Here is a 72089-nt window from a genome sequence, read left to right as displayed (position 1 = left end):
CAACTTCTGATTTAATCAAAATTGCTATATTAAATATTAAATCTAAACTTACCAGTCTTCTTCTGGAAGTGTATGGATTGTACGCATGAATAAAACATACAAGAAGCAGAACTACTAGAACAGACCTCATTGCTCAAGTGTTGTTACTAAAATGACAACTTAAATTTAAAGCCATCAATCCTAGTTTTAACAACTAGTTCGACAACTTAAATGTACAAACAGATGTGACACGTATTGATAAACAAGTTATTTTTTAATGAATGTCTTGCATAATATATCAAGTGTTATGGTGTTCCTGAAAGGCACAAACATGTGTAATAGTATGTGGAAACATGTAATCGTCTTAATCACAGTTGTTAAGGTTTTAATGAAAATTGTTGTAGAACTTGTTTTTTAATATGATGTTATCCATGTGTTTAGTTCATTTGAAAAAAAAGAATATGATGTGTAACCAATTGATACTCAAGATCCATTTAAAATATTTTTAAGTTATTTTTCTATTTTTCCTTTATAATATCACACATATGATGTATAGCATAGGGTAAATGCCTGAAAACTAGTTTCCAGTAAAGCTTAACATTAAACCTTTTACACTCTAATCTCTAAAAAAAACTATTTCATTATGTATTGACCCCAGAACAAAGGAAAACAACAGATTATTGAAAGCGCGATTTAACATTCCTTCAAAAGAATAAAAGGTAAAATATAGTTTTTGAAAGCGCGATTTAACATTCCTTAAACAGAATAAAAGGTAAAATATAATTATTGAAAGCGCGATTTAACATTCCTTAAAAAGAATAAAAAGTAAAATATAATTATTGAAAGCTCGATTTAACATTCCTTAAAAAGAAAAAAAGTAAAACATTATCGTCTTTAATAATTGCATAACTGGCATCAGCACAATTTTATGTCAATTGTTTTTGCAAATGAAAGAGATTTGTACATATGATTTTTTTTTTTGAAGTCGCTTTTTAAAGTTATTGAGATATACTGTTTTTTTATTAGTTACCTTGATTAGTGTTACGTGAATTGATTAGTAAGATTTAAAATTTGGTGAAATACTGATGCTTATGATTCATAGTTGTTTCATTAGTATGCTTGTATTGGATAAAAGGAACAACCTTATATAAATAAGTTTGGTTGTAGTTATTTTGGTGACGAAGGGGAACATATGCCATCAAAAACAATATTTATGAATATCATTCAGATACGGAAAGATTTCGGTCAAAAGAATCCAGTAATGTTTAAATCATTGAATCTGTATGCTTTCACCATGGTCATGTACAAAATAGTGTGTGTCAACGAAAGTAAACCTGCTACAGGGTTTCAACTAGCAAAATATTGAAACACATTATTCAACGGAATACTTTTTTGCAGATTGATTCAGATCTGTCCATCGAAATTGTGACTCCAACACAGAAACAAATATACAAAAGATAATGCTTTTCATAGCTATAATACCAGGATGAACCCAGAATGTTAGTCGACAATGAATGTGTCAAGTCGTGAAAATGTACAGTTTTTAACTTTGTTTCGACTAAATCTTATCTCAACAAAGAAGTTTAAGAAATCCAAATTAGATAAAGGTAATTAATTCTAAGTACAAAAAGTATCTACAACAATAAAACTTATGAAGGTCAATTATGTTCTTAATTCATCCAACATTTAAGTCGGTTAATCGACTGGATTAAGTTAGTGAACATATGTCAAAGGTATTGTGTTTGGTGTTTTTCGGAAGTTAAAGAAAATATATATTTAAATTAACCAATATGACGGTATATAATAAAAAAGGGACGAAAGTCACCAAAGGGACAGTCAAACACATAAATCTAAAAGAAACTGACAACGCGATGGCTAAAAATGAAAAAGACAAACAGAAAAACAAGAGTACACATGACACAACATAGAAAACTAAAGAACAAACACGTTCCCGATCAAAAACTAGGGTTGATCTTAGGTGATCCGGAAGGGTAAGGGGATTCTGCTCCACATGTGGCACCCGTCGTGTTGCTTATGTGATTACAAATCCGGTAAATAGTCTAATTCGGTAGGTCACATTCATGAAAGGGAAGGGGATTGTATTTACGACGTAAGGAACATATCCGGTATAATTTGTGAAACGGTTATTCCATAACGGTCAACCAACTCGTGATGGAGTCCGTAAAATTTACGTAGGGATGATTTCAACTTCACCATTTAATCATGATAGGAAATGCAAGCACGGGAATATCGTATCAATTGGGAGATATATACCCCGTATGCAGGTGCTGCTGGAATGTTGCTACTTAGAAATGGAAAGTTCGCAATTGCAAAGCTGAAATCATCTCTTTTGTCGTAAAGTTTTGTCTTCAACCGACCCTCATTGTCAATTTCTAGAAGTCAAGATATGAAGCCGACTTAACTGTATCTGTAGTATCTTTTATTTCCAATTCGATGGGATAGATGCGTTCCACATAGTCACCAAATTTTGAATTGTTTAGTGAAAGAACGTCATCTATATAGCGAAAAGTAGAGTTAAAGGATATTGCTTACTTCTTATCTTTCTTCCTAAGAAGTTAATTTAAAATTTACGACAGTATTTAGTTTTAATATGAAACGTCAAGTAATGAGCTGTCAAGTCAAGTTAATAACTTGTTTTTGATTTCTAATTTCTGATCTCTCCTAACTTTGTCATTAATAATAAATGTAACTCTCTATTTCCTATTACTGTATACCGACCTCTGATGATTTCAAACATTTCAAAACAACTTTGAGAACAAACTGGGCATATTCTAAACAAATTTAGACAAACAATATTGCACTTTTGTAGTTGGCAGCTATGTGCATGTTGTGTGTACATTTGAAAACACGTTATATGATTAACCTATATGGTAAATCATATAACGTGTTTTCAAATGTGCGCACAACATGCACATAGCTGCCAACTACACTGGTTAATCATATAACGTGTTTTTAAATGTACACACACCATGCACATAGCTGCCAACTACAAAAGTGCAATGATGTTTGTTCGGAATATATGTTGATAAACAATGTTCGCAGTCTAAATATGTTTAGAATATGCTCAGTTTGTTCTCAAATTTGTTTTGAAATAGGAAAACTACTATCTCTTTGATTTATCAAAATCACTATGTAATACATGGCAACAACCAATTTTCTGTAAACAGTAATTCATTAATAAAAAGCGAGCAAAGTCATCAAAATTTCTAATTATATGTCATTAAAATCGTAAATAATTATTATCTGTGTTTTCTAATCTCTGATCTCTCATACCTTTGTCATTAATAATAAATGTAACTCTCCATTTCCTTTTACTGTATACCAAACTGTGATGTTTTGATTTAATCAAGGATCATAAATGTACATGCCAAATAATCATTCACTTCTATATGAGTGATAGCATGTGTAACACAGTTTTTATTGGAATAGACATGTCTATTGACCGTTTGACGTTTACGCTATCAAGAAATGTGCTTAATACATGTTAAATGCCTAACTTTGACCATTAGTCATTTATATCTACGCAAGTTAATACTGATATCTTGGATAAATGTTTGTTTGCATTCAAACGACACCTTTTTTAAATTCAGAACAAAACACTCATTAAATTATGACTTTCATCTTGATATCAACTATTCATACTAAAATACAACTATTGAAATATTAAGTACCATTTTTTTTTTATTTTGACCAAAAGTGCATGTCTTTCTGTTTTTAATTTGAATTATATAGATGTTTTAGATTGTTTAATCAAAGGTCTGAATAAACATGATTAGACAAGATTTTTTTAGAAAACTTTTATAGATAGTAAGGTGGAGGTTTTTTTTTTAAATTCTTAAATTACCACAATTTAAAGAGATTCCTTAACCAAAAGAGCTGCGCCGTTTGAAATTCTATTAAATTAAAATAAAAAGCAATCGGGCATGAATTAGTGGTGTGCTTTCAAGGTGCTTAGTTTTATTATAGCCTTCAATTCTGTAATACGGGTGTATGTAACGTTTGTTAAATCTAGTTAAGAGAAACAATACTGTTAAGGATAGTACAATAGTATTGGACTTTCAGTTAACTTAACATTTTCATTTTTATAATATGATACCAAAGTATTGTACAATACATCTTGTAAACATCTGTTGAGAGAGCTACTATGTAATGTTTTTAAGAAAGGAAAATGGTGAAATTGGTTAAACGAAAAAGAGTCTAACAAAATGGATTTTACTTGACTTGCATATGATGAAAACATAACATTTCGATCAGTTAAATTGCGGTCTGGAGTTGGCATGTCAGCTGTTACTGCTACATAACTGTTCTTTCTTCAGTTATATTTCATTGTCATTTTGCTTAGTTTCTTTTGTTACATATCCCGACATCGTACACTGCCTTCTTTGGAACGCAGTGTTGCCATGCAAATTACTAAGTTGTTATTGTTCTACATTAAATAACTGAATTAATATCATGGATGATTTCAAACAAGGTGATTAAGGTCGATGAAGCTTGATAAAAAAAACAATTTGTTATTTCCGGACTCTATATAACATACTGATATCCATATAATTTTCAGTGGATACACAATTCATTATAAGCCACAAAATGTTTGCAACATAAGATATCCGATGGTCTTTCCAATTTAGAAAAACCGATTCGCGTAAAAAACTTACAAAAAGCCTAGACAAGATTATCGTTAAAAGAAATTAAACAAGAATTCCAATGACCTTATTTATGTTCAAAACAACAAAAGAAAACACGTGGGTAGATCACAAACGACTTCGACCAAAATGAATTGCTACTAAACATATATGGTAACTTAAGGTATGTTGAAGGTTACACATATTTGGTGACGTCCAACGCACCAAAAAGACAGGTAGGTGTAAGCTACGTTGATTTGAGTCCAACATAGGAACAATCACTTAAGGGCATACGATACAGTTTCACGAGAGGTAATGCAGTTGCTAACGTAAATCGTTATTTTCTCGACGCCAAATGGTGACTTATCGGGAAAAGATGCATTTTTCGGCTGCATGTTATCATTCAAAGTGATTTGACTTAAGTTCATGGACCCCTCTTTTGTATTTTGACATTTTGTTTGATTACGTAAGAAGATTGTATGTACCAATTGTCATGAAAATGTAAATAGTGCATTAGTTTATAATTTGATCAATATACAGCAAAAAATGACGGATTTTTCTTAAATTCATGATCATTTGAATATTTTGAGGTATTTGTACAAATAAAGTGTACAAACTTATGCAATATTTATATAACATATAAATTACAAATAATTCAATAAAAGACAGATTGTGTTTATCTTTTAAAATAAAACAAAAACGTTATGTATTTCAATCGAAACGAAAAATACGTCAAAACATCCGTATTTTTAGAAATATCTGATCTTTGAATCTCAATTTACTCAAAAAGTAGCACATGAACATGATAAAGTTATTTAATATTACATTTTTGATTTAATCAGGTAAAAAATAGCCTACATGCAAATTTTGATCAAAATTTATAGACTGGATAAAAATTGTATCGTATGCACTTAACACTTGACTGTCCAAAGTATAACGATATTTGGAGATGCTTAAAGAAACATAATATTGAAAAACGAGACAATAGTATAAACAAAGGAAAATATGGTATAAAACAAGTGATGCTAAAAACAATTGACTTGCACCAACTCCCACCTCATATCCTTTTTAGAGGCATGCATGATGTAGACGCCTAGCTTATCATTAGAGGAACTAAACTTGTTATTATATGGTTCTGGTACACTTCGAAGTAAATCGTTGATTCAGCAATATTATACGGAAGAAAAATAGACAAATAATTCTTTCCTGTCAAATAATTTGAAATGAGTAGGCATCATACTTGTAAATGCTTTTGTACCAAGCTGTATTGATTTTAAAATGTTGACAAATGTTATGATAGTTATTAAATGCTAGATACGCGTAACCACAGTGTATTCGAAGTCTAGAAATGCAAATTGATATTGCAAATGCGATTTAGAAAGATTGACATAAGTGTTCTGAAATTATATTTTGTATGATGTAAACGATATCTTCATGTTGTTCTACATCCCAAGTCAAAATAGGTAGTATTTGTTTCTACGTCTAATGGCAATCAGTTTCGTCACTTCTGACATACACTATAATGTTAACGGCGACGTCGAATCATCATTTGTGTCTTCTTGAGGGAATAGTTATAACCTTTCCAATGCTGCCATTCAATACCATCTGCAAACGACTTGTGTGAACCGTTCAGGTATAAACCATTTAGATTAGAGTTATGACAGCTTTTATACCATCATCCAGCTTTATATTTTCCTGCACAATTGTTCGAACTGTCTCTATCTAACGTTGAAAATGGCTGACTGTTGTGATTGGTCGTACCCATAGAATTTCCTATAATGTCAACAAAGATCTAGTTATTGGTAAAGAAAATTCAATAATATATTGGAAAAGTTTTATTCGTATTCATGGTAATACTTGTATAGACCGGATTTCAACTTGTTCCATGTATCAACTTTATCTCTTTGATTCCCTCTTTCTCAAATTAATAAAACTGGAACGTCAGTGAATATTTTATCTTCCTTTCAACTTAAAACAAGAATGTGTCCACAGTTCACGGATGTCTCATCCGCACTATCATTTTCAATATTCCGTGGCCGTAAAAGTAGGGGGAGGGAATCTCTCGATTGGCAATAAAATTAGAAAGATCTCATCATCAGGAACATGTGTACTAAGTTTCAAGTTAATTGGACTCCGACTTCATCAAAAACTACCTCGACTAAAAACTTTAATCTGAAGCGGGACATACTGACGAACGGAAGTACGACAACACAAAAGAACGAACAAACGGACGGATGGACGCACAGACCAGAAGGCCTATAAATGGGGCATACAAATGGATAAGGCTAAATCAGCTAGTTATCTCGAATGACTTGTCCTTATCATTCCTTGTAAACAACGTTACACACAAAATGAAAGCTCTAAAAATCTACTATAACTCGTGTCGACACGAAGAGCCAATATATGTATTGATACTTTCCAGATAATCGAGTATTCGTATACAACTAAATGGATCTTTTGACATGCATGTTTACTTGTGTTAATATGTCTTTTGATTCAGTTATGCCTTTCAATTGATATATTATAGTGTGTATTTAAATGTTGTGATGTGACACTTTCGTTTCAGATAAGGGCGATGGTTTGTACCTTATTAAACGTTAAAACCTGCTGCATTTGTTTGCATCTTTTCTAAGTAAGGAATATGATGATCGGTAGCTTGTTGATGTGGTTCAAAGTGTGTTTTTTCTATTGTTTTTTTTATAGATTACAACGTTGGTATTTTTATGTGAATGGTTTTGCACAGGTCATCGTTGTGGCCTTTTATAGCTTGTTGTACGGTGTGAGCTAAGGAAAAGAATTTTAATTTGAATTGCAAAATAATTTGTCGGTTTTAATATAAGGTTAAAATATGTTAATCTTTCCCAGAATATTATATTAACAGCGCCAGTGTTTCATTATTCATTACTGCCTGATAATTGATTTCTTTTAAATCTTAGTATGGATTGTTTGACATAATAATGTTAGTGCACAATTTGTCGGATTGGTAAAAGGTGCCAAATTGTCCCTATTTCTAGAAAACTTTTATATGGCATTTAACAGCACGAATTGGTGTAGTACTACAGGATGGGAAGTTTTACACAAAGGACAAGGTATGATAAGGGCTATGTTTGGCCCCCTCTCCAAATAAGTTTAAATTGATATCAATGATGGTCTTAGTGTAGACACTAGAAAAAATAATGATTTTATTGTGTTCCGGTGAAAGGAAGGTTGCCTAGCAACGGTTTTTATGAAGAATGAAAATTATCACATATTTATTGCTCTATCAGTAAAAATTTTAATATTTGCAAATGATATTGTTTGTCCAAGAAGAACTTGAAGTCACAAATGAAAATACCCTTTGATTTTGTTTATTATATGCTTAAAAACAACCTTGGCAACAGAAATGTTGCCTAGCAACGGTTAAAAAATTGGTGCTTGCCCCTCTTAAGTATGAATTAAGCTGCTGTTTGAAGAATTTGTTTTCCATTTGGTGTTTCATCCAATATTTTTTCAAATACATCTTTTTTTTTATTCTTTACAAATTCCATATTGAGCATAGCAACACAAGTGTTGCTTAGCAACAGCAAACCATGTTTGAATTAAAGCCAACTACAAATCAATAAGTCATTTTATTGAACAAATTAAATTGTCTTTTTCTAAACATGTTTAGGTAGAAATGAAAACTTAGTTCAATTGTAGGTCACTACACGCTGATCAACAACTAAATTACATAACAAGTGCATATCAACAATGCAATAATAGGTTCTTTATATTTTTAAGTATGAGCTAAGTTATTTTTTAAAAATATACTTCTTATACGGTGTTACACTGTAATATACACATCTAGATTATCGTTATTTTTTTGGACGAATTCTTTATTGAGTATAGAATCCCACATCTTACTAAGCAACATAAAACATTTTGTTTAATTTGTAGACCAGTACAAAATCTTTGTTTCAATGTGAAAGTCTTTTCATGAAAACAAGAATATATAAGATTTAATAATTTGAGATGAGTTTAAACAGTTTTTAAACAGTTAATGGAATAAAAGAGACGTGACTTGTACCACATACAGACATTTTGCGGAATAAAATGTCTAATCCAGACAATTACGAATTAATATGATGTACACATGTAGGGGTTGGCATAAATGTGTCCTCTGCATAGGTACAAACCTATGGTGGATTAGAAACGACTTAACAAGACAAAAAGGGGGGTGTATAAATCATTTTTGGAGTTATTAACGAGGCATTTAACCATGAAAGTTAAAGGTCAATTAATTGGACCTTGAGATCAACGGTAAATGTCATAATGATATTGAAATTGAGAATAGAAATGGAGAATGTATCTAAGAGACATCAACCCGACCAAAGAAAAAACAACAGCAGAAGGTAACCAACAGGTCTTCAATGTAACGAGGAATTCCCGCACCCGGAGGCGTCCTTCAGCTGGCCCCTAAACAAATATGTACTAGTTCAGTGATGATGAACGCCATACTAATTTCCAAATTGTACACAAGAAACTAAAATTAAAAAAATACAAGACTTACAAAGACCAGAGGTTCCTGATTTGGGACAGGCGCTAAAATGCGGCGGGATTTAACATGTTTACGAGCTCTCAACCCTCCCCCTATACCTCGAGCCAATGTTGAAAAGTAAACGCATAATAATACGTACATTTAAAATTCAATTCAAGAGAAGTTCGAGTCTGATGTCAGAAGATGTAACCAAAGAAAATAAACAAAATTAGACTGTTATGATATCTGAGTCATGGCTATACACTGTATGCCAAATATCACAAGTCAATGTATAAAAACTAAATAAGTGTAGACCGGGACAAGTGTGTATGAGAATAAAATTCCAAAAAAGAAGAAAAAAGTAATATGTTTAACATAATTAATCCATTCATTTCATTTGAAGCCAGGGAAAATTGCCAAAGACAAGTGAAAACTGAGTACAGAATAAACTGTTTTCTTTCAAGATGAAATGGACTATGGTTTGAATGGTTTTACAGTAGTAATTTTGAGGCCCTTTATAGCTTGTTGTTTGGTGTGAGCTAAGGCCCCGTGCCGTACATTGATCTATAATGGTTTACTTGTATAAATTGTTATTTGGATGGAGAGTTGTCTCATTGGCACTCACATCACATCTTCCTATAACTATGGAACATTTTTGTTATCTGTAATTATGATGTGAATACTGGCAATGACGGAAAATGGTTTCACTTTCCTGTCAGTGTCAAATGATTTGTGAAATATCATGTAAAATGCATGTATGTGATTAATTTGCATTTTGTATTTTTTCGTTTTGTTTTTGTAATTTGTTTATCAAAATGAACTACAGTTTTAATTGGACATGAAAGTTACTAATAAGAGTATACTAGTATAAGTTCGGGTTAGGGTGAAGGTTGTCGCCTGTTTAAACGTTTACACATGCTGCGTTTGTTTGCAACTAGTTAGGAACCTGTTCAGTGGTTGTTGTGGTTCATACGTGTTCCTCGTTTCTAGTTTTTTTTATATAACGATTAAACCGTTAATTTTCCTGTTTGAATTGCTACATTAGCCACTTGTGTGTCCTTGATAGCTTGCAGGTTGGTGTAAGCCAAAGCTCTGTGTTAAAGGTCGTACTTTGACCTATAATTGTTTACTTTTTACATGTTGTGTCCTGAAAGGAGAGTAGTATCATTGGCACTCATACCACATCTTCTTATTTCTATAAATGTTGCAAAAGTTATTTCTTTTGGGTGGATGTGTATGTTTAAGCGCGGATTCATATAAGATGGATTCTTACAGTATGCACCCTTTTATTCATTCATTGTACAATTTTATAAATATAATAAATGAATTAAAACGCCTGATATCGTGGGTTCTGACACCGGCCTGGTCAAACTTAAGACTTAAAAACTGGTATTTGCTGATTTCCGTCAATCAATTGGCATTAAGGGGTAAGAACAAAAACTATTTGGATCGGAGTGTCAAGTTAGGGTAATATGTCTTCCAACGGACTGTTAACTTTTAAGCTATAGCAATTAATGAAACAAACAACCCATTCAGCAACATGATGTCCAAAAGTGAGCACTTTATGTAAACATGAATTATTATTGAAATAGTAACTTTTATGAATTAACTGTTAACAAAACCTCATATTGTTTGCAAAAACTACGGATAATATATTCAGGAATAAATAACCTTTATTCACAAAATAAAATCGGAATTTTGAGCCTTTTATTGTCCTTCGACATTTTTTTATTCGACCGTCACTGATGAGTCTTTTGTACGCGAAACACACGTCTTACAAGCAAGATATCTTTGCGTTTTTATTCCTTTCATATTCAATACTTGTTTTATTTTCTTCGACATGTAAATAACTGATTAAAAAATTAAAGAAGCTTTTATTCTTTTGAATATGTTTAAATTCATAATACATGAAGTGCTGTTATTTTAGAAGATATATGATTGATTGAATGTTGTTTCCTGACCGTCCAGTGACAAATACTTTATGCATGCAAATTTTAACGGAAAGATATGAAGAGAATGATTTGCAAACAAGAAATACGAGGTAGCACCAAGTTGTCGTCAAGACAGAACAACGGGAAGGCGGGTGACAATTACAAATAATAAGTCCAATAAATTCAACGCCATGACCCAAAAAAATAACTCAAGATACATAATTTAGATCATAAAAGTGTTGGATAGTTTTGTTTAATTTTGATTATTGTTACACTTACACAATTAACTAATTAAAATGGTCACATGGTGTCTTCTTATGTGAGGGTGAGGACAGGGGTACCCTTCTCCCTTCTCCCACCCCTCATCTCCTTTCTCCTACCAGGACTCTTCTCCTTTCTCATACCCCTCTTCTCCTTATTTTTTTTTAATTTAGCAGAAAAAAAGAGAGATATTTTATTTTTTCAACTTTTATTTTTTTCTCCAACTTTTCTCCTTTCTCCCAGCAGTCCTCTCCTTTCTCGTACCCCCCTTTCTCCTTTCTCCTACCCCTTTCTACCTGTCTCCCTTACCCCTGTCCTCCCCCTCTTATGTGATATGAATTACAGTGTATGTTATTATTCACAGTTCTGTAGTTTATTTTCGCCATCTGTATTTTTATAAAATGATTGTCTAAAATGTTAACTTGGCATGCCATACTTGGTAGAAATGCGGACGTGAAAGAAAGCACTTTTCACAAAAGTGTCAACGGAGATTAAAACATTCCAGGGCGACGATTTCGTCAATTATGAAACAAAATACGTATATATGCACTTTTTGAGTATGAACCAGTTATTATATTCATTCACAATTACGTTCCCAGTATTTCTCTGAAGTTTATCACAGTTCCGTTTATTTTTGTGTCAAATTTCGACGGTCTGCTAAAATGTCACTTTAAATTCAAGAATAATGATGAGTAAAGGAATATCCTGTTTTCCTGTCTCAAATATATGTTTATTTTTCGTCCTAAAGAAACTAGCTATTATTATAGCGTAGCAGGAATACTTTTCCGTCGTCAGATCTAGTAAATACCGGAAATCATCTCCGGTCCGCAGTTCGGTTAAAAATTTCGATGATTCAACGACGATTTTTTGTCACTTTTTTGAATTTTTAACTATGAGCGTACTTACGACCCACTAAAATATTTTAACTACATCAACATTAATGTTCAAGGAATGTCTGGTATAAATATGATCGTGGGTCGTAGGTACGCTCATAGTTTAAAATGAAGAAAAAGTTTTGGAAACTGCCATTTTTCTGCCCTTTTCGCGAATATTGAGGTCTTTACAGCAACAGAGCATGAATAATATCAACGGAAGTTGAAAAATCTATTGATGTTAACAAAAATATAGGTTTTTAACTTTAAGAATAATGTATTATAATTAATGGCAAGTCACTTTTAATTTGAACGAAATTAGGGGGCCGTTCTCTATTTCTTATCGTACCTTGTCCTTTGGTGCTTACTAAATTTATCGTTCCTAAAATGTATGTCGACATCAATGTTTCCCATATTCCAACAAAACAATAAAAGCCTAAAAGCCCGACGTCCCGAAAAAGATATAACACCTGATCTTACTGCTACAATTATGCAGATGACTCAAATAACTGTAAATTCCGAAATATTCGCGATGTTTTTATTATGCAAATAGGTTTATAATCGCAAGAATTTCAAATTGCATTTTGTAATTTTGTATATGAATTATTCAGGATTTTTCTCAGCATTCCAAAAAAAATAGATCCCATTTTAGCCTTAAATAACCAAATCGCACAAATAGATGCACGCACTGTTTTCTGAATTTACAGTATCGTAAAATGTATTTGGCGAATTTGTTATCATTTGCATGTATGTTCAAATAAACTCATCATAGATATCAGGACAAAATTTTGTATATACGCCAGACGCGCGTTTCGTCTACATAAGACTCAGTAGTGACGCCAGAATTAAAAAAAAAGTTGAAAAGGCCACATAAAGTCCGAAATTGAAGATCAGTGACGATCAAAATTCCTAAAAGTTTTGCCAAATACAGCTAAGGTAATGTATTTCTGAGGTAGAAAAACCTTCGAATTTTATAAATTTTATAAACAGTTTTTTTATAAATCTAACCATATCAATTATAATTTATGTCAGCACAAAATGTGCTCACTACTGGGCTTGTTTTACCCTCGGGACAATAAATCTCCACCAGTAGTAGCATTGACCCAGTGGTTGTAAATAAACACATCATAGATATCAGGACAAAATAAACATGTTGACTTTGTTATCATCTTGCTCGATTGTAAAAATAGGTCTGATGAATTGGTTATCTTTTGCACGCATATTGCAGATAACTTAACACACAACTGAACTTGTTAAATTGTTAGTATATCTTAATTCAAATGTTCGTATTGGTCTAAATATATTATTTTGGAAACGAGAAGATTTTCCACCGTCAAGTTGGTTTGTATGAAATGTGTTTTGATTAAAAAAAAAAAACAACAAACTGAATATTTTGGAGGCACAAAGGAGATAGTGTGCTAAAAAACTTCAAATACCTTAAACATGTTAAAATGAAACTGATTTGATTTTATGTATGTGAGGGTTCCCACCCTCATTTAACCGGTCTCCGGGTTTTCACTATATATTTCTGTTTTTTTTTGGGGGGATGGCTTTCCATATTTCTTTCTATTTATACTTTTTTATTTCTCTGGAGTGATCAGTTTTTGTTAAAAAAAATATTAGATAAAAAAATACATTTCTGGCTTCGGTTTATAGATAAAAACCTAAATATAATAAAGACAAATAAGCAACTTATTTAATCATTGATAAGTGTTTATAGTCGAGAACAACGAGAGTTTAAGACAACTTGATGAGGTCATAAGACGATTTCCGCTATATCTTTTCGCTCCTTTCAACAATATAAATCATGCTTTTAATGTTATCAAATATTATATTTTTTTAATGATTTTTCAATACATTTGAATATCCAACTGACTGCTATATATATAGCTAGCAGCCGATTGGATATTGAATATCGAATAACGAAAAACAAACCGGTTGCTAACTTCACATCCATTTTAATTCTATTCTTTTTTTTATTTTATATTTTTAGATAAACAATTACTCATAATGAAATCAAAAAGAGCAAAAGTTTAAAATGCAGTATTACTTATGAACTATTTATGTGTTTAAATGAAACAGGGCAGCTTTTCTGGTTCATTGATATAGAACACGATAAATACTGCCTTACCTAACCAGAATTCCCCTGTCAAGTCACCAAACCCGTTTTTGTAATCAGTCCAGTTTCTGAAGAATTCGACACTTCCATCTAGCCTTCTCTGGAAAACCTTTATTTCAAAATAAACAGCAATTGTATTAATATGTTATAACGTACTAAATTGTCTGAAATGTGATCATTGTCTGTTTATCGAAATTATGTTTTTTTACGGTATTTTAACATTGGTTGTAATTGTTAAGTGAGTTCTTTTTTTTTTTTGGAGGAAATGACAAAAAAGATCCGTTTGAGTGGTATAATGTAGTTAATTATCTTATCGTTTATAGTTTTAATTCTATTCTTTTATTTTCTATTTGAATGTAAAAGTACAAATAAATAATCATCCAGTTGATTTTTGTATGATTTCAGTTTAAAACAATGTGTACTAGATTTTTTATTTTTTGTTTTACAATTTGATTTAGGAGAAATACCGACATAGCTAAGTACATGTACTACAATTAATTGTATGAATATTCTTGTAATTGTTATAAAGTACATCATATAAGATCATTACAATCGGAATCTTGATGTATATTCATATTTTAAAAATTTACCTGTGACGTCACTTTTGTGGCATTGATAAAGTCGTGTGACAGACAGTTCGTAGTTCTCTTGTACTATTTGTATGTGCTGTTCTATGTTGTTTTACGTGTTCATTGAAATTCTGTGGTTAGCATGTCGAAATGTACTTACTATTGTATTGTTTAGTTAAATATTTCTCTGGCTTGAATTGTTTTGCATGTTAATTGTAACGTATTCCTGTAAATTAAGTTGTACATTTATTATTGTCACTAAAGTACGATTTTTGGCTGGCAACAAAACAAGTTTTAACCCATCATCTTTCCTAAAACTCTTGTTTGCAAAGTCAGAAAAATGCCACTTGTTATCTATGGTTTCTTTATTCTTTGTGTGTACATCGTCGTTTGTATTTGATGCGGCCAAGTAAATTCAAAAATGGAAAGAACTTTAAGTTGTCAGAATACAACTACAATTTTTATAAGAGTTAGATATAATATACGGAAAATACACGTTTGACATTTATGAAGTGATAATCATGGCTAAATCATACGCATTTTGTTTCTCCTGTTAGTACAAATTCGTAATGAGTTTAATTCGGTACGTCACATTCAGAGAATAGAGTGCAGGATTGTAGTAATAACAATTTTAACACATCCGCTGTCATCAGTAAACGGCTTTTTTAAAATAACTGTCAATTTATAAATTATAAGTAAATGTTCTTGGAATCAACCTTACCAACCAACCCCCGCCTTGCCTTCGGTCGTCATGTCACAGTATGCTTCAAATCCACGGATATCTGATGGATATACTTTGTATATACCACTTGTTGACTCTCTGATATCTTCGCAATTTCTAGGATACTTTTCTTTATAATAAAATGGTGTATGATGTTGAAATGTTATAAATATCAATGTTTAGTATGAGTATTAGTATAAGATTAAATTCGTGTTTTTTCTATTTATAGTAACAGAAATATAAACAACTGTCATACACGCAGTACACACAGGGTTAACTCCCCATTTTATGCGAACCAAGTGTGTTATTGACATTAACTTTTGCGTCATTTTTCTTAAAGTTTGGTGTTTCTTTTTAACTTTTTGCTATGTTATGTATGTGTTGGAACATTACGTTATCATGGTTATGTTAATACAATATCATTAATATGTCCTAGTTTAATTATTAAGATCAATCGATCTTTAAGATTTTAAGTTAAATTTTCTATGATTGCTCGTTTTGTGTGTGCGAATATAGTCGGAGAGATTGCGCTTCGATCTCACAACGACGTTAATACAAACTCAGTACGACCATCATGTTCTCCCCGTGACCCAACGACGCTTCTTTTACGACTATACCACACTAAGACTACGGTGTTCAAAACCATAGTATGATACTAGCACGCTCATGTTGTACTCACCACGTTCGTCTCACGATCTGACTAACTTCATACTACCACCATTTCGAGTTATAGCCATGCTCATTGTCATTGTCACATGAACAATATATAAATGCTGTATAGTTTTTTTCAATCTGTATGTTATTTGTACCTCATGTTCCTCGTCTCCAACAGCTAATCCATACTTGACACATCTGTATCATTCCCAGCATGCAATACTATTCCGTCATTCGATCTTAATAGATCCGCAATGCAGTGTAATTCAGGATAGATTGGTTGATTCGACATCCCTACTGGATCAGGATTCGTATCAGAGGTCCAATTCATCCTTCTTTTACCTCTACCACCACGTCAACGAGTTCTGATAGATTGTGGTCGCGTGCCTGTGTTGTTCTTTAGAATTGACAATTTGAAAGAATATAACAGTATTGATATGGCAGATAATGTTGACATTATTGCCAAGATAGATCGCGGTATGATCGTGGAAAGATTTAGAATATTCGTGATAAGAGCGTGTTATAATCGCAGCGGAAGCGTGGAAATATTGTGTTGTGATTTGATAAATCGTGGAATGGTCGTGTAAAACGTGATGAGCGGAATAAGGTCGTGATGAGCGAAATAAGATCGTGATGATCGTAGTGAAGTCGAAGAATAAGCGTGGTGAGAACGTGGTTTAATCGTAGCGTGATCGTTGTACACGCGTAATGAGGACGTATAACAATCGTGAAAACAACAAAAAAACTACATGGTCATGCCGCTCTTACCGCGACTTCACCACGACCTGAATGTATTTTAGGTCGTGGTGAGCGTGTTGCGATCGTGGTATATTGTGACTGGAGCATTATCATCAGCGTTTTTTTATTCAATCTGTAATTTGCCGTTTTGTCTTTTGATTTATAGCGCTATCATAATAATTTCATGTATAACATGCATCCTTTGCATTCCTTAAGATAGTTCAACAATGTAACATTAGAATAGTGATTTAAAATAAAACTATATCGTAATATTTATTGATGAGAACGCCATTATTAAGCCAAAACAACATATATTCTAAAGAAATACAAAAATAGCTGTTAATATATAAAAGAGGATCCGGTATGATCGCCGATGAACAGAATCCTTCCACAAGTGACCAAATGCCACAGAAATTTTAAGCTATATGCAACTGTACGGCCATAAACAATGACCAACATTTGTGTATAATGTGCTTTTATAGCAATTTAAAGCGCGAAATAAAAATTAAATGCTATGGATATGTTACAAGTATTCCTGATTGCTAAATGCGAACTGTGTTCTTATTTTCGCATTTATGAACTTTCCAATCATTTGAAATGTTCGGTTTATTAAGCATATTAATTTACATTTTGTGGTGGCAATAAAGATTATATACATAAAAAAGTCAGAGAGGTTATTATAGTATTTAAGATAAGGATAATTTGTTTTAACTATGACGTCAGATAACGAATTATTCAATCAAGATGAATAACATACAATTGATAGAATCTTGACACATGCTTTATAACATTGATAATTCATTCCATTGAAAGAACAATAGTTCTTCATACTGAAGCTCTAACGATATTCATAATTACCTGTTTTAATTTAGACAGTATATCCAATTTAAATTCGGATTTTTTTTCAATAACACTCTTTTCCATAGTTTTCTTAATGTATGTCTTTATTGCCTTATTTATATTTTTAGTATCCAACTTAGCAACCAGTGGAACATCGTATTTACCTATCAGTGGCATCTCAACATCCGTATCCAGGTTTTCGGGTATAACTGATTCATATACAAGTCCAATACACAATGTTAATGATAACTTTGCGGCTTTAATTGTACAATTACAGAACAGGTAAATAATTCAATATATTATTTACACAGAATCGTCTAAATACACTAAATGAAATTCAAATCCATGACTAGCGCTATTTGTCGACTAAAATTCTTTCCCGAAACGTGTTTCAAGAAAAAAAATGTTAACAATATGTGTTTCTGATGACAAGTGTTTGTTATATGCACTTTTCTACAGTATATGTTAAGATTTATTTTGGCATTTACAACAATTTATCACTTAGAAGACAATTAATCATATGTCTAGAGAAAATTTTAAGTTGCGTCAGAAATCATAAACTATCTGATGTTTCTCTGGTTGAAAATAAATCGTTTTGAAATTACTTTTGCAAAACGTTTTTCAGAGAAACAATTATAAATTATAACCCTGTTTTTATGAAGAGATTGAATTCGGCACTAATAACAATTCATCAATTAGAAGACAGTTAATTATCTATCTCAAGAAAGTTTTAACTACAGTATGCTTTATTTGTTTTACAGATTGTCTTATTAAATAATTTTGCTGTTTTGTTTTCTTTCAAAAAGTAAAATACAAACAGAGTACTGGAGTGTTGACTATCGGGATAATGATACCTTCAGGAAATTATTGTCTACCAACAGATAGCAAAAAGTATGGTACATATACATGTGTTTGCATTATCGTTGGTACGAGTTTTTCGTTTCTGTGTGTCTTACATTTTAAAGTGGTATCGTCATTTTCTAATATTTTATGAGTTTTGAACATCGGTATACTACTTTTCTATCAATTTAAAGAACAGTATGCAAACTCACTGAAACTCACGCTTTATGTATTTTGTTGATCCGGTATATTTTTCTGAACCATTATCGGAACACATCTGGGTTTAACATATGGAACGCCACAGCAGTCTTCAGTGGAACTCTGATATTACTTTATGTTGTTTTGTTATTACTTAATGATATCATGTCTTTACGTAATATTGTTTTGACATTACGTATAATGATATTTTGATATTACACGATATGGTTTTGTTATGACTTGATATAGTTTTGTCAATACTCAATATGTTTTTGTCATTACTCGATGTGGTTTCACCATTATTTAATATAGTTGTTTCATTAGTTAATATGGTTTTAACATTACTTTATGCGTGTGTGACTTAAAGTTATGTAGTTGTTTCATCACATGATGTGGTTTTGTTATTTCGTAAGGATGCTTTGTCTATTCTTTATATGGTTAACTTTGCGTAATGATGTTTGTAAATTTGACGATTTTGCACTACTGGATGTGTTTGTTTCATTATTTGATGTGGTCTTGACCTTCTTTGATATGGTCCTGTCATTCTTTGATGTAGTTATCTCATTACTTGATGAAGTAAAACCACGTCCCAAATTCGGAAAATCCTGTTTTGTCTTTAGATAGATTTCCATGTTGTATGTGCCTTATAGATACATAAACCAAAAGAGCTGTGCCTACTTGAAACACAGAAATTTAACATAAAAACCAATCGGGCAATCGCTTAGTGGTGTATTTCTAAAATATGCTTTGGTAAGTTAGATTTACAATAGCCTTCACTTCTACATAACGTTTGTATGTAACGTTTGTTAAATTTAGTTAAGAGAGGAAAAAATATGTTAAGGATAATATTATAGGATTGGACTTTCAGTAAAGTTAACATTTTTATTCATAGAATATGATTACAAAGCATTGTACAATAAATCTTGTTAAAATCTTAAAGTGAGCTACCATTTAATCGTTGATAAGGAGTGATAATGAAATTTGTTTAAAAAGAGTCAAGACAGAAGATTTGAGTATAAAAAGTAGGATGAGTCACTTCGGAAAACAATCAGGACTCGTATAAGAATATTAAGTTTTCCTGTCACAACGTCCGGTCAGTTTCATTTTAAAGTAATGGCGGCCGTAAAGTTTTTTAATTATTATTAAACTTCACCAATTGGAACTGTTAATTGAATTGAATCCGTGTAAGCATGAACCCTCTAGCAAGGAAGTTATGATAGAAAACTCAGTAACTATCTTATCATATACACTCCTTATGTAGCATACCAATTCCGAAAAATTGTAGTTGTGCTTCACCAGTTCAAATGATTGAAGGTGTTAACAATTTTTCATTTTATATATAGTTTCAATTTTGAATTTGCCTAAAAGTTCGGTATTTTGGTTTTACCTTTTTCTTGTCATGGCACTAAGAAATATAAGTTATAATAACATGAATAAGTACGTATGTTGTTGACATTATTAACATTCTTTAAATTGCATGCTTATATTCGTGATTTCGGATCTGTTTAAAGTTTTGATATTTCTGCCCTAAATATGTACCACTTTAATTTTGGATCCTCAATGCTCTTTAACTTGGTACTTTTTTGGCTTTATAAATATTTTGATATGAGCGTCACTGATGAGTCGTATGTAGACGTACCGCGCGTTTGGCGTACTAAATTATAATTCTGGTACCTTTGATAACCATTCACGTAAGAATCTTATTTTTAAAGTAAAAATCCACACACCTGATTAAATGGGAATTAAAAAAAGTTGGAATGCAATGATCATGAAGATATATGTTCAAACTCTTTAAGATATGTTTTAATTAACAATTAGCAAAACCACTATGTAAATTAAACATTGATACTTAAACTGATATGGGTTAAGTTGTTCCAATATACGTTATGATGGTACAAAAATGTAGGGTACTTAATCTCTAACAAAAGGGATGGTACTTAATATTCTTAATTATGATAAACATGACATTTCAATCAGTTAAATTGCGGTCTGGCGCTGGTGTTTCAGTTACCTTTCTGAAGTTATGTATCATTGTCATCGGACACTGATTTCTTTTAAACGGAGTTTTACTGTGCAACTTGCTATATGTTTTCCTTGCTCTACATTGACTAAATAAATAATGGAAGTTGACATCTCACACTTTACAAAAGCTTTGATTTTAGATTATTTCCAACCAGGTGATCAACATAAATAAATCTAAATAAAGATATACTAGTAATTTGTTACGGACCCAAATGTTATTGTCAGTTGGAACACAATGTTATACATAGTACATACTGGTTGTCCCAGTAGTAATCCGACGACCTTCTAAAATTGGCGAAACCGATACTGCATGAATTGAACGGCCCTAAACCCATGCCGAATGTCCGCCTCGCTGAGGCGGGTTAAGTCGTTTCGCGACTCATATAATTTCCAGCCGTAACAATAAAATTGAGAGAGCTACGACTCTGTAAAAACAATATAAAAATTCTAGACAAGATTATCTTTGAACGATTTAAACAAGACCTCCAATGACCTTATTCATGTTCAAGCCAACAGCAGAAAACAAATGAGATTAAATCACAAACAACTTCCACTGAATTAATGGTTCCTCAACATAGATGGTCACGCTTTGTATGTCGCATGTTGAACATATTAGATGACGTCAAAATGCACACAATAGACTGCTAGGTAGCTGCTTCAAAGGTAATAGCACGACGTACAAACAATTATTTCACAAAGTAAGAGGGATTTGAAGATACAAAATATCAAATAACGGACAATATTATAATTATATAAAGAAAGAAAAAAATGCTATAAAAAAGGTGATGAAAAACAATTGAATTGCACCAACTCTCTCCTCATGTCCCTTTTCAAGACATGCATACTATAGATGTTTTGCTTATAATTAGAAGACTCACACTTCTTATGATATGGTGCTAGAACACAGAATTGAATTGATGATTTAAGAAGAAATAAATCTTTCCTGTCATATAATTTGAAATGATAAGGCATCATATTTGTCGGCTCTTTTGAACCAAACTTTATTAAATATGCAAAGTTGACAAGATTTCTCAAAATGTATAATGCACAGTGTATTTGAAATCAAGAAATGCAAATTGTTATTGATTGACATAAGTATTCTGAAACTATGTTTTGCATGCTGTAAACCAGATCACATATGTCTTTCTGTTGTTATATATCCTAAGTCACAATAAGCATCATGTGTATCTACGTCAAATGACAATCAGTGTCATCAGTTATGACATATTAATCATGTTAACGACGGCGTCGAATCATCATTTGTGTCCTCTTAAGGGAATAGTTGTAACCTTTCCAAGTGAACCACTCAATACCATCTGCATATGACTTGTGCGAACCATTAAGATACAGTCCATTCAAGTTAGATCGATGACAGTTGCCGTACCACCAGCCACCTTTATACAGATCTACACAATTGCTCGAACTGTCCTTATCTAGCGTTGAAAAAGGCTGACTTTTGTGATGGGTTGTGTCCAACGAATCTCCTATAAAAGACGAAAAATATCGCATATGAATTGTCTATATTTTGGTACATAATTACAATTATACGTTCGATATATATCATTGATGTAAATTGTTGCATACGCCTGAATTATACTTTTTTATTAGAGCTGTGTCCTTTTGATCCCTCCGCCACTTTGTTCCCTAAAGAAGGTAACATAGAACGTGTTTTCTAACTTGTTTCTGGTAATCAAGTTTTCAGTATTAAATGTATGTGATATTAAATGATTGATGGTAATCACATGGTTACTTATTTTATCAATGATGAAAACCAACATCATTAAATACTGATCAGTCTGCAGTTGATGAGCATGGAGAGTAGTTTCAGATCCATTGTATATAATATTTGTATACATAATACATTTACATAGCTGGAATTTTAATTAGCCATATTACCTTCATCATGTTCATTTAAACAAAATTTGTCAAAATAAGCGGGATAACATTCTTGATTTAATGTTTTATATTTGAAATTTATTTTAAATGACTATAATTTTTTATAATCACAGCATGATACATTGGACTCTGAAGAGATTGTTTGACATAAAGGCAAATAATCTATAACTTCAAACTGTGTTGCTGGCTCCGATAAGAGGTGCCAGAATAATCCCTATTTATAGAATATAATATTTTTAAAACAACAGCATATTTATTTTTGGTATCTCAGGTATAAAGTTTAATCAAAATCCTGTCATTGCCTGTGCTCTATTAATCTACTTTTTCTAAACATTAAGTCGCCAATTATCAAAATTGACAATAATTTGTATGCCCCACCTATGATAGTAGAGGGACATTATGTTTTCTGGTCTGTGCGTCCGTTCGTCCGTTCGTTCGTTCGTTCGTCTGTCCCGCTTCATGTTAAAGTTTTTAATCAAGGTAGTTTTTTATGAAGCTGGAGTCCAATCAACTTGAAACTTAGTACATATGTTCCTAATTATATGATATTTCTAATTGTAAAACTAAATTAGACTTTTGACCCCAATTTCACGGTCCACTAAACATAGAAAATGGAAGTGCCAGATTTAGGTTTAAAGTTTTTGATCAAAGTTGTTTTTGATGAAGTTGAAGTCAAATCAACTTGAAACTAAGTACACATGATATGATATTTCTAATTTTAATTCCAAATTAGATTGTTTACCCAATTTCACGGTCCAGTGAACATGGAAAATGATAGTGCAAGTGGGGCATCCGTGTAGTTTTGACACATGTTTGTTATATCTTTTATATTGCGTGTGCTGGCTTAATAACTGAAAACATTTATGTCTCAGAATTGATGTATTTTTACATGAAAGAAAAGGCATTACGTTGAAAGTTGCACAAGTTAGTGTTATCATAGATATTATATAGAGGGCCAATAGTTTCGTTATGTTAGATAATTCAATTACGGCATTACGGCCAGTGCTTATTGTACCGCTGGATGAATAATTTAAGGCAATGACGAGCTTTATATAATGTACCGAATAATTAACGTAAAAAAAATATGCGTCACAGCAACAAACGACAACGAATGAATTTGGGCTCCTGATTTATGACGGGGACAGGCCCATAAATACATTGACATATATATATAAAAAATAATATTAAATTCTTTTTTTAATTTACTGATCACAAGATCAATATTCATGCCAATAAACCCAATATTTAAAGGTCAAATTACAGTCTTATATCAATAACCTTTGATAATACGTTTATTTAAAGAATCCATTAGCTGACCAAGTTTATTTCAACACCAAATCTATGGAAGAATTTAGTAAATGTTTTAAATAATATGTGGTAACGAAATCCTTGACTTAACAATTTAAAAGTTAAACATTGATTACTTTCGTTAAAATCAAAAATGTCACGGGCATAGAAAATAAGTTGTGAAATATAAACATCGTAAGATGGTACCAAAGTTACACTACCATCCAAAAAAAGGAAAGTTAACAGTGATGAACGGAAAACTCGTCCCTTTTATCGTAAATTTTAGTGTGGAGTTTCCCGTGTAAAGCTGAAATATTGAATTACATATAGAAAAGGACAGTCATCAGAGTTTACATTTGATTTATTTTAGGTAAGTTCTTTTTGGTAAATTTCGGCAGGATGTTTGGAAAATTATAAATTATTCAACGAAAAAAAAATATCATGATAAAAAGTAAGTATTGTTGAAATGCAATTGAGACGGATCTTTACTTTAGCATGTTCAAAATATGCCTGAAGAATTGGTTCTTTTCGAAATTCCCGCACGCGTATTTGAAATAGGCCTGCAGAATTTGTCTGGTCTGTAATTTTAAATACCCCTTCTCTAAAGAATAGTAAAATGTGATGTTGCAATATAATCAAGGAATCCCTTAATTTCTTCCTAACCCAAATTAATGTTATAACTGCCTGGTTTCTTAATCATTACAATAGACTAAACACAAGTTACAGACCTGCGTTTCCGCTGTAATTTCCGATGTTCAAAGTGAATTTAGACTGTACGTCTCCTACATAAAACGTCTTGTATCTCGCATATCTCGTTTCTCCTGCAAAATCCTCCATTAGTATGTACAGTTCATATTCATCTTTTGTGGTCATTTCATGGATTCTTGAATTACCTAAGGGTTATAGGATGATAGATAGGTTAAATCTTATTAGGTCAGAAGTGTCATAGCGTTACAATAGTTCCAAAATGTAGTAAGTAACAAATTTTACAATAATTTTTAAATTTTACACACAACTAAACTTGGTTATTTGTTCGTATTTAGGAATTTGATGAGACTGTTATTAAAGTGAGAGGGTTAGCGCTATAGAACCAGGTTTAATCCACCATTTTCTACATTTGAAAATGCCTGTACCAAGTCAGGAATATGACAGTTCTTGTCCATTCGTTTTTGATGCGTTTTGTTATTTGATTTTGCCATGTGATTATGGACTTTCCAAATTGATTTTCCTCTGAGTTCATGTTGGTTTATGGTAAAAAGTACATTTTTGAAGCACATCAACGATATTGCGAACTCATTCATTCTCTTAGATTTCTTTATAAACAGCATTTTTCTCTGAAACTTCAATATACCCTGAAAACATATAAATGTATTGAAGATGTCAATGTCCTAAAAATGAGAATTTTAATTTTTAATTTTTTTAAAAACAATTATTTATATTGAAAGCGAATGGCACACAAATTAAAAGTTTTTACTAATATGACTGACCTATGATTTTTATAAGGAAACAGGGCAGTCTATTTTACTATTTGATATAACGCACGATAAATACTGGCTTACCTAACCAGAATTCCCCTGTCAAGTCACCAAACCCGTTTTTATAATCTGTCCAGTTTCTGAAGAAGTCAACACTTCCATCCTGCCTTTTCTGGAAAACCTGAAATCCAAATTAAACAGTTATTATATGAATATGTCGTGAGGTACTAAATAGTCTGAAATATAATCATTGTCAGTTTATTTAAAATGTCTTGTGTTTATGTATTTTAACAGTAATTGTATGTAATTGAAAAGTGAGTTCATCCTTTTTTTGGAAGAATTGAGAAAAGAGATACGTTTAAGTGGTATAATGTAGTTTTATCGTTTATAGTTGTTACTTTTATTTTCTGTGTGTATGTGAAAGTACAGATAATTAATCACCCAGTTCATTTTTGTATGATTTCAGTTTAAATCAACAATGTACACGATTTTTTTTTATTTTTGTTTTACAGTTTTATTACGTAGAAATACCGACATAGCTAAGTACATGTACATGTACTACAATTATTTTTTTTAATATTCTTGTAGGTGTTATAAAATACATCAAACAAAATAGTACCAAACTTTCACTCGATTTGTATCCAATTTTTAGAAATTTACACGTGACGGCACTTTTTAGCATTGATAAAGACATTGACGGACAGTTCGTAGTTCTGTAGTGCTATTTTCATGTGCAGTTGATCATTAACGAATTCGTTCTAATTCTGTGGTTAGCATATCGTAATGTACGTATTATTGTATTGTTTAGATTAATATGTATCTGTCCTGAATTGTCTTGTATCTTAATTGTACTGTATTCCTGTCATATATCAATTAAGTTGTATAGTAAATATTGTCATAAAAACAAGGGGTTTTACTAGCCACAAAATATTGTTCAACCCACCATCTTTCGTAAAATATTCTGTACGCAAAGTAAAGAAAATGCCACTTGTAATCTTATAGTTTCTTTCTGTGTGTGTTGCATCATAGTTTGTTTTTGTTGCGCTCAAGTAAATTCAAAGATGGATAGAACTTTAAGTTGTCAGAATACAACTACAATTTTTATAAGAGCTAAGATATAATAAATGTAAAATACAGGTTTAACATTCATAAGATGATAAGCATGGCTATATCATACGCATTTTTTTATCCTGTTAATACATATTCCGTAATAAGTTTAATTCGGTACGTCACATTCAGAAAAAAGGATGCAGGACTGTAGTATCGACAATTTTAACATATCCGCTGTCATCAGTAAACGGCTTTTTCATAACTGTTCAATTTGTAAATTATAATTAAATGTACTTGAAATCAACCTTACCAACCAACCCCCGCCTGCGGTCGTCATGTCACAGTATGTTTCAAATCCACGGATATTTGATGGATATATTTTGTATATACCACTTGTTGACTCTCTGACATCTTCGCAATCTCTAGGATATTTTTCTGTATAATAAAATGGTGTATGCTGTTGAAATGTTATAAATATCAATGTTTAGTATAAGTATTAGTATAAGATGATCTTCATGTTATTTTCTATTTACTTTAACGGAAATATAAACAACTGTAATAAAAGTAGTACAAACAGGTTTAACTCCCTTTTTTCTTCGAACCAAGTATGTTATTGACATGAACTTTTGTTTTATTTTTCTTAAAGTTTGGTGTTTCTTCTTTACTTTTTACTGTGTTATGTATGTGTGATAACATTACGTTATGTACATGCATCTGCAGTACCATTAAGGTAACACGATACCGAATCGCATATCTCCCGATTTTCAAACTTTTTGGCATACGCGTTCTTTGCACCGAGTTACATCGAAATATGAAATAAAAAATGGGGGTCACCATTTTTGTTTTCTTGGTATTTTCATTGGAAAACGTCGATTTGGGCGACAAATTTACTTAGGTATATAGGGGAAATGCCAGTTTTTCGGCTAACCTTTTTAGATTTTCCAATGGATGGCTATGTTCTTATATACGGATAACAACAAAAAACTAACATAATATTCAGAATTACAAACTGAATTCATACATGTATAGAAAATCATATGTCACCATCCTTGTTTTTGAAATAAATGGCTTCAAAATTGATTGATACCCTTAGAATTAGACCGAAAACGTGTGACGTTGAATACAGAATGTAACGTTATTCTCCTCAAAGATATGAAAAATGGAAAGCACAAAATGTGTCGGGATCTGAAGGGTGTTTATTTTATTTTCGTTTCCCCTGTCACAGTGTCATGTTTCCGTAAATTTCCTAGTTATATGAGATTCTACTGATATAATTTATTTCGTCCTGCACATAGAAATTTCTCTAACATGAATTCAACATTAATCTCGTCTGATTTTTACACTTTTTACGTGTGATTCATTTGAATTACTGAGTTTTAAACTCCATTCTTTATGACAATGTTGGTGTCATTGCTTTATCCATGCAGAAAAATAGTACTTTAAAAATTGAATTCAGTTAACAGTGATATAATTGCTCTGTTTTTAATGGTTGTTTAACGTTCAGTGGCAAATAGTTCATGCATGATAAATAAAATAACAAAACTCAAAGAAAAATTCAAAACTTTTATTCTTGAATTGCTACGTACATTTGTACTTAAGAATTGAATGCTTCTTTTTGTAAATTTATTGGGGTGTAAAAGCGTTGACCGAAGTACATTTTGTATGAAGCGCGGAAGCGCTTCATTCTAAAAATGTACGCACGGTCAATGCTTTTACAACCCTATAAAGTTACAAAAAGAAGCATTCAATACTTATAATTACATTTTTAAGCTAGGATTATAAAAACACGATTTTCATGAAGTTTAATTTTTAAATTCACCTGTGCACTTTATTGTGGGACCTCGTGTCATTATGAATGAAATGTTATTGTCTCATGCAATTGCTTACGGAATAACAAGTGATGTGCAATTAGCCAATCAGAATAACGTTTTATAATGAAACATACATCTAATGTAATTATATTAGTATAGTGTACTTTGCGTGGTGTAAATGTGTGAGTTGCTTGCTCAGCAAGTCGGACAAACATTGCAAACTGTATGCAAAATTTCACTATTAGTTCAACAGTCTGTCATTTGTGGAAAATTATTTTATAAAACAAATCTTGAAATCATATATGCATTCGTTGTAAGAAAAACAAACTGCGAAACATAAAAGCTCAAGCTTGACATTCCACATGTAGGAGATGTTACCGGAGTCTGTACTCTGCGGGCCTTTATAATTTATCAAAATGCCTAATCAAGCAACCTGTTTGAAATGTAGGATTGATTGCTGGTAACTTTACGTCTAGTGGCAAATATTTAATGCATGTTCAAGACGCAGTAAACAATAAATAATCGTTCCGCACAACCAAATGGACGCCTCACTTTGGAAGCATTTTACTGCCGGTCGGAAGAAGACCAAGTGACCATAGTTTTATCCCTATTCACCCTAGGCCTTGGGGTGTAAATTGTAGGATATAAACAAAATATAAAATTATATGCAATATACATTGTCAGAATTATAAAAGGTTTTTGCACTCGCTACAAAAACATGTGGAAAGCTCGGCGAGTCTCGCTTTCCATCGTGTTTCTAAATCTCATGCTAATACATTTTATACTAGTATTACAAAATGCATAGTTCTTTTTTACATGTATATAGATCTACATGGAAAATGCATGCTTGTTCTAAAAACTCCTTTTAATACTGTAAAACTCCTCGGGCTTTTCCCGACGATAAGGCAGCAACCATTTGAGGGGGGGGGGCTATGGATTTGTTTTTGAAAAAAAAGTTCGTTTCCAGTTTTTGGAGAAAAAAAATATTTGTTTTTGACCCTGAGAAAAAACAAAGTGTTTGTTTCACCCTGAGCTGCAACTATATGTGATGCTAACATTGAAAGAAATAAAAATGTTTTCGACTTGCTGCCCCTAAGTATTTGAGCAATATGTCCCTCAGGGCCTAAAAAGGCAACTATGTTAATTCTCGTTCAGTCGTGTTGTCTCCGAACTTGTACATGTACATTATTTCCACCTCAAATCACACCAAAAAAAAACCAAACACCAAATACTCATGCAAGCGTAATTAACACGAAAATAAAATGTAAAGGATTTCAAGATCTAGCTATTTCAGTCTCTTTTTTCCGTTTGAATAATAATTAGTCAGTCTAACGAAACCAGTCTGACTAAAGCCAGTCCCGACTATCAACTTGCGTTTATAGGCGCAAGTGGCAACTTGGGGATGGCTTTAATTAGACTGTAACGGGACCTGCTTTTTTCATTTTATTTTTGTCGAATTAAGTTACCATGTATTTTTCAGCCTACGTTAACTTTTTCAGGCTTCATTCCGATGTTGCTGTCTATCCCGCGTAGAGTTGGTCTATAGGATTATAAATCTAGCACTTTATTTTCAAAATATTTCCGAAGCTATATCTGATATACTCTGTACAGAACAATGAATTTCAGAGACTTTTTATACTGGAACATAGAGAAAGATATTCGGCAAAATAACCAAGTAAACCACTTTCTTAACATTCCATACAAACACATTTTTTTTGTATGAGATGCAAAGTCTGCTTGTATTGTGCATTATCGCCTAATTCTATCCGTATTCTCATCCAGATAAATTTCCTTTTTCCAGTTTGCCCGAGCGGTATTTTTGACGACAATTTTAACAAAAATAATAGATGTACCTACAATTCCCCGTGTTTTTTACACATCATCCTAAGTTTCTATAGATTAGATTGCTACTTTCAAAACAAAATTTCATGGGAATAAGGCGTTCATCATGAAAAAGTATTTATTGCAAACATATACCAAGAGTAAAGACTTTTGATAAACATGATAAAGCTCAGTCTATTATATGAAGATAAATCGTTCAGATGCTTAAAATTTAAAGAAACAGAATATTTAAAAGTAAAGTAATACAATTTTAAAGATTAAAAATAAGCAATAACAAAAAAAGTTATTAACATTTTCTTCATCGGTCAGGTCATAAGTCTGGGCAGAGTCGATGTTGGTAAGGTCAAGTTTTCTAACTCTTTTAAAACTATTATTTTTCAAAAAATGATCCGTTTCTTATATATCTATATTTTATGTCAGAATCTTCCTTGACATCATATTTGAAGTCGATCCTTAAAAGAAAAAAAAGTTATAAACAATTGACAACGGTTAGGACATTAGTCACGGGAAAGATGAAGATGGTCAGGTCAAGTTATCTGTTTTTTCTTGGTTTATTGTATTAAATGTTTTAATCTGTCATGGTATTGAGTTTGTCTATCCTGTTAAAAATCGCTGGTTCATAGAAGTTTCAAAGTCAATTTGGTCAGGTCAAGTTTTCTAACTCTTATAAATATGTTTTTTCCCTTTTTTCCTTTTATTTATTAAATATAAGTTCTCATCTTGCTTGGTTCCAAATTTCAAGTTCATACTTCCAATAATGAAAAAAGTATTTAGCATTTTCCTTTCTGTCAGGACATTGTCAGGTTGTCAGGACATTAGTCAAACTCCGTACAGTAATCGTTTCCGTCCGGAACTATTTTCCTTTACTCCATCAAGTATCCAGAAAAAGTTACCATTAAAAATGTCACATAAATACCCACTATTTTTTTTATAATTTTATCACTTTGTGTCGTGGCGTAACGTCATTCGGTATCGTGTTACCTTAATCTGTCAAAGTTTAATTTGTAAGATCGATCGAACCTCGCACTTGGATGTTAAGTTAAATTTTTCTAGGATTGCCAGTTTTGTGTGTGCCTAGAAAAGAACCGTTGCCAATAAAAAATTAAGGACAAGAGGCACTCATTCGTCCCACTGCGATGCGGGAAACGAATTATAAAATAGTTGTTACTACTAAATATATAGTTGTAATGTGCAACACTTGTATTTAAAGCCAGTAAACCAAAATTTAATTTTCTCTGTAAACTTTCGTAGCGTATTAAGCGTATAAATCACTATAAAGTCGTGGAACTGTCATGGTGACTGTATATATATCCGTTGTCAATTTTGAAAATGTTCAAAACAATCGTGATGCGGTCGTGTTGAAATCAGGTCGTAGAAGTAGCGTAGCGAGAGCGCAGCAAGGTCGTAAATCGCAAAGTCACGGTTCCATCGTTGCAAGAGCATAGCTAAATCGCGAATCCAGTCGTAGAGATTGCGCTACGATCTCATAATGACGTTACTATGACCTCACTACGACCATAACGTTTTCCCTGGGAAACAACGACAATCTACTACGACTATAACACGTTTATACTACACTTAATCAAAACTATAGAACGATACCAGCACGCTTGTGACATCCTCATCACGCTCGTCTAACTATCTGACTACGTTCATACTACAACCATGTCGAGTTCTAGCCTTGTTCATTGTCATTATCACATGCAATGTATAAATTATTTCTAGCTGTTGTTAACAGTATTTCCCTAATTTCAAACAGCTTAAATATGTTTGAAACATCTGTATCTTTCTCACTAATCAATACATTATCGTCATATGATCTTGATAGATAAACAATGCGTTGTAATTCAGGATGGATTAGGTGGTCCAACATCCACACTGGATCAGGAGAACCCTATGACTCTCCCTCCACCCCTACCATAATGCAGACGAGTTCTGATAGATTTTTGTGGCATGCCTATGTAGTTTTCAAGAATTTCACGTATCAATGACCGTTAGAAGGAATGTAAAAGTATATATAAGGAACATGATGTTGAAGTTATTGTTGTGCGCGTATAGTTAGATTGCGGTATGCACAGATTTAGAATATTAGTTGTAAGAGTCATGATATAATCGTAGAAGAAGCGTCGTAAGATCGTGTTGCAATCGAATAAGTCGTGATACATTTATGGTCGTAATTATAACGTGATGAGCGAAGTTAGATCGTGATGATCGTAGTGTGGTCGCAGAATAAGCGTGGTGATAACGTGGTATAATCATCGGATCGTTCTAGAAGCGTAATGAGGACATCTTAGCATCTTAGCATCGTGAAAACAATGAAAATGACCGATCTTATGTATCCTTTGTATTCAATAAGATAGAAAAACAGTGGAATATTAAAATGGTTATTCAAAATGAGATTACTAAAAAATAACGTAAAAAGTTAATAGGAATGCCATGATGAAGTAAAACAACACATAAATCTTAAATAAAAATATAAATAGATGTTGATATAAAAATGAAGATCTGGCATGATTGCCGATGAGAATACTATATTTGCAAGTGACCAAATGATACAGAAAATCTAAAGCTATAGGTCACGACATGGCCTTCAACAATGACCAATGTTTGTTTATAAGGTGCGTATAGAGCAATTTATAGCAATAAATGCACATTTAATGTTATGGATATGTAATAAATAAAGTATTATAAAATACTAAATGCGTCTTACTCTGTTCTTCTTTTTGCATTTAACAACTTTCCAATTATTTGAAAGTTCCGGCTCATTAAGCATGTTAAGTTACATTTTGTGATGTCATTAAAGATTTTTTTCATTTAAAAGTCAGTAAGGTCATTACATTACGTTAGACAATGATAATTTGTTTTCAATTATGACGTCAGATAACGAAATATTCAACCAAGATGAATAACATACACTTTTTATAATATTGTTACATGATTGGTAACATTGATAATTCAATCAATTTAAAGAAAAACAGTTCTACAAAACCCTAAGTGACGTCATAGACAAGAGCACTAACAATATTTATAGTTACCTGTTTTAATTTTAGACAGTATATCCAATTTCAATTCGGAAAATTTTTCCATAACAGTCATTTTCATTGTTTTATTAATGTATGTCTTTGTTGCCTTATCCAGATTTTTTGTATCAAACTTTGCAACCAGTGGAACATCGTCGTTACTGATAAGTGGCATCTCAACCTCCGTATCTGGGTTTTCGGGTAAAACTGATCCATATCCAAGTCCAATACACAATATTAATAACAACATTATGTAAAATTACAAAAAGGATAAATAATTTAATTTAGTATATAGACAGAATCGTTTAAAATAATCTAACACAATTCAAAATTATCGCTAGTACCATTTGTCGAAGAACATTCTTTAGCAAAACGTGTTGCAGGGAAATGTATTTAACAATATGTGTTTCTGATGACAAGCGTTCGTTATATATATGCACTTTTCTACAGTACATGTTAAGATTCATTTTGGCAATAACAACAATTTATCAATTAGAGGACAATCAACCATATGCATAGAGAAAATTTTAAGTTGCTTCAGAAATCATAAACTATCTAATGTTTCTCTGGTTGAAAACAAATCGTTTTGAAATTACTATCGCAAAACGTTTTTCAGAGAAACATATTTAACAAACTGTTGGCAATAACAACAATTTATCAATTAGAAGACAATTAATCATATGTCTAGAGAAAATTTTAAGTTGCGTCAGATATTATAAACTATCGGAAATTTCTCTGGTTGAAAACAAATCGTTTTAAAATTACTTTCGCGAAACGTTTTTCATATTTAACAAACTGTTTTTATGAAGTGATTCAATTTGGCACTAATAACAATTTATCAATTAGAAGACAGTTAATTATCTATCTCAAGAAAGATACCGCCATATAAACTTTCTGATGTCTTACTGGGGAAAACAAATTGTGTATTCTTTATTTGTTTTTCAGATTGTCTTAAAAAATGTTGTTGAGTTTTTATTCTTCAAAAAGTAAAGTACAAACAGAGTACTGGAGTTTTGACTATCGGGATAATGATACCCTCAGGAAATTATTGTCTACAAAAGATATCAAAAAAGTATGATACATATACATTCGTTTGAATTATCCTTGGTACGAGTTTTTCGTTTCTGTGCGTGTTACATTTTACTGTTGTGTCGTCATTCTCTTATATTGCATGCGTTTCCCTCGGTTTTGGTTTTCGATCCAGATTTGGTTTTTTTTCTATCGATTTATGAATTTTGAACATCGGTATTATACTGTTGCCTTTTTTTCTCACATTAAACAACAGTATGCAAACTCACTCAATCTCACTCTTTATGTATTTTGTGGATCCGGTATTCTTTTCTAAACTATCATCGGGACACATTTGGGTTTATCATATGGACGCCACAGCTGTCTTATGTGGAACTCTGATATTACTTTATGTTGTTTTATCGTTATTTAATGAAATCTTGTCTTTACTTATATGGTTTTGACATTGCGTAATGATGTTTTAATATAACTCAATATGGAAAAGTCATTACTTAATGATATTTTGATATTACACGATATGGTTTCGTAATGACTTGATATATATAGTTTGTCATTTCTCAATATGGTTTTGTCATTACTCGATGTGGTTTCACCATTATTTAATATGCTTGTGTCATTAGTTAATGTAGGTTTAACATTACTTGATGTGTATGTGACTTAACGTTATGTAGTTGTTTTATCACATGATTTTGTTATTTCGTAATGATGATTTGTCTATTCATTACAAGGTTTTAACGTATTGATGTTTCGAAATTTGACGATTTTACACTACTGGATGTGTTTGTTTCATTATTTGACGTGGTCTTGACCTTCTTTGATGTGGTCCTGTCATTCTTTGATGTAGTTAACTTATTACTTGATGAGATAAAACCACGTCACAAATTTGGAAAAACCTGTTCTATTCTTAGATAAATTTCCATGTTGTATGTGCCTTGCATGCGTGTGGCCATCCGTCTTATTAGTGTTCAAATTAAACTCGGTGTTTGAATTAAACTTTGAGTAAGTTTTCGAATTCAAATCATCATGCTTAAAATTAAAGTTTTAGTTAGCATTGAGTTTCGAGTTGGTCTTCGAATTTTAGTCACATTCAAAGGCAGAGTTCTAGTTACAACTTTGAGTTTTAGTCATTTCTTGAGGTAGACTTTGAACAGGATTCCAATTTAAGTCTCATTACGGTTAATAAGGATTTCGAGTTGGAATTCCAGCTATTTTATATGTCTTTTTTGAGTTCGTAATGAAATTTTCTATCGTGGGCTTTCGAAAAGAAGGCTCAGGGATATGCATACTAAATAAACAATGTTGTAGTAAACAAAACGCATGACTTGAATTCGAAAACTAACTCAAAGTTTAGCTCAAACAGTAACATGAACTTTAATTTGAACACTAATTACATGGATGGCGACACGCATTCAAGGCACATACAAAATCTATCTAAAAATAGAACAGGTTTTTCCCAATTGGTCAGGTGGTTTTACATCATCAAGTAAAGGGATAACCACATCAAAGAATGACAGGACAAATCAAAGAATGACAAGACCACATCAAATAAAGAAACAAACACATCAAGTAGTGAAAAATCGTAAAATTGTGAAACATCATTACGTAATATTAAAACCCTTTAAAGAATAGACAAATTATCAAATAGACGAAATAACAAAACCACGTCATTAAATGAAACAACTTCATAACGGTTAGTTACATAATGTTAAAACTACTTTGACTAATGAAACAATCATATTAAATAATGGTGAAACCACATCGAGTAATGACAAAACCATATTGAGAAATGACAAAACTATATCAAGTCATTACGAAACCATATAGTGTAATATCGAAATATCATTAAGTAATGGCCATTCACTATTGAGTTATATCAAAACATTATTACGTAATGTCAAAACCATAATAAGTAAAATAGACAAAATATAATTTAGTAATACTAAAACAACATAAAATAATACCAGATTTCCACATAAGACAGTTGTGGAGTTCCATATTATCAGTTAATTAAGCGTGTAAAGTTAGAAAGTTGATACTAACATGAACATGTACAGATTGTTTTTATGACATAAACAGTTAATATGATTTTCAAATTCATTTATGGTTAAGGTGTATATATACCTATTCCAACTTTCTTATAACCAGAAATTCATTATCAAGATTCATCCTCAAAATCAACGTTTGCAGTGAATTGATAAAATTGAGAATTTAAATGGGGAATGTATCGAAGAGACAACAACCCGAACATAGAAAAAAAACAGCAGAAGGTCACTAACATGTCTTCAATGTAACGAGAACTTCCCGCACCCGGAGTCGTCCTTCAGCTGGCCCCTAAACAAATATATACTAGTTCAGTGATAATGAACGCCATTCTAATTTCCAAATTGTACACAAGAAACTAAAATTATAATAATACAACACTAATAAAGACCAGAGGCTCCTGAATTGGTAAAGGCGCAAAAATGCGGCGGGGTTAAACATGTTTATGAGATCTCAACCCTCCCTCTATACCTCTAGTCAATGTAAAAAAGTCAACGTATAACAATACGTACATTTAAAATGAAACCGTTTTATTCAACATCATAATCTCTAAAATCTATTGTATTATGAGGTGACCAAAGAACTAAGGAAAAAGGGTTATATAAAAGAAAGAGCAATTTAACATCTCTTCAAAAGAAAAAAAAGGTAAAATTTAATCATCTTTTATTATTTACATAACGAGCATTAGAAATTATGTATCTCAATTGTATTTGCAACTAGTTCGTGAGATATACGAATTACTGTGGGCAGTTATAATTGGAATATGAATACCATGAATGAACTGACCGGGCAAAAACTTAGAATATATAAATTTGAAGAAGAAAAAAAAACATTATGCAACACAAAATTAGAGAAATAGTTGTTTAAAAGGATGAAAAAAAGCATACAAAACAACCGATGGAATTAAATAATAAATCTGCATAAAAATTATCCTGGCCTTCTTCTTCATTAAATATTATACAGTTAATCCCGAGATGAATGACACAAAAACGCATGATCAATGTGAAACTCAAATATATGTGGTTAATACCAAGAGGACTAGTATAACAACTCGTCAGTTAAATAAAAACAGGAAAAAGTAATTAAACATTAGTCACGGAATGTCTGTTGAAAGCTCAACTTGTTCTTATTTGGATGAAATTTTAACAATAATGGATGACTTAACCAGTTTCTATTTTTTTCAGTTTTTATGTCCTTTGTGTATACAAAAATAAATCGGAAAGTTATAAATTCAATGGCTTTCAAAAATTGGATGAAAAACCTAGTTTTAAACACCATGTTCACCTGTGAGTAGGCTAATCATATAACGTGTTTTCAAATCTACACATATAGCAGCATACCACAAAAGTACAATGTTGATCGGTCGGAATATATGATGATAAGAATAGTCGAAGTCTAAACATTTTAAGAATTTGTTAAGTTGGTTCTTAAATTGTTTTAGATTATGAAAAACACTATCATTTCTTTAAACAAAATCACTACGAAATACGTTACAATACTTATTTACAGCAAATAAAAAATTATGAATACGAAGCGAACATAAGTCATCAAAAATTCATATTATAAGTCATTGAAATCGTAAATAATCGTAAATAAATAAAAAAAAAAAAAAAACATTCAGCTCTGGTGTTTTTTTTATCAATCCCTGATCTCTCCGTCCTTTGTCATTTATAATACATGACTACATAAATAGCTCTCCATTTCCTATGATGTTTCCTGTGATGTTTTGATTTATTCAAGATGCGTACATGTATATGCCAAATGATCATTCAATTCTATATGAGTTATAGCATGCGCAAATCCGTTTTTCATAGATGAATAGTGATGTCTGTTAACCGTTTGACAATTACGCAATTAAATTTATGTTAAATACATGTTGAAGGCCGTACCTTGACCTTGGGTTCTTCATATCTACATAAGTTAGTAGTGTTATAATGGATATATGTCTGGTATGCACTCATACCACATCTAAGTATTTGTTTATATTCAGAATATAGCACACATTACAATATGACTATTATTTAAGAATTGAATGTTTCTTTTTGTAACTTCATTGGGTGTAAAAGCGTTGACCGAAGTACATTTTTCTAAAAATGTGCGCACGGTCAACGCTTTTACAACCATATTAACATTCATTACTTATAATTACATGTTTTAGCTAGGATCATGGAAACACGAATTTTATCATTTTTTTTTTATTTAATTCACCTTAGGACTCTATTGTGGGACCTCGTGTTATCATGAATGTTATGTTTTATTGTGTAATGCAATTGCCTAAAAAATAACATGTGATGTGCAGTTAGCCAATCTGAATATTCTATTTTAATGAACAATACATCTAATGTTATTATTCTAATATAAAACTATTCAATATTTATCAAATACCATATTTCTATTTTGACCAAGATAAAATGACCCTTTTAGTTCTTTATTGCAATTCAAATGTACATGTCCTCCGATATTTTCAAATTTCCATAAGAGTGTGTTAAATACATTTTAGCATGCATTATTATAATTGTTTTATCAACAATGATTGGTGATCAGTTAACGTTGGTTTCCACTTATTAGAGGATTAAACAAATGTTCATGTCAAAATCCGTACTGAATAATGTGTACATGAAATTATCTCTATAACCTTTGTAAACATTTTGCATCCGTTCCCAGTAATTCTATATAGCTTTCGAATCTTGTCTTTATCTTGATTATGTTTACCTGAGGTTAAAAATTGCTATTTTTTAAAAGGGGTCATTGATAAATAAACTCATCATAGATACCAGGATTAAAAAAATATATATTAACGCCAGACGCGTGTTTCGTCTATAACAGACTCATCAATGACGCTCGAATATAAAGATTCCATAAAACAGTTTACGTCTTTACAATTTCCTGTTATTATTGCTCTTCAAATTCATATTTGAGCTCATATGCATTCTTTTCTGATTAGCGTGTTACTGTCGAATCGGGAATCGGAAGAAGACGATATGTGTTTCTAGTGTACCAAATCATATTTTTATTATATTTTCGATGAGTTTTTGACATCTTTGACGCCATCCTGTATTAAGTAATGTGTTCTAATGTTATAAAATTTATTCCTAATGAAGTATGAGCATCACTTGTATATACATTAGACCATTTTACAAAATAGTTGTCATACGCTGTAAACTTGATATGACAAATTGGATTTCACTTTACTATTTTGTTTCACCTTTTTTCGATTAATATGTACCAAGATGAAACGTTATTCCTCAGTTGACATCCTTGGTTAATTTATAATAGGTACATCGTTGGATTTGACCAATAATTTAAATCTCTGTTTGTCAATGGGTTCATATTTTTGGGATTTTTTGTGCGTTGCAAAGAATATGTTCTACATTTGAAAATGCATGTACCAAGACAGGAGTACAACAGTTCTTGTCCATTTGTTTTTGATGTGTTTTGACATTTGATTTTGTCGTGTAATTATTGACTTTCCGATTGGATTTTCCTCTGAGTTCAGTATTTCGGTGATTTTACTTTTTACTTTGAATAATTGGATGTAAAATATATCTGAGATGTTTACATGTTAATTTAGATTTACAAATGGTGGCTTTGTACTGTTCAGGTTTATTTTTCACTAGTTGACATCGATAATAATACTTTAATGATCCATCTAAAAAGTATTACTCATGAAGAAGTGATTCAAATAATGAATCGTTTTCATTCCTGTCAACAAATTTCCAAGCGAAAGCAGCTTTTTGGGTATTAGCAGCTCTTTTCGTAAGTGATTATCTTTTAACATTAAAGCTATTAGATCGTCAGATATAAACTTCATTAACATAATTATGCCCCTCATTTTGAAAAGCTATAAACAATTTTCTGTTTAATTTGTGTTCTATTGTTCATTGTTTATTAATGTTCTTGATTGCAATTAGTTTTTTATTCCATTTAATAAATGTAATGTGGCTTAAATCACTTAGTTACATTTTTTAATTTTCCTATGAGTTCGTTATTTTGTATTTTGTTTTGAATGGTGTGTATCAAATTTTAAGTCATATTTTAGTTGTATCGATACTTTATGAATTGGCAGTGTCTGACACTTAACGCTTTCAATTAAGAATTGAATGCTTCTTTTTGTAAATTTATTGGGTGGTAAAAGCGTTGACCGATGTACATTTTGTATGAAGCGCGGAAGCGCTTCATTCTAAAAATGTACGCACGGTCAACGCTTTTACAACCCTATAAAGTTTCCAAAAGAAGTATTCAATACTTATAATTACATTTTTTAAGCTAAAATCATGAAAACACGATTTTTATCCAGTTTTATTTAATTCACCTGTGCACTTTTTTGTGGGACCTCGTGTCATCATGCATGATAAATGTTATTGTCTGATGCAATTGTTTACGGAATAACATGTTAGCCAATCAGAATAACGTATTATAATGAAACTTACATCTAATGTAATTATTACAAAGATAATTGTCCTTTATAAATGTAAGCTGTTCCTGTTTTATAGCATTCAGTATGTTTTTATTTTAGTAATGTTTCATCCGTTAGTGTGTTATGCTTTTTCTCCTCAGTTTTGATATTCTTTATTTTTCTTATGTTTAATTGAAAGTCTTAAAATGCTGGTTATATATTTTTTAATACATAATTAAAATCAACGGGTCTTTCTGTACTTTTATACGCCACTTCACAATAATCAGCATTTGTTTATAAGTTTATTGCAATCAGTGGCTTCATGATCAGTTATGGCATATATCATCATGTTAACGACGACGTCTAATCATCATCTGTGTCTTTTTGAGAGAATAATTGTGACCCTTCCAGGTATACCACTCGATACCAATGCCACGTGTCTTGTGTGTACCATTTAGATACAGACCATTGAGATTAGAGTTATGACAGTTTTTATACCACCATCCACCTTTGTATATCTTTGGACAAGCACTCGAACTGTCTCTATCTAGAGTTGAAAAGGGCTGACTGTTGTGATTGGATGTGGCGAACGAATCACCTATAAAGGAAGGACAGTTTCTTAATTAGAACAATTTATTGCTACCTATATATGACATGATTGAATTGAAAAGTATCTTTAAAACGCAAAAAAAACAAGAATACATCTCAAATTGATATCTACAATAATCTAGTGAAAAATGTATTAACCAGATATTTTTAAGGTGATAATTTTTTCCGCCCCTTTTTCCAACATATACGGCAAGCTACACAGTTCCACTAAAACCAAGGTATAAACGTAAATTGTAAACGTAAATTGTATATGTATATATATATATATACAACTCGTCTAAACATCAACCCAACAATGTTAGATCTGTAAATTTGCTTTCGCAAATTTTTGGTTCTTCCCTCGCCGGGATTTGCACCCATGCTACTGTGATATCGTGACACCAAATCGCCTGCACTGCAGCCGTCCCACTAGACCACACGACCACCTGGGCTCTACATATATATATATATATCAAAAGATGTAGTAGAAGTGGCAATGAAACCACTTTTCATCCAAATCACAATTTTGTAAAAAGTGAACCATTATAGGACAAAGTGTACGGCCTTCATCACGGATCATTGTCTCACTCCAAACAACAAACTATAAAAAGACTCAAATATTTCTAGTGTTAAACTTGTCAATCTAGAAAACCACTGGTATAACCTTTGTATTCAAAGAAACGCTCATGAAGCACATCAACACACTTATTAACAGTTACCAAGCTTACTGAGGACAGGTGAAAACAAATGTAGTGGGTTTAAACGTTTAAACAGTCATCAACCTTCATCCTAACTTGAGGCAGAGATGCAACATTATAAGTCACACTTTGAACTAATAATTGAAATGGCTTAAATCAATCAAAATACTGATAAACAAAAACAAATAAACATGTGCTGAATGCAACAATTTGATCTATTAGGTGTTGTACCACCAAATCACAGTACGGCAAATCCTGTTTCATAGGTCAAACAAATCTATTACCTTGAACTTGACGGTTGTGCGTAATTAATCCTTCATTTCATTGCAGTAAAAAAATCTGGGTCATACACATATGTCATGGATATTTCAAAGCACCTCTTTTTGGTATTTGGGGTTGGTTAAGAATATTTTAATAGCTAATGAATTTAAAACAACAAGTTTAATAATTTCATGCGTCCGAAGCCCTTTTCTGTATTAACCTTTATGAGGAACGCTTAAAGCCAAACATTTGAAATTCGAGGGATGTATAAGTACCGAAACAGTTGAAGATTTATATGTAAAAAAAACACCTAAAACAAATAGCAAAATTAATCTCAGGTCTACTTTACCCGAGGGAGTTGAATCCTTAGTTTCTTGATAATTTCTAAATTTATAAACAGACAATTTTAGAAAGGTTTGTCACCGAAGTACCGACTACTGAGATGATGATACCCGCGATATATAAAGACTCGCACAGTTGAAAAGGGGTGAACATTTAATTGGTTAACTTCCAGTGATTGTTATTTCCTTATATGCAATGCCAAATCATATGAAATTTTGTATATAGAACTTAACAAGATAATACTTAACTCACCCCAATTATTTATTTAATTGAACAGGTGAAACAAGACTAAATTCTACACAATGTTTTGAAAAGTGCCAATTTAACAAAAGCTTACAGTGAAAATTCTATGGTGGTATTACACCAATTGCATTACATGTATATACAATATTAATAGAGGGAAAACGGCGTGAAATGTAAAACAGTATGAGAAGGACAACTATAACTTTAGACACAACATATTAAATTAAATAATCTACAAACTAAGGTAAATATAGCAATTCTGATATTACAATTACAAACTAGACAAATTTATTGTTCATATTGAGCGAACAGAATTGAAAATTTATTTCAATTAAAAATACTGATCACAGGTAGAAAGCAAAGTTTGAGTATTGAATATTGAGATAAATGTAAGATATAACACAAAACAAGTAAACAATATTATAATAAAACGTAATTCAAAAATGATTGAAACATCAAGAGAGTACGATTTGAGAGTATATTCGGTCACAGGATAGTGAAAAGCCAAAACAAATAATACTAAAATAAACTTAAACAAATTCCAATTCGGATTTAGTGTTTTCACGCCATGGACGGTCAAAAAGACATGACTTGTTCAATGCCAAAATAAACGTTTAAGGATGCCTTCGTTTCTGTTGCATGGTTTTTTATTCTTAATTGTTTTGGTTTTTAATTTTCTTTTTGATTTGACCTTTTGATACTAGTTTTGATCCTTGTTTGTTGTTTCATGTTAACTTGTATCTGCCCAAATTATTTTTTCACTATCCTCCTATTTGGACTTAACATTCGCATAAGATCGCGTTGATTGAGTATTTCAAAAAAAACATTATTATTTTTTAAATAAACAGTATCTTTCGAATTGTTGTCTTCTTAAATCATAATTCTAGAGGAAGAAGAGACATACTCTTACCTGCTATTAATTTCTCAGAATATGATTGGTTACAAGCGACCGATAAGAGACTGTGTAAATTTCTTTATATTGTAAATAGGCGGGTCTTATTTAAATACATGATTTGCAGTGGTGTTAAGTTCATTTATACAAAGAACACTGTGTAGAGAAAAAAATCTTACGCTTTCAATAGACAATGCAATTGATAATAAACAATTGAAACAAATTCCAAAACACACTAAATGCCTACAACTAGTTATGGTTTGCATTAGTTTTTGTAAAGACAAATGGAGTTATGTGTGTCTTATCATGGATGGAAATGTAAAAAAAACGACAAAAAGAAAAATATAATGCTATAGAAAGAAGGTTTCGAATACTAACGGTGTTAAATAATTTGTAAGGGTCGCTGGTCTGTATAGCACATGTTAAGATAATTTCGTTACATAGATTTGTGCTCGACAAAAAACATGAAGAAAAAACTTTGGAAATAATTATTTTTTTTACAAAGTTTCGTTATTTAATAAAAAAAAAAGAGGCATTTGTTGCGGTATGTTTATCTTTCAAGACAGAAATAAGGCATATATTATGTTAAACGCATAATTGCCTTTAGAAATATTGTAATATATGATTCCTTTATAGTTTAGTAATTTCATCTGAACTAAATGTTGCAAATACGTTTAATCCCGCTGAAAATGTGTGCACATGTCCTAAGCCAGGAATCTGATATACAGTAGTTGTCGTTTTTTTATGTAATTTTTACGTGTTTCTCGTTTCTCGTTTTTTATATGGATTAGACCGTTAGTTTTCCCGTTGTAAACACTTGTAATTTTGGGGCCCTTTATATCTTGTTTTTCGGTTTGAACCAAGGTTTCGTGTTGAAGGCCGTACATTGACCTATAAGAATTTACTTTTATTGGTTGTTATTTGGATTGAGAATCGTCTCATTGGCACTCTCACCACATCTTCCTATAACTACGGCCCCTAAGGATGACTGGGGAAACGAAATATGGTCGGATGGTCTTATCCCAACATGCAGTAAAACGCTTGCCGAAGTTGGGCGTCCGTTTGACTATGCGGGATGTATCCAGTTCGCAGTCACGTCCGGTCAGAATGGGGATTTAAAATCTGATGCCTCGTGTAAATAGAATGTCATACTTTTTGCACGTTTAGAGCCCTTGCAACAACTCGTTGAGGAGTCCGTAGGCAAAATGTCTGTCCCTGTCCAATATACCCTCATTTTCCAGTGGCAGTCCAAATTTCCCCGACCATCATCCTGGATGACCTCTATCATTACAAGACCTACCTTAAGTATTTATTGTTAACTTGTTCTCGTCCTGAACATGCATGAAATATTTGCAACTTGACGTTAATCAACCAACAATCAATCAATCCTATATCTATGTAGGCAAAAATCCTAAGATCATCATTAAGTTCATTGGTCAAATTAGTTATTTATCGTCTTGCATACATGTTTGAAATTGGCCTGTAGAGTTTTTATTTATTTTGTTAAGCTACAGTTAAGTATTGAAAGATTGATATCTCTTTTGTTTCCCAAATTTATTTGTATATACCACTTTTGATCCAGTCCTATTATTCATTATAACTTAGCAGATACTTGATCACCACACAAACTAAACATACCTCCGTCTCCAAGATAGTCTCCAACTTGTAAGGTGAATTTTGACTGTATGTCTCCTACAAAAAATGTCTGGTACCTTGCATATCTCTGATCACCGTCAAGATCCTCCATGTGTATGTAGAGTTCATATTCATCGTGTGTGGTGATTTCATGGATTTTATCATTCCCTAAAGATAAATGAAATGATAAATATGTAAATTATATATTATCGTTTGAAGTGCCAAGGTGTATACATATGTATTTCCTGCTTTTTTATGAAAGAAATACCTTTATAGTGCTTGGCATATGGTAAATTCTCACTTTCCATGTTCACTTAGAAAAAGTATTCGTACTGAAAGCAACAGTGCCTCAAGTGAAATTATTTACTAAGATCATGGACCTGTAATTATACCATGATTTGATTTAGATTTTTGGGGATTTATCGCCATTTTTTAAGCAACGCATTTAGGCGATTTCGTGGCGGCTAGTTTTTATTGGCGGAAGAAGCCGGAGTGCCGGAGAAATACACCGACCTTCGATAGGAAAACTAACATTCCTGGTCATTTAAGATTCGAGTGCATCCGTACAATCGGATTTCTCTAAACCTCGGTGTTGACTTGCTAGTGATTATTGTAGTAACTACTTAGACAACTCGGCCACCGAGGTCCATAAATCATACTATAAAATCGTGATATCTTTGTATACTGTCTTATATGAAACTTGATGATAATCTGTCTCACCTAACCAGAACTCTCCTGTTAGATCACCGAACCCATTTTTGTAGTCCGTCCAGTTTCTAAAGAAATCAATACTTCCGTCTTGCCTCCTCTGGAAAACCTGAAATTCACAATAGATAAAAATTAACAATTGATACGTAGTTAATCAGTTATTTGGGGTTGTTGGTTATTTGACAAGCTAGAGATTTGATGTCAATTATTATGAAAATTTCAGTTAGTTATTTTTTGTTCGTTTATAGTCGGTCAGTTATGTCAAAATCATAATTTCTGCACAATATCAAAATAGTTTTATTTCATATCTGAAAAGAATTACAAAAATGAGCGTGTAAACCTTCAGTCAGTAGAAAATACAAGGAAGCAACATTTTAACCTTGGGTAAATAGACATAAGAGTTGTTGTTCGTATATGAAATGTAGCATTACAAAATTCGGTATGCATAGTCATAATAATGATTATCATTTGGCATAAGCGTTTGTAGCAAAAATTCAATGATTTTAAGATTGAATCTTTTTAATTGTAATGTATGAACCATCAGTAAATGAATTTGATATCAAACTTACCAACCAACCCCCTCCTGCAGTATTCATGTCACAGTATGCATCAAAACCATGGATGCCTGATGGATTAACTTGGTATATACCATTTGTTGACTCTTTGACATCTTCACAATCTCTCGGATCTTTGTCTGTATGATAAATAAAACGGTATAATTTGCTTGACTTTTTGGTACTTTTCAAGACACAAATTAAATAAGAATAATACTTTTTTTTAATTATAAAACAACTTAAATGACACAACATAGAAAACTAAAAAATAAACAACACTAACCCCATCAAAAACTTGTGGTGAGCTCAGGTGCTCCGGAAGGGTAAGCAGCTCCTGCTCTCCATTTGGCACCCGTTATGCTGATTATGAGCTGACAAATCCGGTAAATAGTTTCATTCGGTAGGTCACATTTATGAAAGGGGAGGGATTGTAGTTACGACGTAAGGAAAATATCCAATGTTATTTGTAAAATTGTTATTCCATAACGGTCAATTAACTCGTGATGGCGTCCGTAAAATGAATGAATAGATGATTTTAACTTCACCAATTGGAACTCTTGATTTAATAGCTTCCTTGTGAGCAACAACCCTCTATCAAGAAAATCATGATAGGAAATGCAAGCACGGGAATATCGTATCAAGATTATTTTCTGTGACTGTACAGACGTACTTATGAATATAATTATTTTCTGTGACTGTATCTTACATTAATTTGTAGGATCCTTTACTATAGATAATTTAGCTGATCTGTAACAATAACATCTTCATGCCTTATATATCATGTACTGTAGTACGCCGCTAGATTAAAACTGACGTGGAAAGGTAACATATGGCCACCGAAAGCTCTTTTTTGAGAGCCCAGGTGGTCGTGTGGTCTAGCGGGACGGCTGCAGTGCAGGCGATTTGGTGTCACGATATCACAGTAGCATGGGTTCGAATCCCGGCGAGGGAAGAACCAAAAATTTGCGAAAGCCAATTTACAGATCTAACATTGTTGGGTTGATGTTTAGACGAGTTGTATCAATTGGGAGATATATACATTGTATGAAGGTGCTACTGGAATGATGCTACTTAGAAATGGAAAGTTCACAATTGGAAAGCTGAAATCATCTATTTTGTCGTAAAGCTTTCTTTTCAATCGACCCTGATTGTCAATTTCTAGATGTAAGACAAGATATGAAGCCGACCTAACTGTATCTGTTAGATAAGGTGAATAAAAAAAAAATACAAAAAATCTACAAATGGAAAATCTACCTCAACCTTTATTGACAGCAATGTCAACTTACAGACACATATATGCACTTTTTCATTTAATCCATTTTTGTAGAAATTTTAGAAATCATTTAACAGAGTTTAAATAAGTAAAGGTCAACTACTAGGCTATGAACAGATAACGAACAAAATGATGATGACAAAAGTAGAATGTGCAATTAACAAATTTAATTGTGCGTCAAACCAAGAAAATAAATTTATTTCTAAATCGAAATAAGATGAATACGTAAAATCATACATTTTATACAAAATATTGTATATGCATATCCTAGAGTCTGAAAGTTTCAAACTTTACCCCTAAAAACATAAGGACAGTATCAATTATCAACAATGTTTATCGTTAATTTGTTTTCTACTTTTCAATAGTTATCTATATTTTGAATAAGATAAAATTGTGTAATTATATAAATAAATAAAGTGCACAAAATTATTTGTTGTTTTAAATCTTAGCATTAAGATACATGTTTCCTTTAAATTATGAAGATAGATATTAGTGCAACGGAAGTAATTTGACAAAGTTAATAATTTACGAAAAATTGCATAAGAACGCCATAACAAAACTAAACATAACTTGTATTATAATATAAAAAAGAAGATGTGGAATGATTGCTAATGAGAAAAATTAAGTAAAGGTTTTAAGTAATTTTTGGTAACTATATCCCTGGTTTAATAATTTACCAGTGATACATAGGTTGCGTTCGTTAAAATCAAAAACGTCACAACAGACACGGGCATAGCGAACAAGTTGTGAAGTATAAACACCGTAAGATGGTGCCAAAGGAACATCACCATCTAAAAATGGAAAATTGACAATAGGGAACGAAAAATCGTCTCTTTTGTCGTACATTTTAGTGTGGAGTTTCCTGTTTAAAACCGAAATATCGAAATTCAGGAAAGGACAGCTATTTCCGAATAAATTTGATTTATTTAAAGTTATTTCCTTTTTTTGGTCTTTTTTAGGATAATGAATCAAAATTTTTGGTTACTATCACGCATTTATAAATGAAATATGACCAGAAATGAGTAATTGAATTGTTCAAGCTGAAAGAGAGGGACATTTAATAGATCCCTTTTAGTAAATTATGTGCTTTTATTGTTTCAAAAAGTTTTCTTAAATAGCCCAATAGATAAATGAAATTAGTAAAAAAAAAACATCAGAAAATTTAGCGTCCTAAAGAACTGGCTCGCTCTACCCATTAATATTCATGGAAGAGTCCTATATGTATTCGAAGGCAATTTTCCCTCAAATATGGTTTTGGACTTAATCCACTAAAAATATTTCATATGTGAAATAACATAAGTATTTTGCATCTTAAAATTTTGGCATGTTTATCAGAGGGGGGATCACATTTTTTAGATGTTTTTACAGGGGTGATAACACAAAAATAATTAAATTTTAGGGGGGATCAAGGAAATTTTATCGGTTTGATTTCAAAATGACCAAGAGAAAGCCTTAAGCTTTGATGTGGTTGTGATATGCTTGTTTACAATATGACTCTCTGTGGAGCAAATGGATTTGAAAGGAGATGAATTTAAAATTTCATTCTTAAGAATGTCCATGTAGTATTTACGGCATACCACCACCACAGTGTTGGCTACTTTGTCGGCCGGTACAAACACAAACCGCTTTTAAAGTATTTGACGTGTATTTCTTATTCTGGAAATAGGTGTATTATCTACTCTATTATTTACTTCTAAATTATTTTCAAAATGTGATATTCTCTTATCTACCACATTCATACATTTATTCAAATAAGAATCAAGAGATTTTTTATCAGATTTTTCCCGTTTACATCATTTTTTACAAAACGAGGAAAGATCATCTTTGGTGACTTGACGACACTCTTACCAATCTATTTTAGATGGAGGACGATATTTTGGTACTTTTTTCTAAAAGATTTTAACCTCTCTGTCCTGACGAAATTGAGATCCCCTGTCCAAGTATATTGTCATTTAGACCCAGGGGATAAGCTGTTAGAATTCGTTTAATCCAAGACATTTCGATAATTTAACTGGAATCTTCAAATTGTTTATGCGACTGCCCTTGTTGTTTCTGGACCGTCTCGAGCGGTTGAAATCTAATAAATTTAATATTGTGGTTGTATTTACCTAAATGTTGATAAATTATGCCTTGAATTTCTTAGGTTTTCGGTATAGATGTTCCTGTATTCGTTTAAAAAAAAGCTCCCGTCCTGTTTGCCCTACATATTGTATACCACACTTGGGCTTAGTTCATGTAACCAGATAAATAAGGCTTTGTGTTTTTCATGTTATGTAACAGGAAAAGGAAAGCGAAAAAGTTCTCCCGTTCACTGTTGACCTTATAGTATTATCAGAAGATAATCTAGAACAGGTTTGTCATTTTCTGGCATTGCACAAAAATATGTGTGGATATCCACGTGCATTTTTATTGAATAATCTGGCTGCAGTAGCATTGCCATCTTTAACACAATTATAAAAACTGCTGAATTTAGATGGGGAATTTCGATTGACAGCGGTTGAATTAATAATTGGAATAAGGTTTTTATAGCACGTGAATATCCTTGAGGGATTGGAGTTTAGTGTTTTCTTACTATTTCGTAAAATCGTGATTATATAAAGGGTTATGAGAAGATAACATGAGGCCGAAAGTCATAACATTGAATTAAGAGTTACAGTAACGGAATACATAAACAATTATTTATAAAACAGGCGAAGAATTCTTATAAAAACTATATTGAACAGCCCGACAAACAATGAAGTAATTTTACAAAACAGACATGAAACAAATATAGGTCCGAGAAAGCAGTTATGATGTAGTATGATTAGATCATTTTGTCAACTACAAAAAAACACAGATATATTGATTTTGGATTTCCTGTATGCATTTTATCTTGAAACGGGTTTTGTTGTTGTGTATTAGATCTGCATTTTTTAACAGCAATTTATGGCGCTAGGTTTATATAAAAAAATATTGTTTTGGATATAAGCAAATTATTATAAATTGCTTTAATTAGTTTCATTTTTTACATTCCCGAATTGATTTTTTAGGAACTTAAACTACTAAATTGAATGTGTACATCAAGGTTTTTCTTAAACATAAAGCCTCGGTCACACCTTACCGGATAGCACGAACGGACGCCTAACGGATGAAAATAAAAGTTGTCCGTTGACAATATTGTTATCCGTTGTGAGTCCGTTAATGTACTGACCGAATAAAACGGATGTGTAACGGATGCATAACGGACACACACCGGATATGCAACGTACGAGAAACGGACACGTACCGGACAGAACGAATGTCGAACGTACATCCAACGGACGAGTAACGCATAAAACGGACTCTTAACGGAAGCATACCGGATAAAACGGATGAACAAGATATACGAAAAAATCAAAAGCGATAACAATATTACAAGTAAATCACATAAATATTCAAAATGTTTCTGTGTAACCGGTTTTGGTTTGTTTTTCAAACTTCCGCCAAAGGGCACTGTCTGGCTTGAATAAGAATTGCTTGATTGTGAAGACTCTAAGATCGATTATGAATAATAAGAATTCATGAACCTTAAGAAATATGACATCCCAATAATTGGCATTTCTAACGGGAAATTTTCAATTGGCATTTATCCGTTTCAGATCAATTCATCATCCGTTTTATCCGTTATACGTCCGATAGAAGTCCGTTTCTCATCCATTCAACATTGGTTTTATCCGTTAAACGTCCGGTAGAAGTCCTTTGGTGAATTTATCTTCCAGACTTCCAACGGATCTATACGGACACGTAACGGATACAAAACGGAGACGAAACGGACGAGTATCGTTCAAAACGGACGCTCAAACGAACGTGCAACGGACATTTTATCAGTTGGACGTCCGTTCAAAGTTTTGAACATGCTCAAAATTTTCCACCGGACAGAACGGACGTCGACGGATAAACGTACGCTTAACGGATATGCAAAGGATATGGACGGACGTCTAACGGTAAGAACGGACGTCTAATCGACATAAACGGATTGAAAAAAAGTTATCCGTTAGTCGTCCTTTCGAGCTATCCGGTAAGGTTTGACCGATGCTTATTTTTTTTAAGCAAATTATGTTATAACATTGATTTTGGCAATAATGAATCATCATTTGTGCATTAATGATGAGAGCTTTTTAATCAAATCACATCATGTACAATTATTCGAATCTTGAGATTGATATTTTTTTTTTTTTTTTGAAAAATCACTAGTTCTTCAAACAACTTCTCGACGTTATAATAACAAAAAGACTAAAACTAATTATAGCTACCTTGAATAACTGAAGAAAATTTATCCAATTTCAATTCGGGGATTTTGTCTATCACAGCCTTACCCACAGTTTTATCAATATATGTCTTGATTGCCTTATTTAGATTTTTTGTATCTAATTTAGCAACCAGTGGAACATCGTCGTTACTGATAAGTGGCATATCAACAGCCGTTTCTGTATTTTCAGGAATCAATGATCCATATCCAAATCCAATCAAAAATATTAATAACAGCATTATCGATGTAGTATTTATACCAAATCGTTAGAATGCAATAAATGAAATTCAAAACATAGCTAGTACTATTTATCAAGGAATATTCCTTCGCAAAATGTTTTTTTTCGAGAATGGTATTTATGTATTGAAAAAGATGTTTTTATAAGAGACGCGTATGTTGTATGCACTCTTCTACAGAACAGGTAGGGTACAATTGACAATAACAAAATGAACAACAATTTATCAATTAGAGGATTATCAAGCATCTGTCTAGAAATCTTTACCATGACCGTAATTAAATTAAACCGGCTGCCAGGTAAGATTATCTTTTTGATGTTAATCTGATTGAATTAGAATAATTTATTCTTCATTAATTTCTCTTTTATTTTATCTAAAGATATTTTTCACTAGTTTTACGGTCAATATACTTCTAGTTCTCTCTCAATTTAACAAATAAACCTTGTAAAACTCTTAAAAATTCAAACTGTTGCTTATGCTTGTTATATTCTGCAGTTCTAGTTTCTTTTTCTTCTGAAGGCTGAAATCTAAGTTAAACAGTCAAATACGGCAGAATACATTGACATGAACATATGAATGCATGTCTTCATTTTATGACATTGACAGTAATATTTCATTCAAAATAATGTTTAATTAAGTGTTTTATATTTTCCTTATTCATGCTCAGAAATTCATGACAAATATCAATGGACTCAAACTTAACTGATGTTACAGTATGTGTCCCCCGAGAGCAACGTTTGTAGTGTACTTGACAATATTTTGAGTTATAACTTCTAACACTTGAATTATGTCCTTAGAATAATAACACCTGATTAGTCTATTTAGTCATTTAGTGTTGACAGGCTATATAATTAGTTATCAAAGGTACCAGGATACCACTGAAATTTTCACAATCTCTGATAGATAGACGAATATAACCTTCACCTTTCATGTCAATATAAACTAAAGTGACTGTTAACTGTGTCATAGTTATTTTTAACTTTCAGTTAACAAACTATACGTGTACTTCATGTTATCATTTAATGATTAGATATCTTGTATAAACATATCAACGTAGTGGTTTTGTACAGGGAAACAATTAAACGTTGCATGCATAACAAACGTACAAGGGGGGGGGGGGGGGGGGAGTATACAATTCGATTTTTAACTCTTATCCAAGGTAAGGCGGTCGTTACGGTTTCGTACTAGTTGTATTATTGTCTGCACTTCAATTCACAGGTGGTACAGGTAAAGATAAAATATACCAGACGATTGAAGGCGAACCTGATTTATATGAGTTATCAGGTGTGAAATTCTTCAATTGTTTACCTGAAACCTTTGATAGCAATACACATATTTGACATCACACCCATATCTGAATAAACTATTAATCGTCCGAATCTTAGTCGTCTAGATTTATAACCACATAACATGATTATAACTATAACTCATATTGTGCTACTTATTCGTTTTAAACTTTTTACAATTATGAAATAGCTTAACCTTTATTGTTTAATTTTTTGAGTTTTTCTAGTTGAGCAATGCTTAGTATGCGTCTGATTTGTTAATCAAACCAACCAAATTTATGAGGTGAGCGTTTGGAAAAAAAAGATAAATGCATGTACAAAATAGATTGTAATATATACGACAAAACACAATATGTTGGTCTATTTTAACTTTTATTATTCCAATAATAATAAACGTTATTTTAATACAATGGTATGATATGGGTTATGTTTTTCTAATGTAGTTTATGATGTTATCATATGACACCCAAACGAGAGGGATTGTGCCTGAATTTCATTTGATGAAAAAACGTAATCTTTGAATTAATTTAATTGAGGTATGGAGCTAGCATGTCAGTAACTGCTAGAAGTCCTTTGTTAATTTATGTATCATTTTTTGGTTAGTTTCTCTTGTTTCTTATTCTGAGATCGGACTCGGCTTTCTATTGAACTGAGTATTACTGTGTGTATTGTTATGAATGTTTTTCTACATAAGCTAGAGGTATAGGGAGAGTGTTGACATCTCACAAAACATGTCTAAACACACCGCAATTTCTGCGCCAGGCCCCTGTCCGTTGTTAGTCTTGTATAAATTTTTTTATTTTATTTAAGTTTATTTAAATGTTTTAGAGTTAAGAGTGACTTCCATTGTCACTGAAATAGTACACAATTTGATTTAAGGGCCAGCTAAGAACCATCACCGGTTTCAGGATTTTCTCTCAAGCTATAAATAAAAAATTCTCAAAAACTAGAAAATCCCGAAATTGGGGATGTGAGACAACAATCTGACCAAAGAGGAGTAACATGTTTTTTATACATTCATTTAACACATCGTGATAGGAAAATACTTTACTGATGTCTCAAAGATATGAAATTGTATCTGTTAATTAAAATACACATTACTACCAAACATTTGTAGTGACATTATATTGTTAAAATTTCCCTTTTAATGATCCATATTTTTACATTTCTAAGCTTCAACTTGACATTGCTAACTGTCACACTTCAAAGTTGCAACTCAGAATGTCAAGCTAGAAATGAAAAAATATCGAAAACTTGAATATTTTGAGAGGATAACAGGATTATGTCCTTCGAATTGAAAAAAAAAATCGGTTATCGCAAATTAAATAGAGTACATACAGACAACATGTAAGTTAGTTAAAGAAATTTAAAATATTTTTGGAATGCAGTTTTTGCTTAACTTTCAGAGAGATCATGGCTTTGAAAATGTCCGCTGCTGCGATGGCCGTGATGTTGGTGATATCAGTCCATATCTGCCATGGAAAAACTCCAGTGACATGTATGTCTATTTCTGTTTTCTCTTATATGATTATTTGACGCATCTTCTATCAATTCAGTACTGATGGTAAGATTTGAGGTTAAATGTACATAAATTAAAATTTTAACAGGACCGCATCAATAGATTAATGAACACTCGCAACATCTAAGTGGAACGGAATGTATATAAATTGTTTTAACTTGTTTCAAAATCCACTACAAATAAATATGTTGAAACTAACATTGATTGAACACAACAGTGAATTCGTTATCTATGAGTGTAAATTACCTTTTTGTTATCTTTCGCCTTTAGATTGTTCGAAGATCCAATAAAATATGACGTACTGTGGATTCTATATTTTTTGTGAGTTACAATTTTCGTGGAGTAAAACAAACGTCGTGGGTATTTGATTTCGTGGTTCATCAAACGTCTGCATACAATCTCATATAAAAAAAGATTCGTTGATTATCTGTTTCCATGAACCCACGATAATTGGTACCCCACGGAAAATGAGGAATCCACAGTTATGTAAAATGTATCTAATTTATCTGTGTATAATCAAACGTTTTCCCTTCAAGTTGAATATTAACTTTGTTTATGATTTGTCAGATGCTTTTCCAATTGATACATGTGTCTCTGATCCATATCTTGTTGATGAAACTAGCATGGCTATCATGAAGTTTGACGGTGATTTTGGCAGCCGGGAATGTAGACAAATATCATTCATAACTCCAAAATATGCTTTCTATTCATATACCATGTGCATGAAAGAACTTTACTACAGTAGCCCAAAGTGTCAGAGTAAAGTTAACTTCAAGTGGTATTGGTCTGACTACAACGACTTTGATTATCATTATGATGAGGTAATATATATTGTACAGATATGAATTAAAAGCGAAGTAACGGTAGGACGAAAACAATAATGAGATAAATATACCAGTAGTTGTTATTACTACTTAATGCCGCATGCTTAGCGGTGAAGCACCATTGTGGACTTTTCTTTTTTAATTTTCCTCAGCGATCGTTATTTTTGTGATTTTACTTTTAACAAGTTTTAACCACAAGACCAGCGAGTCTGTCATTATCCAATAATGATAATTATAATGATTGTTTATTTATTTTAGAATTTGTTTTATTATATTATAAGTATGAATTGATGTTTACTTTGAAAGAGGACGTAGTCAGTATAATTATCATTTATTCAAAAATGCAGGTCACAAAATTCATTTAAAATTCACAGTTGAATATGTATTTTGTATGTTTGTATGTATAAGGCTTATGAAAATGTCTGATGACATTGGATTCATGCTGGAGGATGGATAATACATATTTCGTCAAATCAATTAGTTCTGATCATCATTTTCTTGTCATCGAGTTCGTCAAACAAAATCAACAACTAGGCATTTGGATATGAAATCACTGTAAATGTATACAAGTATCGTGTTCGTTCTCCTATTTTTTCTGCAAGCCTTTACCGTTTGGAAAGTATAAGTTATCTACATAGCTTACTTAATAAATTGTACAACGACAAGACGTCTCAAAGCAGACTAGAATATGTAACACGGTTGTGATACGAATTTTATCTGTGTTATTTAATGCATCATTTGTTTGGAAAATAACCAAAAACAAATTTGACCGTTATATTTTAATAAATGTATAAAAAGTATAATCACAAAAATACTGAACTCCGAGGAAAATTCAATCGGAAAGTCCATAATCACATGGCAAAATCAAATAACAATAAACATGAATGGACAACAACTGTGCTATACATGAATGTTCTAATGTAGAAAATGGTGGACTGATCCTGGTATTATAGCGCTAAACTGCTCACGTGTACGACAGTCTTATTAAATTCCGTTATATTTACAACGATGAGTGAATAAAACAGACGTAAAACATAAAATAGTAAAAATATGGGTGCAGCAGTCATCACCGTGTTACAATCTTAAAACAAGCAAAAGCCATCATTAAACCTTTCTGATTGTTATATTTGACTTCTTCGTTAATTATGTATTCGTCCTTATCTAAGGTTTTTGGTACTATTTTCATTCTTTTAAGATACTAGGAGAAGACTGTTCAGGCAACTCATATAGGAGAATATTTTCACGATGTTTAACCGATGTTAATCATGTTTCGTTTGAATTAAAAAAATCAAAACGTGAGAATAATGGTTATAACAGATATGATGACAGAAAACAACAGGAATTGATTCCAGACAAACTAAATGATACTTTTAGTATTCAAATTGAAACAAAATGGGAATACAATTGTAAGTATTTTTATTTCTATTATATACTAAGGTTATTTCATGATTCCAAATTTCTCAATACTACATGCATGATATTAACTTGGAAAAAAATGTATGTAGCATCATTGTATTGTATATTTATACTTCAAATAACTAGCTGTTTGCACAAAGCCTATAGAACAATCTATTGCAAGACTGCAACATAAACCCACTGTTACTATAACATTTCAATCTTACTACACATTGAAGGAAAATTGAAGACTTCAGGGGGGGTGCCCTATTTACAACTTCATTAAATAAAATAAAACGTTCTTTTATCATATTCATACTACTGTTAGATTTTAAGGGATAAGTACTTACACTCGAACAAGTGCAGATTTCGATGACATTGAGTTTCTGAAATGCCTTTAACTGTTTACATTATGCTCATATGCCATTTTTTATGTTTAGATGGCTTGATTGGTGGAATAGCAGGTGGAATCGTTGGTATGTTTGTCCTCACAGCAGTAGGAATTTATTTGTGTGTCAACTGTCGCCGTAGGAAACGGCTGACAGGAAGATACTGTTGTGCATGTCCCACATACAGACCCAAATGCTCGAGTGAGTTTCGTTTTTCTTTTCTTTCCCGTACATTCTGGAACATTGCATTTAGAATATGATCACATTGACTTGCATTTAATGTGAAAAGATTCTCTTTATACCATATTCAATGTCTTACTATTTAATTTGCTTCGATCATGAGTAAGATAAAAAAAAAAGGTGACTGCCACTGATTGTCAAATAACTTACCAATCAATCACACTATTAAAAAATACACGAATTTGATGTCTTTCTGTAAATTCCTTTTTCCGAACATGTTTGTAATATTTAAAAAAAATATCTAAAACATATGAAAACGAAATCGAATACATACTGTGTATTATTTGGAAAATTATAGACTAAACCATAAGGATTTGTATTTAACTTCCTAAACAAAGAAAATTCAACAAATAAAGCTCTTTTTATTTCAGGCTACGAACAATCAACCGCAATTCTTATTCTCAAACAAAATGACCACTCGAACTAGTGTGAAAATTGATATAATGGTGGTTCTTAAATTTTTTGACATGTATACACATATTTAGAAAATTTCAATATCTCCTTATCTGCATTTGAACAAATGTTTTAATAGTAACAATGATTGTCAAAGCAAAAGAGGAACAGCACTGTTTAATGCAGTATAAATAATTTTCAGAGTTAATGACAGAAGGATTAGCCCAAGGTTTCTCAGCAGAATGTGCTGTAGCTGGTATATTGATGTGTTCCTGCGTACTATGTAGACGACAAACACGTAATGGACAAGAGGAAGATAAATGTGAAAAAGGTATAAAAATCAAAGAGCAGAATACAACCCAAAACCCCCATTTGGGTATTCAACACGGCCAGAAAATCCTGCATCCAGGTGCGGATTAAAGATGAACCCTAAACAAAAATGTATACGCGCTTAACGAAAATGGATATCAAACTAAACTCCGAAACTTATAAATGAATTATAGTTTTTTTTCAAAAACATTACCAACAAATGCTTCTAAAAATGTGACTGAAAAATGCCACTAACAATGCCGAGAATGTAAACTTCCAAGTAAAGCATAATATATGATTTAAAACAATGGAGTGTGGTGTCTGATGGAATTTCACACTGTCTAAGTACTGTTGTTGATAAATAATTTACATGATGTTTCACTTTGGCAAAAAGTTTCTTTTGAATCGTTCAAATTATTAAGATGAACGCCATGACAATCAAGCAAAAAGGACAAACAAAACAACTATAAAAAAACATAAAAAAACTAAATACCATAGGTAACAAGAACAAAACCAAAAACCTGGGGTGATCCCAGATGTTCTGGAATGGTAAGCAGCCGTTGACTTGTTTATGTTAGTAAAACCTGGTGTTATATCTAATTTTAGTGATCACAAAGGGGGAAGTTTTGTTATAAATGAGTCGATTTTTGCAAACATAAGTTAAATGTGAAACAGATGCCAAACCATTTGATATAGTACTATCCAATAACAATACAAGATCAAGTGAATTTCTTCTCAATATATACATTTCTAGCAACTAATATAATGCATTAAAAGAAGGACCGCAATATCCATTACAGAATTTACCAAAAGCTATGAATGTTATATGTTTCCTGTAATACTGCTGCACATAACTACTCGTGTGGCTTCTGTTGATTATGTTTTGTGTGTTCCTTTTACAATATATGTACTATTAGAACGTTTTCACCATTCGGTGTAGACATGCTAGTTCATTTAATGTGATAATTTTGCGATTGACTGGTCGGTATTACTCAATTGCCAAAATAACAAAAAACAACATTTAAATAAATCGATTATTAATTGTTTCTCTCTTTTGTTTGCGATCATTAAATAACTCATTTATTCATAATACAGATGTATGTCGAATAATGCATTTGTTTTTTTTTATATGTATTTTTAGTTACTATGGGAATTGATTACACCTCGTCTGATGCAGAGGATAAATGGGAAACCGTAAAGGGCTTGCAAGATCCAGACACAGTTCCTCTTATTCAGTGTGACAACTAAAGTGGCAGACGACATATGAAGATCAGGACAAAAAACATGAATTGACTGCAAATAGAAAACATTATTTTTTCCATAATGTAATTAATATATAAATGAATGAGTATTGAAAATTGCAGAAAAAAAAGCATTAAAAATCTGATTTTAAAAGTACATTCCTAAAATTGCACTTTATTTAAAATGGCAAACTATAAAGCAATCAATCAAAAGAACAATTAAAAATAAACTGATATTATCCTGACAGTTTCGGTACACGCATTTTCCAGAGAAAAAAGTTTGTTAAACCAGATTTTATAGCTAGCTAAACGATCCAATTGTACGACAGCGATTTTTCTGTTGTATTGATTAAAATAACTGCAATAATGTTACCATTAATCAGAGTTTAATTTCGAATAGGATCAATAATATGTTCCTTTGAGGGTTGCCACGTTACAATCATGGTACTTTACCTGGACTTGTTTGAATGTGACTTCAAAATATCATAACCAACACACTGATAACAACTTGTCGATCAGAAACTGCTGTGCTAATTTTTTAGCCTATCGAATTCAAATACATTGTAACTATGTGTTTTTATTTTGTCTATAGTTACATGTGTACTTTTATTGTAGCCCTCTTCGTTTGTCAATTTTTCTTTCAACTTTGAATTTTAAAAAGATGTGGTATGTGTGCAAATAGGACAAGATCAACAAGAGACCAAATGACTCAGAAATTCATAAATATAGTTCACCGTGCGGCCGTCAACATTGATCAAATCCAATACCGCGAAGTCTGCTATGTGCGGGATACGAAATCTTTTACTGATTTAGTATCATTGAAATGGACATGCTGAGAGTTTTAAGTTTGTTGCACATGTTAATTTGTGATACATAACTTGCTTCCAAATCAGTTTCAGCGTACCTTTTTGGAATTTGTGAATTAAATATCTTTAAACTTCGCTGTTTATTTTATCAAAAGGATGATTTAAATGCATTTATAAGTCCGAAAGAAATTTACAAGCCAACGTTTATAAAGCAAACACAAAAAGACAACACATGACAGACTCTACACAACACTACATAAAAACATATTTATCGACCTAAAACATAAGTTGCCAAACCCGGTGCTCTCCCTAAACAGATCCTGCTTTACATGCGACAGACGTCATGCTACTCATGTTGAATTCAAATTCGTTAAGGAGTCTTATTCGGTTATGATTCAATTTAGTGAAAAAGGACAGAATTATAGTGACGAGAAGTTGAACATATCTGTGGCCATGAGTAACACATATTTTCCATAACGATCATCCATCCATCCATCTGGAAAATACAAAAAGGATAACTTAAACCAGAAGAACCGTTCTTGTCAGCAGCAATTCTCTTTCAAGTAAATTATGATTGGAAACTCGGATTCTGAGGTATGATATCAATTTGGAGATATATACTCATTATATAGGTGCTGCTCGAATGTTGCTACTTTGAACAAAAGAAAGGGAAAGTTCACAATTTGGAAACTGAATTCATCCGTTATTCTCAATTTTTAACTAATCAAAACGAATATGTTCGTAGTATCTATTATGAATTTGATTTGTTCGCAATACCGTTTGGCATTTTGGGATCATCAATGCTCTCAAACTTGTTTATTTGGGCCTTTTTGACTTAGACATAGACATAGAGCATGTAAGTGACTAAAAGAGATAATTAGAAAAAAAATCCTGAATCTATACCATGCTACTGATAGATGTTTTTGTCTATTATATAAATGAAGAGATAATGCAAAATTAAACATAAACGGTGCTTTAATTAAAGGTTAATAAGACATTTACTGCTGCTTATAAGATAATTAACATGACTTGATCAGGACTAAAAGTATGCACACCCAAATTGAAATATTTCAAGTTGGTAGTGAATAAAGCTATAGTATGCGTATGTATTGTATGGTCTTATTACAGGTATGCATTTCATATAAAATACTTTTACCTGTATCACATTTTAAAAACAAATATACTACCACCACACCAGTGACATCGCAGAAACTTATTTCATCTGGGTTTTTTTTATAATGTATTCCTTTGCTGTGCCGTTCAACCATTGTACCACTTTTAGTGAAGCATAAAAGAGGGACGAAAGATGCAAAAGGGACAGTCAAACTCATAAATGCAAATCAAACTGACAACGCCGTAGCCAAAAATGAAAAAGACAAACAGAAAAACTATAGTACACATGACACAACATAGAAAACAAAAGAATAAACAAAACGAACCCCACCAAAAAATAGGGGTGATCGCAGGTGCTCCGGAATAGTGATAAAACACTCGTAAAATGTATGCTAGTCAGGAGTCTGTTCTTCAGTTGCTGTCCTTTAATTGCTTAAGGAGTATTTGTTTGTGGTTCAGAAAGACGTATTGGGACGACGTAAAATACCCAGAAATCTAACTTTGTTTGCTAGTACACTTTCTGTAATTCGAAAGGTATCCAATACTGTGAAGAAAGATTCAATTCTTGATATATGTTGAAATTGCAAAGAAATAAAGAACATATCTAAGATTATACAGGATTTTCTTCTTGCCAAGAGTAGTGAGTGTAAATTTTGATTTTCCAAACAAATGTAAATTGACCTTATAGAACTAGATTAAAGGATAAATATGGTTAAAAAAATGGCATTTCATTGTAATATAAAAATAAAGCGTTCATATTAAATAAAGCTGTCTCATTTGCAATCATACCACAACTTCCTCTGTCTATTTGACATTATTCGCTTTATTGCATGTTCACTATAGTTCATCAATATTAACTAGGTTAATCTCAATATTTAGCTTTATGAACTATGAAAATAACTCTTGCTTAGCACTTACTACACAACACTGATTGTTGAATCTCCGAAACACAGTAGTTTTAATCTGCCATTTCACTATGAAATGTAGTTCATCTTTTTCTTTTCCATGAATAGAATAAGTATAACATAAAGAAAATGTCTTTTTTTATTATTATAATATAAAAATGCAGGTTTCGATATTTTACAATACAAATGTTATGATAAAGGAAGAGACACTAGAAATGAAAAAAACAGATGTGTAACAATGAAGCAGCGAAACAACAATTTAAAAGGGATTATTCAAAAGCATCGAAAATAAGTTATCAATTATCATGTTTTTTTCAAAAACTGTTATAACAGTAGCATAAAAATTAACAAGAAACATAACACATAAATATATTTAAAAAAAGAAGATCTGGTATGATTGCCAATGACACAACTATCCCTAAGAGACCAAACTAACACAGAAATTAACAATTATAGGTCACCGATCGGGGTTCAACAATGAGCAAAGTCCATACCGCATAGTAAGCAATAAAAATGCCCAGCAATGACAATGTAAAACAATTCAAACAAGAAAAGTAATGGCCTAATTTTTATATACAAAAAAAATAACGAAAAACAAATATGTAACATATAAACAAACGACAACCACTGAATTACAGGCTCCTGACTTAGGACAGACACATACATGCAGACTGTGGCGGGATTAAACATGTTATCAGGATCCAAACACTCCCCTTACCTGGGATAGTGGTATAACAATACAACATAAGAACGAACTAAATAAATCAGTTGAAAAGGGCTTAAATCATTAGATGGATGAAAATGTATTGAATATCTTTACTAACAGACTAACTTGATTATTCTATTTATTGTCGGGCACTTTCGTAACCCCTATCTACTTCATAGATAGACGAACCATTCTCTACATCCTCGCCATGCGTATTCACTGAATTAGACTTTCGATAAATGATTGTTATCCATCATTTTCTACTTTTGAAAAATGCCTGTACTAAGTCATGAATATGACAGATGTTGTGCATTCGATTGGTGTGTTTGAAAACAAAACTTTACGATTTCAGCTTTCCAATTTTGAACTTTCCATTTCTTAGTAGCAACATTCCAGTAGCACCTGCATACGGGGTATATATCTCCTAATTGATACGATATTCCCGTGTTTGCATTTCCTATGATCATGATTTTCTTGATAAAGGGTTGCTGCTCACATGCAAGGAAGCTATTAAACCAAGAGTTCCAAATGGTGAAATTGAAATCATTCCTTCGTAAATTTTACGGACGCCATCACAAGTTGGTTGACCGTTATGGAATAACTGTTTCACAAATGATATCAAATATGTTCCTAACATCGTAACTACAATCCCATTTCCATTCATGAATGAGACCTACCGAATTAGATTATTTACCAGAATTGTTTTCACATAAACAACACGACGGGTGCCACATTTGGAGCAGGATTAGCTTACCCTTCCGGAACACATGAGTTCACCCCTTGTTTTTGTTGGGGTTCGTGTTGCTTATTATTTTAGTTTTCTATGCTGTGTCATTTATACTATTGTTTGTCTGTTTGGTTTTTGTTTCATTGTTAGCCATGGTGTTGTCAGCTTATTTTCGATCTATGGGTTTAACTGTCCCTTCGGTATCTTTCGTCCTTCTTTTATCATATGATTTTGCCATTGGATTTGGGACTTGTCGTTTTGAATTTCCTCCGAGTTCAGTATTTTGTGTAATTGTACTTTGTATCTGTATCATAGTTATTTTTAACTTTCAACAAACACACTATACGTGTATTTTTATGGATATCTTTGATAATACGATATTTTGTATTTACATATCGACGTAGTAAAGGGAAATATTTCAACGTACCATGTAGACCAAAGGTACAGGCGGATGTATACAATTTTATTTTAACTACGATCCAAGGTAATGTGTTGTGATGATTTCTATTATTTGTATTATTCTCTGAACTTCCTTATTGATCGTTGTTATAGTATGATAGAACTTGACAAGGGACTTTGTTTGCCAATAGTTCTGAGTACCTGGTTTTAGGTTGTTAATGACATGAGCTAAAGTATTTAAATATTGTATGTATGTATTTTTATTGCGATTTTGTTATGTCAGACAAGGATGTGAGGAGCATTATGGATGTATGGCGATTACATGAAAAAACTGCAAAAAACATATATGTCAGATTTCCGATTGTGAGAAATATATTAACATTATTCGCTGTGAAAGAAACATCGCAATAAAAATAAACAGAACTAGAAACTGTAAAAATATCCTGATTTTTTTTAAAGATCAGAGATATTGTGTTAAGATTGAAACCCCTCGTTTAACAAAAATGAAATAGATCACATATCCACTACAGAACATGTGTAATAAGGTTAAAGGAATTTTGACTTTCAGAGAGCAAATTATTGAAAATGTCGGCTGCTGAATTGGCCATGATGTTGATAGTATCAGTCCGTATTTGCCATGGACAAAACCCATTGACATGTATGTTGATTTATGTGTTCTGCTTTCTGCTTTTTTGTCGTATCTTCTGTAAATTCAGTAATGATACATAAAGTAAGATTTGACTTCAAATAAATGTTAAATGTACAGCAGATCTTGAATTTTAATTGAACGAGATAATAGATTAATGAACATTGAGTAAACATCAATTTCAATTCATTCATTTGTGAATGACCTTTTTTGTATCTTTTGCCTCTCTTTGGTTCGAAAATCAAATAATAATATGACAAAACGTTAAATGTATCGAAGTTATCTTTCTCTAATCAAACGTATGCTTTTTAGCTGAGTATTGACTTTTTCTATTTCACATGTTCCATTAGATACATTTCCAACTGATTCGTGTGTCACTGCTCCGTATCTTGTTGATGAAAACACCATGATTATCATGAAGTTTGAAGGTGATTTTGGCGGTCAGGAATGTAGAAAAATGTCATTCACAACTCCAAAATCTGCTTTCTACTCATATACAATGTCTATAAAAGAACTTTACTATAGTAGCCAAAATTGTGAAAGTACAGTTTACTTCAAAAGGCGTGGTTCTGACAACAGCTATGCTTATAATAATCAGGTAATATATATATATATGTGTTATTGTACAGGTATGATTTTCATATGTTTCAGTGTAGACTGTATATTAAAGGAGTAGGTCCGGTAAGAGCCCTTTTTGGCCCCAAAATATAGCAGTTTTACAAAATTGTTAAAATGTAAACTTTTAGCTATTTATTGGAAAGTAGAATGGTTCTGCTACATAAATATTGGCTGTTTTTGACAGTGCAATGCACATTTATTCAGTACAAGCACCATTACATCATGCTAAATCACTGAAATCTTCACAATTCTAGCATTTTAGTTAAATTTTAGACGGTTTCCGTGTAAAACGAAAGTGGCCCCATTCGTGTTCATCCAAAATATTGAAATGTAAGTTGTATTTGATGATTATATATAAAAGAGGGACGAAAGACACCAAAGGGACAGTCAAACTCATACATCTAAGACAAACTGACAACGCCATGGCTAAAAATGAAAAACAAAAACAGAAAAACAAAAGTACACATGACACAACATAGAAAACTAAAGAATAAACAACACGAACCCCACCAAAAACTAGGGGTGATCTCAGGTGCTCCGGAAGGGTTAGCAGATCCTGCTCCACATGCGGCACCCGTCGCGTTGCTTATGTGATTACAAATCCAGTATATAGTCTAATTCGGTAGGTCAAATTTATGAAAGGGAAGGGGATTGTAGTTACGACGTAAGGAACATATCTGATATCATTTGTGAAACGGTTATTCCATAACGGTCATCCAACTCGTGATGGCGTCCGTAAAATTTACGAAGGGATGATTTCAACTTCACCATATAACATATATAAAGGTTGAGGATGAACACGGATGCTTTCATTTTTGAAACAAAACATCTGAAAATTGACATTGTTTCGCATATTTAGTAGATTTTTCATATTTTTGCTTGAATCGGATCGTTTTTAATAACTAAATGAGTTAAAATCTTTCACAAAAAATAATTGAATCAAATCTATCGTCAGATGAAACGGAAGTTTGAGGCCAAAATTGGTCCTACCGGACCTACTCCTATTTGGAATTATACACCAAACAAGGATAAATTCACTAACAAATCTTTTAAATCTTAGAATAGAGTATAAGTATAAAAAACGGTCAAAACAGGTGAGATTTAGGTTTCTCTATTTAATCTGAGAATTTTTTTATTATACATACGAGTGTGGGAGTCTTTACAAGTACTTAAATTGAAAAAATAGTATATCGATGAAAAACGCTTTTTTGAAGTTTTAAAGTAGTGTGTAATAGCGTTTTAAATAGCTATAAAAACAGAAAATGACAATTCGCATTTGTGAAGATTTAATCAGATGACAAATAAAATTACGACTTATAGTTCACAAATACTTGTATTTTAATAATTGTTGTCTAATGTAATAGGGCCTTCTTCTTTAAAAACACGATCAATTACCTTTTTCAATGATGAATTTATTTCCTACTTTTTAAGATATCAGGAGATGGCTGTCCAGGAAACACATACATGTTATATGGCAATTACAGAATGTTTTACGAATGTGTAGACCATGCTAGTCATGTTGTATTTGAGCTGACAAAAACGCAGGAAGTATTTCCAGATAAAGTAAATGACACTTTTGAGTTTCAAATTGAGTCGAAATGGCACTATAATTGTGAGTACTTTTATTTCTGCTATATACATGTACTTTGATTATTTAGAAAAAAAAGAAAACGAAAGACCATACGTCAATGATACAGCTACACATGCACACAAATAACAACTAGAGGTCAACATAGAACCATTAACCTCAGAATATAATCGTTTTAAATGTCATGTGTAAAAAAAAAGATATGAATTCATGCAGAAACTGTAGAAGATGTGTAATAATTATAATAATAATGAAATAATAATAATAATAATAGAAATGTTAGTAATGATTATACATCATGTACATCGTCTGACACTTGCATAAGTCATGATGTCGATGAAATTAGGTTGCTACAATGCCATCAACTGTTACGTCTTAGCTCATAAACCATTTATCATTCAGATGGCTTGATTGGTGGTGTCGTTGGGATGTGTGTCCTCACAGCGGTGGGAACCTATGTGTGCATCAACTGTCGCCGACGGAAGCGACTAACAGGGAGATACTGCTGCGCATGTCCAACATACAGATCCAAATACTCTAGTGAGTTTCTTCTCTATTCCCTTCCAGAGCACTTGGTTTCATTCCCGGTTTTTAGGGAAGTTCGTGTTGTTTCTTATTTATTATTTATAACTGTTGATGAAAATGTCCCTTGGTTTTTTTAGTCTTTCTTTACTCCTTGGTTTTGATGGTAATGGTCTATTTCCCTTGAATTCTGAAATAATTGATTTATAATACTAGTATGGACATTTTATCAACTCGGTATCTGTCGAAAAAACATTTGATTTGTATTGAATGTTTATTTGACCCTCTATATATGTATATCTTATTCAACATTGTTCAAGTGTTTATGGTTGAATGCGTTTCGGCTCTTTCTGAGATACAAATCAATGACCGTCCCAGTGATTGTGAATTATCTTACCAATTTACCGCTCAACTAAAAAAACATTCGCATGTTTGTCTTTCTGTTTTGAATTAAATGAAAAACATGCGGATGGATTGGTAAAGAACGTCCTAACCGAGAAACAAATAACGTTGTTTTCATTTTGGGGTACGAAGACTAACATTAAACACAAATCTATAGATTCTGAAACGAAACGACCACTCGAACTAGAAAAATTGAACTATAATTTCAACTGTGACTGCCTATGCTATCTGTGACAATGTTCTACAAATCTTTAAAATAACATGGTTAATTGTAGCATAAAATGTAATTATACGAACTGAATGCTTCTTGTTAATGTCCGAAAAGGGTGTGTTTTCAAAGCATCGATCGTTCATACATTTTTAGTATCAAGCAATCCCTCGATCCATACAAACTGAGCACCAGTAAACGTGTGTACAATCGAATAAAATTTATAAAATTTCGTGCTTTATGACAAACGTATTTGTAAATTTTTAATATTGATAAAAGGATATGTTTTGTTTCCATTTACGAAATGAACTAACCTCAATCAGTTTCAGGTGAATGCTTAAAATACATTAATAAAACTTGACTAATACAAACGCATCACTGAATTAAAGAGTTATCTCCCTAGACCAAGGTCTGCCCCCTTAAGTGCGATAATGATTGTAAAAAACAGAATATGACAGTACTGTTTAATGCAATATTAATCATTTTCAGAGTTAATGATAGAAGGATTAGCCCAAGGTTTCTCAGCTGAATGTGCTGTAGCTGGTATATTGTTGTGTTCCTGCGTACTATGTAGAAGACAAACACGTAATGGACAAGAGGAAGAACGATGTGAAAAAGGTATACATACCTTAAATGGTGTTTTCTTACAAAAACGTATATATGCTGAAAATGTAGATTGTGTAAGTTAGAAATTCATCCAGTTTAAGTACTGTATATAATTAGACTACTGTTTTATGGTGATAAAAAAGCTTCTTTCGACTTGTGTAAAATAGAAGCAAAAGATACGAAAGGAACATTCAAACTCATAAGTTAAAAATAAACATAGAACGTCATGGTAAAAACATTAGTTCAATGAAAGATGTAATAGCTATTAACTTTGTTCGATCTAATGAATTTCCCCTTAAGCATCACTAAATAATTATACATTTCTAGCAACAGATATATTAAACATTTGTTAAAAGTAGAACCGCAATAAAAATTACATAATTACATAATGTCAAAAATATTTTGAATGTTAAGATTGTTCTGTAATATTGTTGCATCCAACTGTCCTGGTATCAACGTTTAATTTTTCCTTTAGTATAATTAAACAGTACTAAGAGGTTGAAGTGGTATTTATTCCCTCTAAAGAACGACGTAAGCATGAGCAAGTTTGCAAATATACATGTAGCTTCATCTAATATAATAGTGTGTCCATGTTGATTTGTGCAGGTGACTGGCCATTGACAGAATTATTCAATCGACATTGACATAGAAAATATCAACACTTATTACATTGTTTGCAATAAATTACATTGATTTCCCAGTGACACTAAAATTATCTGTTTATACTGTATCATGTCTATAGCATTTGTTTCTAAAATGTTTTATAGTAATTATGGAAACTGATTACTCCTCGTCTGATGCAGAGAATAAATGGGAATCCGTGACTGTGACGTGACTCAGCTCCACTTCTTCAGTATGACAGTTAAAATGGCTGACATCTCAAGATCAAGACAAGAAACATAAAATGCTTTCAATAAAAAAATTACATTTATTCATTGATTTTCACTCTTCTATATTAATAATTGCAAGAGAAATAAGTTTAAAACAAACCTGGACAAGGCAAATTCCAAAATTGGCAGTCCATTGACAATGACAAAATCACCCGCTTTCAATCAACAGGACCGAAAACCTACTGTTATAGTTCTGACTTTGTACAGACATTTTCTATCAAATACATGCTTATTAGAGCACGAACTAAAGGTTTGATATTAACGAAAGGAGTGTTATGTGTTACTTATCTTCACTATTTATTCAGGGGAAAGGATAATTAAAAAAACACAAAATAATATTAATACCAAACCCGTTATACACATACTCACAAATATAAGCCCAAATGTAATGTTCCAATTGTCGTAAGCACATTTTTTTCTCTAATCTGAACTACCAAGTTAAGATTGATCACCGGGTTTATAAACAACGGATTCCGTAATTAGAGCAGAATCTGCCTACCTTTCAGGAGTACCGGTACTGGGAAAATCCCAAGTTTTTATTTTTGGTTTGGTTCGTGTTACTTAGTCTTATGTTTTATTAGTTGTGCTTTGTACATTTTGTATAATGTTTATTTATGAATACTTGTAAAAGAAGATGGTCAAGCATTTACCGCATCGGAATTGCTACCTTTTTATGTCAATGCAATTACCTTAGTTGATCTTTGTGCTTGTCCTTGATAAAAAAAAATTGAGATAGTAACTGCAGTTACCTTCCGTTATACTTAATGGACACAAAACACATCTAAGATTACTTTTATTTTCCTCAGCTTTTTTAGAAATTTGATTCCGCGAACTACTGAGTACATACGGTAACCGTATTTTGTGGTATTAAGTAGTTTTTAACATTGCCGCTCGTCTTGCGCTATGGTAAACTGGGTTAGGTTCTAATTCAACTGCTTGCTTGAACACTTCCAGTGCAGACTTCTTGTCTCCAGTAATTTGCAAAGATAATCCAAGAATGTTATATGATATAGCTTTAAAATGATCATCTGGAGGTATAAACACGTTTCCAAGTATTGTAAGATTCAAATATCAAATTGATACTACACATTTTTCAACATCCTGTGAGTGGTAATATCAAAGTAAATACAAGAAATGTGCATATACTACTGATGGTATCATGTGGAATACTTCCTCGACTTCCAAGAAATGTGCATACACTACTGATGGTATCACGTGGAATACTTCCTCGACTTCTAAGAAATGTGCATATACTACTGATGGTATCACGTGGAATACTTCATCGACTTCCATCTCTAATTCTACAGGAATAAGGTTTGAAAACTTTTTAAATTTTACAAATCCCATGTAAAGTATACTTAATGAACGAATAATTCCTTTCTTCTGAAATACTTCAAGCTTGAGAATATTTTCATGTAGATCCGATAGCCTTGATTTGAATTGTGTTTTTTTCTGGAGTACATTTTGATAACGCATACTCTAGAATACGAACACTGTTAATATACCGCTTTTCACGGTAGGTCATTGACGCCAGCATTAACCAGCCAGTGATTGCATCATGATGAACATTTTAAAGCAGGAAACACATTTGATGTTTATATTGATACTTTATTCCAACGATAAAACAAGTTCTTTTGGGTTGATTGTGATTTGCCATTACATATCATCGATTGGTTATACAAATACATTTGCTTCATTCTTGTCGATTTGCATGAAAGTATCTTTGCTAATGCCTGTTGATAATTATGCTGTTCTATCCTATGGATAAGAGTTTTGAATTGATCATTCGATGACAACTCTCTATAAACAAATCACTTGTGTCGTGATTGAGTTCATTCGATTTGTCTATTGAAGTGAAACTTATTTTGGACAAGATTTCCTGGCAATAAATTGAGTTAAGATAACGAAGTAATTCATCCCGTCTTGAACCTG

The 72089-nt window shown here is 32.0% G+C and overlaps 4 protein-coding genes across 5 annotated transcripts; 2 read left to right on the top strand and 2 right to left on the bottom strand.

The window, feature by feature from the left end:
• Positions 1-21856: 21856 nt before the first annotated feature.
• LOC134693994 (fibrinogen C domain-containing protein 1-like) lies at positions 21857-33683 on the bottom strand. The gene is made up of 5 exons (XM_063554977.1): positions 33279-33683; positions 26901-27025; positions 25625-25721; positions 24794-24958; positions 21857-22366 (listed from the first exon to the last, which is right to left on the bottom strand). The coding sequence occupies exons 1-5, from the start codon at positions 33511-33513 to the stop codon at positions 22119-22121; spliced, it is 870 nt and encodes a 289-aa protein (XP_063411047.1). The 5' UTR covers positions 33514-33683; the 3' UTR covers positions 21857-22118.
• Positions 33684-40937: 7254 nt separating this feature from the next.
• LOC134694714 (fibrinogen C domain-containing protein 1-like) lies at positions 40938-52599 on the bottom strand. Its single transcript, XM_063555756.1, has 5 exons — positions 52194-52599; positions 46665-46789; positions 46108-46204; positions 45391-45555; positions 40938-41326 (listed from the first exon to the last, which is right to left on the bottom strand). Exons 1-5 carry the CDS (start codon positions 52426-52428, stop codon positions 41079-41081), a joined length of 870 nt encoding a protein of 289 aa, XP_063411826.1. The 5' UTR covers positions 52429-52599; the 3' UTR covers positions 40938-41078.
• Positions 52600-55121: 2522 nt separating this feature from the next.
• LOC134694972 (uncharacterized) lies at positions 55122-60125 on the top strand. Its single transcript, XM_063556099.1, has 6 exons — positions 55122-55209; positions 55798-56051; positions 57250-57460; positions 57890-58039; positions 58674-58802; positions 59922-60125. The coding sequence occupies exons 1-6, from the start codon at positions 55125-55127 to the stop codon at positions 60026-60028; spliced, it is 936 nt and encodes a 311-aa protein (XP_063412169.1). The 5' UTR covers positions 55122-55124; the 3' UTR covers positions 60029-60125.
• Positions 60126-64336: 4211 nt separating this feature from the next.
• Positions 64337-70181, top strand: LOC134694973 (uncharacterized). Of its 2 annotated transcripts, XM_063556101.1 has the most exons (7): positions 64337-64762; positions 65246-65335; positions 65674-65921; positions 67373-67553; positions 67932-68069; positions 69151-69279; positions 70035-70181. In XM_063556101.1, exons 2-7 carry the CDS (start codon positions 65263-65265, stop codon positions 70100-70102), a joined length of 837 nt encoding a protein of 278 aa, XP_063412171.1. In that variant the 5' UTR covers positions 64337-64762; positions 65246-65262; the 3' UTR covers positions 70103-70181. The 2 variants fall into 2 exon arrangements, with proteins under 2 accessions (XP_063412171.1, XP_063412172.1); XM_063556102.1 differs by lacking the exon at positions 65246-65335.
• The last annotated feature ends 1908 nt before the right edge of the window (positions 70182-72089 follow it).

This window comes from Mytilus trossulus, chromosome 13, assembly GCF_036588685.1.
Source record: "Mytilus trossulus isolate FHL-02 chromosome 13, PNRI_Mtr1.1.1.hap1, whole genome shotgun sequence".
NCBI lineage: Eukaryota > Metazoa > Mollusca > Bivalvia > Mytilida > Mytilidae > Mytilus > Mytilus trossulus.
The sequence above is the reverse complement of the archived record's forward strand: the minus strand, read 5'-3'. Positions and strand labels throughout refer to the sequence as shown.

Coding starts and splice junctions, on each gene's coding strand:
- LOC134694972 (XM_063556099.1), top strand. CDS start 55,125: ATGGCTTTGAAAATGTCCGCTGCTGCGATGGCCGTGATGTTGGTGATA. Junction 57,461..57,889: donor AACAAAATGGGAATACAATT/GTAAGTATTTTT, acceptor TTTTATGTTTAG/ATGGCTTGATTGGTGGAATA. Junction 58,803..59,921: donor GGAAGATAAATGTGAAAAAG/GTATAAAAATCA, acceptor ATGTATTTTTAG/TTACTATGGGAATTGATTAC.
- LOC134694973 (XM_063556101.1), top strand. CDS start 65,263: ATGTCGGCTGCTGAATTGGCCATGATGTTGATAGTATCAGTCCGTATT. Junction 65,336..65,673: donor TGGACAAAACCCATTGACAT/GTATGTTGATTT, acceptor ATGTTCCATTAG/ATACATTTCCAACTGATTCG. Junction 67,554..67,931: donor GTCGAAATGGCACTATAATT/GTGAGTACTTTT, acceptor TTTATCATTCAG/ATGGCTTGATTGGTGGTGTC.
- LOC134693994 (XM_063554977.1), bottom strand. CDS start 33,513: ATGTTGTTATTAATATTGTGTATTGGACTTGGATATGGATCAGTTTTA. Junction 25,722..26,900: donor CCGCAGGCGGGGGTTGGTTG/GTAAGGTTGATT, acceptor TTTGGATTTCAG/GTTTTCCAGAAAAGGCAGGA. Junction 24,959..25,624: donor GACAGGGGAATTCTGGTTAG/GTAAGCCAGTAT, acceptor TATAACCCTTAG/GTAATTCAAGAATCCATGAA.
- LOC134694714 (XM_063555756.1), bottom strand. CDS start 52,428: ATGCTGTTATTAATATTTTTGATTGGATTTGGATATGGATCATTGATT. Junction 46,790..52,193: donor ATTTTCTTCAGTTATTCAAG/GTAGCTATAATT, acceptor TTTATCATACAG/ACAAAGATCCGAGAGATTGT. Junction 46,205..46,664: donor CTGCAGGAGGGGGTTGGTTG/GTAAGTTTGATA, acceptor TGTGAATTTCAG/GTTTTCCAGAGGAGGCAAGA.